We start from the raw sequence: 60,948 nt of genomic DNA, 5'->3' as shown, positions 1-60,948 counted from the left end.
CTGGCAAGATTCCAAGCCTTATGAACCAGGCCTTGGTTTCCATTGCTTCTAGCCTCCCCACTTTACAGATTTTAGAAAGCCAGGGCCTTAGAAGTGAATAAGTTCTGTTATGATGGAAGGAGATTCTGATAACAGCAGCTAAGTTTTGGAGCTGGCTTAAGTGTACAGATTCTAAGCCTGGCAGCCTCCCCACAGGAGCAAGGAGGGTGCTGTTGGGGCCCCATGGGCTCAGAAGCCCTCCTGTGCAACCAGTGACACTTAACGTGTTACTTAGCCCCAACCCACGTCCTGTGCGTTTCACTTATTGGAGACTTGGTTTCCCTATCTTGGAACCAACATTTCCTGTCCCACCCATCACCCAGGGTTGTCTCCCCTGGACCCCATCACTCAGCTGGAATCCTGAGCATCACCCTGCCTCCTTCCCCCCACTTCTGCATCCTGGCACCATCAATTCTGTTTCCTAAATATTTGGAGGATCCATCCCCTCCTCTCCATCCTCCCTGCCCTTCTCATATTTTTGTTCTTCCAGTAGCCTACTAAATCCAGACTTTTGTGTCCCCAACATCCTCCATTTACAATCACAAATCTGACCCAGCATCTGCCCTGAAGTGACTCCTCACTGTTTACAAGATAGAGCTGAGGCATCCTCACTTGAATTCAGTGTCCTTTGTGATCTGGCCCCACCAAGACCCCAGTGTCAGCTCTGTAACTTGTCCCCAAACTGCTCACAAGACCCGAACCTGCCATGCTTCTGCCTCCACTGGATTCTGCTGCCACATGTGCCCCACTAATTTCTCATCCTTTAGGAAAATTCAAATGACACCTCCAGGGAGCCAACTAGGACACCCCAAACTGTGGTGACCTTACTTTGGGGTCCCCAGACCCCCTCCGTGCCCCATTTCTGGGTATACCACACTTTTGGAAACAGCTGATGATGTGTTTTCTCCCCACTAGTCTGTGAACCTGAGGGTGTGGGCTGTGCTTTGTTCATTCCATATCCTGTGCACCTGGCGCACAGTTTTTTGGTCCTCAGCTAGTGTTTGTTGAATGAGTGAGTGAACGAGAGCGGACTTGATGGTGCCGGGGGAAGCACAGAGCTGGAACCTGGAAAGGCATCTGGGGTGGAGGGGAAGCTGGTGCTCTGAGGCATTGAGCAGTTAGTGACTTGCCCCAGGCACCTGAGGGAAGATTCAAGAACCAGGAAATGGTGGTGGATGGGTGGGTGGCATGGGAGTCCCTAGGTTTCTCAGCAGCCAAACCCCAAAACCCTAATACTTCACCTCTGTGGGCTTCAGTTTTCACACTTGCTAAATGGGGATAATTCCTGCCCACCTCACAATCCCACCTCACCCACCCGAAGATCAAATGAGTGTGTGAATATGAATGTGTTTAGGAAGGTAAAAAGCTTTGCAATTAGGCTTATGATAGTTTTCACAGGTCGGGAAAGTCCCCCAAGAACTCACTGGACTCCAGAAACGCAGTTCCCAGCCACTAGCACCTCCAGTAGGAACTTTCCTCTCTGAGTGCTGACTGCCTGGAGAAAACCCACTAATAGGCTGGGCATGGTGGATCATGCTTATAGTCGCAGCACTTTGGGAGCCAAAGCAGGAGGATCGTTTGAGGCCAGGAGTTCGTGACCATTCTGGGCAATGTAGTGAGACCCAAGACCCTGTTTCTATTTAAAGAAAAAAAAAGTAAAAATGTTTTTAAACCAACTAATGGGAGTGTATATTCAGGGCAACTTGAATCTATGCTCCCTGGAAATAAATATTTTAAATTAGAAAAAAAAAAACAAACACTAATAGCAGTAACCCAGCTTGGGAAAACGAATGATTAATCCTCATGTCCCCAAGTTCCACAGTCACTCTTCCTTTTTTTTGAGAGTCTTGTTCTGTCACCCAAGCTTGCTGCAACCTCTGCTTCACGGGTTCCAGTGATTCTCCCACCTCAGCCTAACAAGCTGGGACTACAGGTGTGCGCCACCATAGCCGGCTAATTTATTTTATTTTTTAGAAACGGGGTCTCGCTATGTTGCCCAGGCTGGCCACTCTTCCCTTTAATGCCCAGATAACAACCCCTGAGTACTCACCCTTCAGAATGTCCCCTCCCATAAAATAGTGGCTCCCATCTATCAATCAAATGCTCGTGACGGGAGTGCTGGGCACCAAGTGCTTTCCTTGCTTTATTTCCTTTGATCCTCGTTATGGAGATGTGATAATTTCACACACAAGAAAATTGAGGATCGGAAATTAAATGACTTGCCCGAGTACCCAGTTAAGAGGCAGAGCAGGACTCAAATCGAAATCTCTGTGTTTCTGAAACTCACACTTCACTGGTGTGCTGTCCAGCCTCTCTGCTTCTGAAAATGCCCAAGACATACGTTCCACAGATCTGTCTGGTGACAACCCTTCCCCTCAGCCAGCCAGGTGATCGTAAAGTTCCCATAACATTGGGTTCTGGTGTCAATTAGAGGACACAGTCGGAAAGTTCTATTTCCCAGCTGGCAAGGTGTAGAAAACAAGATGGGGAATTTGGGGAGTTTCCTACAGACATTCTCAGAAGGTAGAGTGTTCCCATCACCTGTGCTGCACACGCAGAGCACTAATGACGTGTTGAGGTCTTAGAGGAGATTCCTCTTCCCTTAGGGGACTGTTTAGATGATCTCACCTGTCCCCTTTGGGTAGGGGACTCAGATTCTCAGTTGTTGGTGCAGACATCAAAATCCCTGAGCATTTTTTGCATTTTACCCACCTATGTATCATGTTTTCCATGATTACTTCAGAGACAGGCCCCCACAAAGAAAAGGCTGGTTTCCTACATATGTTAAATAATTATACCAGTTAGCACCGTGGTTAACACATGGATTTAATTCATTCACTCACCCTGTAATGAAAGGCCACAAAGAACACGCCAATCAATGATTGGTCATTTGTTCATTGGCCATGGTAGGTACAAGGTCTTGAGTTCCTTCTTTAACCAGGCAGAGTATACACATCATCCCTAATATGCAAAGCAATCTAATGAGGGAGGCATTACAATTTCCATTATTTATTTATTTAGTTATTTATTTTTTGAGATGGAGTCTCACTTGGTCAGTCAGGCTGGAGTACAATGGGACAGTCTCGAGTCACTGCAACCTCTGCCTCCCAGGTTCAAATGATTCTCCTGCCTCAGTCTCCCAAGTAGCTGGGACTATAGGTGCGTACCACCACACCCAGCTAATTTTTGTATTTTTAGTAGAGACGGGGTTTCACTATGTTGGCTAGGCTGGTCTTGGACTCCTGATCTCGTGATCCACCTGCCTCGGCCTCCCAAAGTGCTGGGATTACAATTTCCATTTTATGACAAGGAAATTGAGGCTAAGGGAGGACACTTGCCCACAATCCCCAAGCAAGGTAGTGGCTCAGCCAGGTTTTGAACTGAGGCCTATCTGGCTCCAAGCTCATGTGTGTCCTACTATTCAACCCCGGTGCACAGGCTAAATCTCTTCCCACAGTGACTCATAAAATCTCACAGTCAGAAGGGCTCTAAAAGCCTAGACTCAACCCCCACCCACTATAGGAATCTCCCACAGAGGGTTTCCACTTTCTGTTCGAATACCACCAGTGATGGAGAATCCACCACATCACAAGGCAGTCCCCCACACAGCTGGAAAGTTCCTCCACTTTGAACTGAGGACTTCTGAGTAGCTTCCACTTCTTGTGGGGGGTTCCCACTAACTCCTGGGGACCCAAGGGAGAAATGATTCAACAGAAGCAGGAGAGAGATCTACATGAGCACCCCACTCCCAGTGGAGGTAGCTGCAGATGGCAGGCAAAGGAGTGGTACTAAGGCTAAGCCAAGGAGAGGGAAAGACCCAGAGAAGTGAGCAGGAGGCCCTCGTGGGCCATCATCCTCCAGGGCCTTTGCAGTGGCCCCCACCTTTTCCCTCCCACCTCAGCTCCTGCACCACTCACCTGTGAAGGCAGCAGTGGGTAATGGGAACAGGCAGAGCTAGACAGACCTGAGGTCATACCCCAGCCCTAATGCTGACCTGCTGTGTGACCTTGGGCAAGTTGCTTCACTATTCTGACATTTCGTTTTTGTTTTTGTTTTTGTTTTTGTTTTGAGACGGAGTCTCGCTCTGTCCCCCAGGCTGGAGTGCAGTGGCCGGATCTCAGCTCACTGCAAACTCCGCCTCCCAGGTTCACGCCATTCTCCTGCCTCAGCCTCCCGAGTAGCTGGGACTACAGGCGCCTGCCACCTCGTCCGGCTAGTTTTTTGTATTTTTTAGTAGAGACGGGGTTTCACTGTGTTAGCCAGGATGGTCTCGATCTCCTGACCTTGTGATCCGCCCGTCTCGGCCTCCCAAAGTGCTGGGATTACAGGCTTGAGCCACCGCGCCCGGCCACTATTCTGACATTTCAACTGTCAAACAGAGCGATAGTGAGCGTTAAAGGGGAGGGTGTTGGCTGGGCACGGTGGCTCATGCCTGTAATCCCAGCACTTTGGGAGGCTGAAGCTGGCGGATCATTGGAGGCCAGGAGTTCGAGACCAGCCTGGTTAACATGGTGAAACCCCATCTATACTAAACACACACACACACACACACACACAAATTAGCCAGGCGAGGTGGCAAGTGCCTGTAATCCGAGCTATTCGTGAGGCTGAGACAAAAATCGCTTGAACCTGAGAGGCAGAGACAGCAGTGAGCCAAGTTTGTGCCACTGCACTCCAGCCTGGGTGACAGAGCGAGACTCTGTCTCAAAATTTAAAAATAAAATAATAAAGGGGAGAACATGTGAAGTGTGTACAGAGCTGCTCAGTTATAAGCAAACAACACGAGGATGTGGGAAGCAGGCTAGAGTAGTGTGGTTAAGTACAGACCTGGGGTTGGGCTGTCCTGGTTTTGTTATTTAACTTTTTTCTTGAGGGACAAACAGTCCTGGCTTACAATCCAACTTTGACCATTTGCTTGTGGACCTTGGGCAAGCCATTTAATCTCTCTACATTGATTTACTCATATTATTCCTTTATTTATTTTTTAGAGGCAGGGTCTTATTCTGCCTTGTCACCTAGGCTGGAGTGCAGTGGTATGATCATGGCTCACTGTAACCTCGACCTCCCAGGTTCAAGCAATCCTCCCACTTCAGCCTCCTCAGTAGCTTAGACCACAGGCACAGACCAACATGCTTGGCTAATTTTTATTTTATTACTTTATTTTTTTGTAGCGATGGGTTCTCGCCATGTTGCCTGGACTGGTCTTGAACTCCTGGGCTCAAGTAATCCTCCTGCCTCGGCCTCCCAAAGTGCTGCGATTACAGGTCTGAGCCAACGTGCCCTGCCTTCCCACCGTTTTAAGTAGAAGGAATCATATCCAGAACCCGGACAGGTCAGCTCATTTAAGCATCCTTGCCCCATGAAAAGAGGGAGCCCTTTCATGATGACCTTTTCTCTCTTTCCAGAATCTCTCTCTGAGTTATAACTCATGTTTATGACTCAGTCTGAGACTTCTTTTTATAATTTCCTCTGTTTCTCTTCCCTTCATCTCCTCCCCACCACCCCCACCCACTGTGGGCTGAGTTGAGAAACCGAGGGGTGATGACATATGTTGGAGCTGGGCATGAGGCCTGCACTTAGGATGGGCCTGGGGTCACTCATCTGTTGCAGAATCTTCTTACCAGACCTGGACTTGGGCAAAGTCATTCCTGTAGTCATTAGGAAGCATTTCAGCTACTGGGTCCTTTGTGGACTTCGGTGAGTGGGGGGTTGGGATCAGAAGACACAAATAAGGTCAAATCTCAACAGCAGACATCACTAACTATGTGATCTTGGGCAAGTCACTTGGCCTAAGTCTTATTTCCCTCATCTGCAGACCATCATCAGAGAGTTACGGAGGAGATACAAAGAAATAATGAGAATAAAGGCTCTAGCAGGGATCAGATCCAGAACAAATGATGGCTGAGTTGCAAGAATGCTTGATAGAACCTTCAGGCCTAAATGAGCTGCTCCAGAACCAAGGGATCTTAATTCAGGGTCTGTGGCATACCAGGCACGGGGATATATGTAAAACGACCTGTATATCTTCCTGGGAGGAGAGGGTACAGGGTTTGTCATCAGATTCTCAAAGGAATTCAAGATCTCCTAAATGTTAAGAAACATTTTGGCCGGGCGCGGTGGCTCACCCATGTAATCCCAGCACTTTGGGAGGCTGAGGTGGGTGGATCACGAGGTCAGGAGATCGAGACCATCCTGGCTAACATGGTGAAACCCTGTCTCTACTAAAAAAAATACAAAAAATTAGCCGGGCGTGGTGGTGTGCGCCTGTAGTCCCAGCTACTTGGAGGCTGAGGCAGGAGAATGGCGTGAACCCGGGAGGCGGAGCTTGCAGTGAGCCAAGATCACGCCACTGCACTCCAGCCTGGGCAACAAAGTGAGACTCTGTCTCAAAAAAAAAAAAAAAAAAAAAAGAAACATTTTATCCAGGGGAGCAGATAACTAACACTTTTACTTTTCAAGCATGTAGAACAGCAGTCCTGCCACAGCACTGTGCAATAGTTCTTTCAGTAGGCTTAACATTCCAGGCTGGGCACAGTAGCTCAGACCTATAACCCCAACACTTTGGGAGGCCGGGGCAGGTGTATTCCTTGAGCCCAGGAGTTTGAGACCAGCCTCAGCAACATGGTGAAACCCCCTTTATACCAAAAATACAAAAAAATTAGTCAGGCATGGTGTGGTGTGACTGTGTTCCCAGCTATTTGGAAAGCTGAGAAAAGCTGAGGTGGGAGGATCTCTGGAGCCAGGGAAGTTGAGGCTGCAGTGAGCCATGATTGCACCACTGCATTCCAGCCTGGGTGACAGAGAGAAACTAGGCATACACACATACACACATATATATATTAAATTAAAAAAACACAAAAATTGAAGATACTAAAATGAGAGCAATTGGCTTCTTGACTTTCTGGAGCATTGAACTTCAGAGAGATTAAATGATTTAGCCAAGGTCACACAATGCTGAAGGAAGCCTGATGCTGGAATTGGACCCCCAAATCTCTGACTGCAAAGTTGGCCACTTTGTGTCTTGATAGAGAGGCCTTCCCAGGGGTCAAGATCCTTCTGGTTGGCTGAGACCAACAAGATCACCATTCTGTAAGGGCTGGGAATGGTCACTGGTTGGGGTCACAGTGAGGGCCTCTGGCAGGGAGATGAGTCTGAACTACCAGCTCACCTCCTGGTGGTGCTGATGAGCTGCCTGTAGATTAACTGACTGGGGTTGTTAATCACCCATGATTCAGGGAGAAGGGGTTATCTTGCTAACTGCAGACTGACAGACCATGAGGGAACTCCACGTGTGTATTTATGTCAACAATAATGAGGTTTAATTTATATACAATAAAATGCATAGATTGGCTGGGCGCGGTGGCTTAACGCCTGTAATCCCAGCACTTTGGGAGGCCGAGGTGGGTGGATCACCTGAGGGCCAGCCTGACCAACATGGAGAAACCCTGTCTCTACTGAAAATACAAAATTAACCGGGCATGGTGGTGCATGCCTATAATCCAAGCTACTTAGGAGGCTGAGGCAGGAGAATCGCTTGAACCCGGAGGTGGAGGTTGTGGTGAGCCAAGATTGTGCCATTGCACTCCAGCCTGGGCAACAAGCGCAAAACTCTGTCTCAAAAAATAACAATAATAAATAAGTAAATTTAAAAATAAAAAATAATAAAAATAATGAAATGCATAGATTTTTAAAGTACAATTGAATGAGTTTGGACAAACTCATACACGTATGAAACCCACACCACTCTCACGGTATAGAAAGTTTTCATTATGCAGAGAATTCCTTGTGTCCCCTCTCAATTCCTTCAGTGCCAGAGGCAATCACTGTTCTGATTTTTGTCACCATAAGTTAGTTTTGCCTGTTCTAGAACTCAATAAAAATTGAATCATCCAGTGTATACTTTCTGTGTCTGCCGTTTTCCATTCAACATAACATCCGTGAAGATTCATCAATCTTGTTGTATGTCAGTAGCTCATTCTCTGTTGTTGCTGAAGTGGTATTCTATTGAATGAAAACGCCACAGTTTAATTCATTCATCTGTTGATGGACATTCTTTTTATCCCCCAGTTTTGGGCTAATATAAACATTTATGTATGAGTTTTGTGTGGACACATGTTTATATTTCTCTCGGGTAAAGAGAAGTGGTATTGCCGTGTCACAGGATAGGTGAATGTTTAATTATATAAAAAGTTACTAGGCTGGGTGTGGTGGCTCACGCCTATAATCCCAGCACTTTGGGAGGCCAAGGTGGACGGATTGCTTGAGCTCAGGAGTTGAGACCAGCCTTGGCAACATGGTAAAACCCCATCTCTACAAAAAACAAAACAAAAAAAAAAAATTAGCTGGGCATGGTGACAAACCTGTAGTCCCTACTACTCAGGGGGCTGAGGTGGGAGGATTGCTTGAGCCAAGGAGGTTGAGACTGCAGTGAGCCACGATCATGCCACTGCACTCCAGCCTGGCTGACAGAGTGGGATCCCGTCTCGAAAAGAAAAAAAAATTACTAAATTGTTTTGCAAAGCAGTTGTGCCATTTTACACTCCCACCAGCAATGTATGATAGTTCCTGTTGCTTCAAACCCTTGCCGGCCTTTGGTATTATTAATCTTTTTTTTTTTTCTTTTGAGACAGAGCTTTTGATCTTGTTGCTCAGGCTGGAGTGCAGTGGTGCGATCTTGGCTCACTGCAACCTCCGCCTCTCAAGGTCAAGCAATTATCCTGCCCCAGCCTCCTGAGTAGCTGGGATTACAGGTGTGCACCACCACACCCTGCTAATTGTTTTGTATTTTCAGTAAAGACAGGGTTTCACCATGTTGGCCAGGCTGGTCTTGAACTGTTGACCTCAGGTGATCCACCTGCCTCAGCCTCCCAGAGTGCTGGGATTACAAGTGTGAGCCACCATGCCGGTGATTTTTTTTTTTTTTTTTTTGAGACAGAGTCTTGCTCTGTCACCCAGGCTGGAGTGCAGTGGTACGATCTTGGCTCACTGCAACCGCCACCTCCCGGGTTCAAGCGATTCTTCTGCCTCAGCCTCCCAAATAGCTGGGATTACAGGCATGCACCACCATGCCCGGCTAATTTTTGTGTTTTGAGTAGAGACGGGGTTTCACCATATTAGCCAGGCTGGTCTCAAACTCCTAACCTCGTGATCTGCCTGCCTGGCCACACCCTGTGATATTATTAATTTTTTTAACTTTAGTCATTCAAGTGGGTATGAAGTGATTTATCTTTGAGGATTTAATTTGCATATCTCTAATGACTAATGACATTAAGCATCTTTTGGTGTGCTTATTGAATATTTCTGTATACTTCTTCATCTATTCAAAATTTTTGAGCCATTTAAAAAATTGTGCTGGGGCCAGGCCCAGTGGCTCATGCTTGTAATCCCAGCACTTTGGGAGGCCAAGGTGGGCAGATCACCTGCGGTCAGGAGTTTGAGACCAGCCTGGCCAACATGGTGAAATCCAGTCTCTATTAAAAAAAAAAAATACAAAATTAGCTGGGTGTGGTGTTGCACACCTGTAATCCCAGCTACTTGAGAGGCTGAGGCAGGAGAATCACTTGAACCTGGGAGGTGGCAGTTGTAGTGAGCCAAGATCGCACCACTGCACTCCAGCCAGGGCAAAAAGAGCAAAACTCCATCTCAAAAAACAAAACAAAACAAAAAAATTGTGTTGGCTGGGCACAGTGGCTCACCCCTGTAATCCCAGCACTTTGGGAGGCCGAGGCGAGTGGACTACCTGAGGTCAGGAGTTTGAGACCAGCCTGGCCAACATGGTGAAATCTCATCTCTACTAAAAATACAAAAATTAGCCAGGCACAGTGGCAGTTGCCTGCAATCCCAGCTACTTGAAAGGCTGAGGCAGAAGAATCACTTGAACCTGGGAGGTGAAGGTTGCAGTGAGCCAAGATCATGCTACTGCACTCCAGCCTGGGTGACAGAGCAAGATTCCATCTCAAATAATAATAATAATAATAATACAATAAATAAATAAAAATAAAAAGTTGTGTTGTTGGCCGCACATGGTGGCTCATGCCTGTAATCCCAGCAATTTGGGAGGCCAAGGTGGGAGGATCACTTGAGCCCAGGAGTTTGAGAACAGCCTGGGCAACATAGTGAGACTTTGTCACTACAAAAAATTTTTTTTTAGTTAGCTGGGCATGGTATCACATGCCTGTGGTCCTACTTACTTGGGAAGCTGAGATGAGAGGATTGCTTAGGCCTGGGAGGTAGAGGCTGCAGTGAACTGTGATCACGCCACTGCACTCCAGCCTGGATGACTGAGTCTTGAAAAAAAAAAAAAAAAGGTTAGAAACCTACAAGAGGAGGCCGGGCGTGGTGGCTCAAGCCTGTAATCCCAGCACTTTGGGAGGCCGAGACGGGTGGATCACAAGGTCAGGAGATCGAGACCATCCTGGCTAACACGGTGAAACCCCGTCTCTACTAAAAAATACAAAAAACTAGCCGGGCGAGGTGGTGGGCACCTGTAGTCCCAGCTACTGGGGAGGCTGAGGCAGGAGAATGGCGTAAACCCCGGAGGCGGAGCTTGCAGTGAGCTGAGATCCGGCCACTGCACTCCAGCCTGGGCGACAGAGCGAGACTCTGTCTCAAAAAAAAAAAAAAAAAAAGAAACCTACAAGAGGAGAGGTTAAATAACTTACTCAAGGACACAGGTAATAAGAGACAGAGCTGGGATTAAATCCAGGTCAGCCTCACCTGGAACTTCCTGCTCCTAATCCTTACTACTTTACTGTCTTTGTAATTTAAGACCCAGGTGATGGTTAGCCTGGAAATTTTTTTTATTTTTTATTTTTTTGAGATGGAGTCTCACTCTGTCACCCAGGCTGGAGTGCAATGGTGTGATCTAGGCTCACTGCAAGCTCCGCCTCCCGGATTCACTTACACCATTCTCCGCCCTCAGCCTCCAGAGTAGCTAGGACTACAGGCGCCCACCACCACACCCAGCTAATTTTTTATATTTTTAGTAGAGATGGGGTTTCACCATGTTAGCCAGGATAGTCTTGATCTCCTGACCTTGTGATCTGCCCGCCTCAGCCTCCCAAAGTGCTGGGATTACAGGTGTGAGCCACCACGCCTGGCCTAGCCTGGAAATTTTAAAGCTCTGCAAAGTTTTCTAATAGGATTGCATGGGATCTATTGTTTAACTTGAGGAGAATTTACATCTTAACAATACTGAATCTTCCAATTAATGAAATATCTATTTAGATTTTATTTAATTTTTCTCAGCAGTGTTTTATAGACTTTAGTGTACAGGATTTATATATCTTTTATTAAATTTGTCCTTAAGTATTTGATATTTTAAATATAATACTGTCAATGGCATTTTAAAAAAAATTTTAGTTTCCAATTTTGTGTTGCTAGTGTATAGTATTATCATTGATTTTTTTTTTTTTTGAGATGGAGTCTCCCAGGTTGGAGTGCAGTGGCACCATCTTAGCTCACCACAACCTCTGCCTCCTGGGTTCAAGTGATTCTCCTGCCTCAGCCTCCTGAGTAGCTGGGATTACAGGCATGTGCCACCATACCTGGCTAATTTTTTTATTTTTAGTAGAGACAGACTTTTCACCATGTTGGCCAGGCTGATCTTGAACTCCTGACCTCCAGTGATCCACCTGCCTTGGCCTCCCAAAGTGCTGGGATTACAGGCATGAGCCACCATGTCTGGCCAACTTCGTGTTTTTTTTTTTTGAGATGGAGTCTTGCTCTGTCACCCAGTCTGGAGTGCAGTGCTTGATAATCTCGGCTCACTGCAACCTCTGCCTCCCAGGTTCAAGTGATTCTCCTGTCTCAGCCTCCTGAGTAGCTGAGATTACAGGTGTGCACCACCACACCTGGCTAATTTTTGTATTTTTAGTAGAGACGGGGCTTCAGCATGTTGGCCAGGCTGATCTCGAACTCCTGACCTCACGATCTGCCCCCCTCGGCCTCCCAAAGTGCTGGGATTACAGGTGTGAGCCACTGCACCCAGCTTACTTAGTTTTAATAGCTATTTTTAGGTTCCTTAGCATTTTCTACAGATATAATCTTTTTTTTTTTTCTTTTTTGAGATGGGGTCTCACTGTCGCCCAGGCTGGAGTGCAGTGGCGCGATCTCAGCTCAATGCAACCACCACCTCCTGGGTTCAAGTGATTCTCCTGCCTCAGCTTCCAGAGTAGCTGGGACTACAGGCACATGCCACCATGCCCACTAATTTTTGTAATTTTAGTACAGATGGGGTTTCACTATATTGATTGGGCTTGTCTTGAACTCCTGCCCTCAGGTGATCCACCTGCCTCAACCTCCCAAAGTGCTGGGATTACAGGCATGAGCCACTGTGCCTGGCCAAGATAATCTTGTTCTTTGCAAATAAATATAGTTTTACCTATTTCTTTCAAATCTATATGCCTTTTATTTCTTTTTTCTTGCCTTATTGCACTGGCTAGAATTGCTAGTACAATAGTAAACAAAACATCCTTACCTTCTTGATATTAAGAGGAATGCATTCAATCTTTCATCATTAAGTATGATGTTATCTGTATTATTCTAAATACTCTTTATCAGGCTAAAGAAGTTTCCTTCTCTTCCTACTTTGCTGAGAATTTTTACATGAATTTTCTCAAATGCTTTTTTCTGTACGTATTGAGGTGATCATAAGTTTTGTTTTGCTTTTTAGTTGGTTAATGAGGTGAATTAAATAGATTTAAAATGTTAAACCATCATTTCTTTCCTGAGATAGATAGCTACTCAGGTTAATTCTTCTCTTCTTCTTTTTTTTTACTTATTATTTTTTTTTGAAACAGGGTCTCATTCTGTCACCAAGGCTGGAGTGCAGTGGCACAATAATGGTTTACCTCTGCCTTAACCTCCTGGAGCCAACCAGTCCTCCTACCTCAGCCTCACAAAGCACCGGGATTACAGGCGTGCGCCACCACACCTGATGTGCAACATGTTTTATTTATTTATTTAATTTTTTTGGAGACAGAGTCTTGCTTTATCCCTAGGCTGCAGTGCAGTGGCATGATCTCAACTCACTGCAACCTCCGCCTCCTGAGTTCAAGCGATTCTCCTGCCTCAGCCTCCTGAGTAGCTGGGATTACAGGCATGCGCCACCATGCCTGGCTAATTTTGTATTTTTGGTAGAGATAGGGTTTCTTCACATTGGTCAGGCTGGTCTCAAACTCCCGACCTCAGGTGATCCGCCCGCCTCTGCCTTCCAAAATGCTGGGATTACAGGCATGAGCCACCGCACGTAGCCCGCAACATGTTTTAGAAAGCTAAAATTAGCTGGGCATGGTGGCTTATACCTGTAATCCCAGCACTTTGGGAGGCTAAGGTGGGTGGAGTGCTTTAGCCCAGGAGTTTGAGACCAGCCTGGGCAACATGGCAAAACCCCATCTCTATAAACACTTAAAAAGTTAACTGGGCATGGTGGCATCTGCCTGTAGTCCCAGTTAATTGGAAAGCTGAGGTAGGAGGATTGCTTGAGCCTGGGAGGTTGAGGCTGCAGTGAGCCAAAATCCCACCACCACACTCCAGCCTGGGCAGCAGAGAGAGATTCTGTTTCAAAAAAAAAGAAGGAAAGAACAATGAAATTTACTTAGTAGGGCCAGACACAGCGGCTCACACCTATAATCCCAATACTTTGGAAGGCTGAGGGGAGCAGATCACACCTAGCCAAGAGCTTAAGGCCAGCCTGGCCAACATGGCGAAACTCCGTCTCTCCTAAAAATACAAAAAATAGCTGGGCATGGTGGTGTGTGCCTGTAATCCCAGCTACTCCAGTGGCTGAGGCAGGAGAATTGCTTGAACCTGGGAGGCGCAGGTTGCAGTGAGCCAAGATCGCGCCACTGTACTCCAGCTTGGACTACAGAGTGAGACTCTGTCTCAAAAGAAGAAAAATAAAATAAGTTTATTTATTATACCATATATTGCAATGATGGCATCTGCTCATTTGTCATTCAACAAACGTTTCTTGAACACTCACCTGGCATGTAATTTTTTGGAGGAAAATTTATGACTTTGGTTTGCTATTTGTCAAAAGGCACTCTCTGTTCCTTCCTCCCGTTTACCATATGCTAAGCAGTTTACTAGAAGTTTTAAATGCTTTGGCTCATTTAATCATCAAAACAACCTAGCTAAGTAGATATTATTATTTCCTTTTATACATGAATAAAATGGAATATCAGATAAATCAAATGGAATCAACTTAAATAAAAAAACTTTAATCCCTTAATCAATAGTTTACATTTATTGAGTGCTTATCAGGTGCCAAGCACTGTAATAAATGCTTTATAAGTATTATTGCCTCTATTTACTTACGGAGTGAAGGCTTTGAATATACTCATTTTACTAATGAGTATGAGGTTAAATTACCTACTAGCCAAGGTCATCCTTTTAGAAAGTGGTAGAGCTGATACCAGCACTGTACTTCACATTAGAAAACCTGTGTTCATACCTTGTTTTTACAGTGTGATCTTGTCATCTTACAGTCACTGAACAGCTCTGAGCTTTAGTTTCGTTTGTTTTTTAGCTTTAAGCTTTTTAATGATTATATCATCTCAAAAGATTGTTTTAAAGGCCTGAAAGGAATTCCTATACCTGTAAGCACTGCACATGTATTATTCAAGCAAACGCTGGTCACCAATTATGTGAAAAGCATATACTAGGTATTAGAGGATGCATTAAAAATAATTTATTGTTCTTATGTGGTTTATAGAGATGAGATTAGATATAAATATAAATAAAGACTACAGATAAAAAGGAATCCCCTTCTCACAATTAAATCGGGCTATCCTAAATTGGGCTGTGAAATCAGACAGATCCAGATCCAGACAAACCCAGGTTTGAAACCTCAGCTTCACCACCCACTGGCTGTGTGACTTTAAGCAAATTACCCAAACTTTCTTCTTTCTCTTCTTCTCCTTCTTTTCTTCTTCTTCTTCCTCTTCATCCCTCTTCCCTCTTCCTCTTCCTCTTTTCTTCTTCTTCTTCTTCTTCTCCTCCTCCGCCTCCTCCTCCTCCTCCTCCTTCTCTTCCTTCTTCTTTTTTGAAACAGAGTCTTGCTTTGTCGCCCAGGCTGGAGTACAGTGGCTCCATCTTGGCTCACTGCAACCTCCACCTCCCGGGTTCAAGCGATTTTTCTGCCTCAGCCTCCCGAGTAGCTGGGATTACAGGCACCCACCACCACGCGTGGCTCATTTTTGTGTTTTTAGTAGAGATGGGGTTTCGCCATGTTGGCCAGGCTGGTCTCGAACTCCTGACCTTGTGATCCACCTGCCTTGGCCTCCCAAAGTGCTGGGATTACAGGTGTGAGCCACCACGCCTGGCCCAAGATTTTGTTTTAAGGTTAATTCAATTTTCTTTTTTGTTCTAAGAAAGCTTTTTCTACCAAAAGGTCTCAAAGATTTTTCTCTTATTTTCTTGCAAAAGTTTTAGCTTTTATGATTAGGTCTATGATCCATTTCAATTTAATTTTTATGGTATCATATACTGTATGAGTATGATAAAAGCATTGAAATGGTTTTTTCCTTATGGATATCTAATTGTCTCTGCATCATTTTTAGAAAAGACTATCCTTTCTTAACACATTTGTTGAAAACTAACTTACGATATATGTGTGTCTGTTCCTGAACTCTCTATTCTGTTATATTGATCTATAGATATTTCTAATAGCACAGTTTTGATTACCATGCTTTACAGTGCTTATAATTAAGTCTTGAAACTGTGTAGCTTAAGTCTTCCTCTCTTGCATCTTTTTTTTGGGGGGATAGAGATGGGGTCTCCCCCATAGTGCTCAGGCTGGTCTTGAACTCCTAGGCTCAAGCGATTCTCTCACCTTGGCCTCCCAAAGTGCTGAGATTACATGCCCATGCCCCCTGCTTTTCTTTTTTTTAAAGAGACAGGGTCTCACTGTGTTATCCAGGCTGGCGTGCAGTGGCTATTCACAGGTACAATTCCACTACTGATCAGCACAGGAGTTTTGACCTGCTCAGTTTCCAACCTGGGCTAGTTCACCTCTCCTTGGGCAACCTGGTGGTCCCCCAGCTCCCAGGAAGTCACCATATTGCAGAACTTAGTGCAAACAGACACCCGATGGACATAGCACACTATGGCCCAGAACTCTTGGACTCAAGCCCTCCTCCTGCCTCAGCCTCCCATGTAGCTGGGACAACAGGGTGTGCCACTGCACCTGGCTCTTTTATTTTTAAAAAAAATTTTCTCTCTCCCCCTTGATTTTGTGTAGTTTCATTATGATGAGATTCTTCTTCTTTTTCTTTTCTTTTTTTTTTTTTTGAGATGAAATTTCACTCATTGCCCAGGCTGGAGTGCAATGGCACGATCTCAGCTCACTGCAATCTCCGCCCCCCCAGGTTCAAGCGATTCTCCTGCCTCAACCACCACAATAGCTGGGATTCCAAGCATGTGCCACTATGCCTGGCTAATTTTTTGTAGTTTTAGTAGAGAAGGGGTTTCCCCGTGTTGGCCAGGCTTGTCTCAAACTTCCAACCTCAAGTGATCCACCCGCCTTGGCTTCCCCAGGTGCTGGAATTACAGGCATGAACCACCACGCCCAGCTCTTCTTCTTTTTTTTTTTTTTTTAATAAGGCTAGCTAAGTGGAGCAGTGGGAGTAAAGAAGGAACAAATAAATCTGCAACTGATTGTGATCAATTAGTTGCAAACACCACTGCAGTTGGACCAGCTATCTTCTTTTTAAATATCAACCTAGAAGCAGAATAATTGGCACAGAAACTACTGTCACAATTAATTTGACTATATACTGGCTGATTGCTCTCCAGAATGGCTGCACTAATCTATACTTCCATCAGGGTCCCTATATACCTCATTTTGGCTAACACTTAGCATTACTCGGATTTCTAGTTTTTGCCAATCTAATGGCAAATTATGTGATATATCCATGTTGTTTCTTTAAGCAGCTTTACTGAATTGACATACAATAAACTGCAAAGGGTACAATTTGATGAGTTTTGACATTTGCATAAACCTGTGAAAACTATCTTTACAATAAAGTTGTATAAGTGCATCCGTCATCCCCAAAAGCTTCCTCATGCTCCTATGATTGTTTTTTCTTTTTGTGTGTGTGTGTGGGGGGGGTAGTTTGTGTTTTTTTGTTTTTGTTTTGTTTTGTTTTGAGACGGAGTTTCGCTCTTGTTGCCCAGGCTGGAGTACAATGGCACGATCTCAGCTCACTGCAACCTCCACCTCCCGGGTTCAAATGATTCTCCTGTCTGAGCCTCCCAAGTAGCTGGCATTACAGGCATGTGCCACCACACCCGGCTAATTTTTGTATTTTTAGTAGAGACGGGGTTTCTCCATGTTGGTCAGGCTGGTCTTGAACTCCCAACCTCAGGTGATCTGCCCGCCTCAGACTCCCAAAGTGCTGGGAATTACAGGCGTGAGCCACTGCGCCCGGCCTGTTTTGGGTTTTGTTTTGTTTTTTTGCTGAGATTGAGTCTTGCTCTGTCGTCATACTGGACTGCAGTAGCGCTATCTCGGCTTACTACAACCTCTGCCTCCCAGGCTCAAGTGATTCTACTGCCTCTACCTTCTGAGTAGCTGGGATTACAGGCAGCTGCCACTACGCCCAGCTAATTTTTATATTTTTAGTAGACATGGGATTTCACCACGTTGGGTAGGCTGGTCTTGAACTTCTGACTGCAAAGTGATCTGCTTGTCTTGGCCTCCCAAAGTGCTGGGATTACAGGCATGAGCCATCGCCCCCGGGCCCTCATGCCCCTTTGAGTCTGAGCTTTTCCATCTCCAAAGTGCAGCTTAGTTGTGAGGATGTATGGTGTTAGCTTAGCGTGGAGCCTGGCACACAGAAAGCACTGGGGAAATGGAGCTTATATTACCGCAAACATACAGCTTGGTAGTTAAGTATACATGCCCTAAAGCCAGACTGCCTGTGTTCAAACCTTATTCACTTCCTTAGGCAAGTTTTTCAAAGTCTCTGGGAATCAACTTCTCCATCTGTAAAATGGGAATGATTATATGGTACCTACCTCACAGGGCTGTTAGGATTAAAAGAGTTAATATGTGTGAAAATATTTTTCTTCTTTTTCACAAGTAATTGAATGATTTTTGCTCTATTTTTTGAAATTTTGAAAATATTCATTAGCACCTTCTCTGACATGTAGGGATTTGGAACTCCAACTTGGGAGCCTCTAAATTGAGTGTAGTTTCTCAGTGGTCTCCTTGCAAATTTGGTACTATTAGGTCTCTGAAAAAAGCAGTGATGGTAATTCTCAGAGTCACCACAAGAGGGAATATAAATTTACTCTTGTGGCTTGTGAAGACAATTCAATTATATTTCTGATCTACCCACTTGGAAATAACAATTTGATATCTGAGCAACCAGCCCCTTCTTGGTATGTTACATACGGGACTTATGCAAGTAACTTAGTGTTTTGACTATCCTGAGTCTCTGGTTGAGCACTACAACGCACATATGAACAAAAGGACTCACAGTCTTTGGAGCATAACCTGTTTACAAGTAGCAGTAGAAGTACTAAAATAATAACAATGGCTAACATTTATTTTTTGTTTTGTTTTTTTTGAGACGGAGTCTTGCTCTGTCGCCCAGGCTGGAGTGCAGAGTGCAGTGGCCGGATCTCAGCTCACTGCAAGCTCCGCCTCCCGGGTTCACGCCATTCTCCTGCCTCAGTCTCCCGAGTAGCTGGCACTACAGGCACCCGCCACCTCGCCCGGCTACTTTTTTGTATTTTTAGTAGAGACGGGGTTTCACCGTGTTAGCCAGGATGGTCTCAATCTCCTGACCTCGTGATCCACCCGTCTCAGCCTCCCAAAGTGCTGGGATTACAGGCTTGAGCCACCGCGCCCGGCCGGCTAACATCTATTAAGTTAACACATGTTTGGCGCTATTCTGTTTTCCATTAACCTATCCTATTATGATAGGCATTCTCATTATCTTATTTCCTCACTTTAAAGGTAAGAATATTGGGGTCTAGCCGGGCGCGGTGGCTCAAGCCTGTAATCCCAGCACTTTGGGAGGCCGAGACGGGCGGATCACGAGGTCAGGAGATCGAGACCATCCTGGCTAACACAGTGAAACCCCGTCTCTACTAAAAAATACAAAAAACTAGCCGGGCGAGGTGGCGGGCGCCTGTAGTCCCAGCTACTCGGGAGGCTGAGGCAGGAGAATGGCGTAAACCCAGGAGGCGGAGCTTGCAGTGAGCTGAGATTCGGCCACTGCACTCCAGCCTGGACCACAGAGCGAGACTCCAGCTCAAAAACAAAAAAAAAAAAAAAGAAAAAGAATATTGGGGTCTAGAGGTGAGGAAACTTGCCAAAGATCACATGGTCATTAGAAAGATTTATAGTTAAGGAAAGATAATTTCATAGTAGGAGAAAAAAAGAGACTATTTTAATGAAGGGTTTTTTTTTTTTTTTTTTGACACAGTCTTACCCTCAAAAGACAATTAAATATATGTACTTCACTCTAAGAAATTTTGTGTAAATAAACTAGCTTTTGTAAAAAGCACCTGACAAGTTCTGACATATAGTAGGAACTAAGGACACGCTTAGTTGGAGGCCTGGGGAACCTTGGAAGCAGACCCTGAGACAGGATTTCTCAGTAAGAGATGTTTGTTTGTTTGATTGATTGATTGATTAGAGACAGAGTCTCACTCTGTCACCCAGGCTGGAGTGTAGTAGCACAATCACGACTCTGTAGGCAGCCTTGACTCCCAGGTCAATTGATCCTCCTGCCTCAGCCTCCCGAGTAGCTGGGACTGTAGGCATGTGCCACCACACCCAGCTAATTTTCTTAATTTCTGTAGAGATGAAATCTCACTGTGTTGCCCAGGCTGGTCTTGAACTTCTGGGCTCAAGCGATCCTCACCTTGGCCTCTCAAAGTGCTGGGATTACAGGCATGAGCCATCATGCCCAACCTTTTCTTTCTTTCTTTCTTTCTTTCTTTCTTTCTTTCTTTCTTCTTTCTTTCTTTCTTTCTTTCTTTCTTTCTTCTCTCTCTCTCTCTCTCTTCTTTCTTTCTTTCTTTCTTTTTGGCAGGGGTGGGGTGGGGACAGGGTCTTAAGGAAATACTCCAAGGAGAAGTCAGTAGGGCACAGGAGAAGTTGAGCTGGGCAGGGAAAAAGCAAAAAGCCAAGCAAAGGTGAGATTTCAAGCAAAGTCCTCGAGAGAGTAGTTTAATCCCTATTAATCCCTGAGAGAGCTCAAGAGTATAAATTCTACCCAGAGGCAAGAATGCCAGCCTTTCAGACTCCCACATCTAATCAGTCATTTGCTAGAGACCAGGGAATAGGGAAGGAACAAAAACCATTCTAGTAACTTGAGGATCTTCCTCTTTTGAAGTGTCTCAGGAGCTGGTTACTGGGAGCAAAAACAAACAGAAGCCAAAGGAGGGTCAGGAGGAACTGGTAGGAGATCTGAGAGGATCTGGGCAGATGACAGTATACAGGGTGGTGGTTTTCGCTTCTGAGAAAAACTGGGCTCAAATTCTTGCTTTGCCACTTACCAGCTGTCTGCTGTTTCCCTTTCTTCATCCATAAAGTGGTCACAGTAATTAATACCTGCCCTTACTTCCTCACATGATCAAAAAAGATCAAATGGAACAGTACAGAGAAAGCCCTTTGAAGGTTAAAATGCTAGGCTGGACATGGTGGCTCATGCCTGTAATCCCAGTACTTTGGGAGGTCAAGGAGGGCAAATTGCTTGATCTCAAGTATTACAGAACAGCCTGGGCAATATGGCAAAACCCCATCTCTACCAAAAATATAAAAATTAGCCGCGTGTGGTGGTGGGTGCCTGTAGTTCTAGCTACTCAGGAGGCTGAGGTGGGAGAATTATCTGAGCCCGTGAGGTCAAGGCTGTAGTGAGGTATGATTGTGCCCCTGCACTCCAATTTGGGTGACAGAGTGAGACTTTGTCTCAAAAATAAGTATATTAATTAAATTTAAACAAACAAACAAACAACAAAAAAGTTAAAATGCTAAATAAATTCTACATGATTTATTCCACAGACGTTTACTAAGCATTTACTATAAACCAGGCACAGTTCTAGGTGCTGAGATTCACAATCTAGTAGGAAATTCATAAGCTATTAAGGAATTTTTTATTCTAGTGAGGGAGACAGATAAGGAAATAGAAAATTATATGACCTAGGGATAAGTGATGTCATTAAAGTATGTTGGGGAAGGGGAGCCAGTGGCACAAAAGAGGATATGACCAGTTCTACCAAGGGGCAGAGAATCAGGAGATTTCCAGAGGAGCTGACATCCAGCTACCCAAAAGATGGCATGGTTTGTCAGGTATATATGGCCAGAAAGGGCGTTTCTGGTAAGGAAAACAGCACAAGCAAAATCAAAGAGGTATAAAGTAGACTGATAAATCAGCAAATTTAAATTCAACCCAGAGGCCTTGAATGTCAGGACTAGGATCTTGAACTTAATCCTATAAGAAAGTGACAGCCGGCCAGGTGCAGTGGCTCATGGCTGTAATCCCAGCACTTTAATTCGAGACCAGCCTGGCCAACATGGTGAAACCTCATCTCTACTAAAAATACAAGAATTAGCTGGGCATGGTGGCAGGTGCCTGTAATCTCAGCTACTCAGGAGGCTGAGGCAGGAGAATTGCTTGAACTGGGGAGGCGGAGGATTGCGCCATTGCACCCCAGCCTGGGCAACAAGAGCGAAACTAAAAAAAAAAAAAGAACAGAAAGTGAGAGCCATTGAAGGATTCTGAGCTGGGGAATGGCTTGACCAATTTTGTATTGGAAAATGATTACTCTGGCAGTGATGTGAACAATGCTCTGGAGAAAGGGAAACCAGATCAGAGACAATTAGAGCGGTAGACAATGAAGAGCCCAGGGGAAGCACTCATATGACATAGATTACTGAGTGGAGAATGTGCCTTTTAATAGGATTATAAATCTTATTATTATTATTTTGCCAAGAGTGAGGAAAAATTAAAGTTTCATATTTTCCCTATTAATCTCAAGGAAGAAACCAGGGATATGGATAAGTCTGGGGGAGAACCAGCCGGGCCCAGTGGCTAACGCCTGTAATCCCAGCACTTTGGGAGACTGAAGTGGGTGGATTACCTGAGGTTAGGAGTTCGAGGCCAGCCTGGTCAACATGCCAAAACCCCGTCTCTACTAAAAATACAAAAAATCAGTTGGACGTGGTGGTGCGTGCCTGTTGAGGCAGGAGAATCACTTGAACCTGGGGGGTGGAGGTTGCAGTGAGCTGAGATCGCACCACTGCACTGCTGCCTGGATGACAGAGTGAGACTCTATCTCAAACAAAACAAAACAAACAAAAAGATTGGGGAAAACCTGTAGACAAAATAAACTATTAATAATAAATCAGGGCTGGGAGCGGTGCCTCATGCCTATAATCCTCGCACTTTGGGAGGCTGAGGCAGGCTGATCACCTGAGGTCAGGAGTTTAAGACCAGCCTGGTTAACACGGTGAAAACTCGTCTCTACTAAAAATACAAAAATTAACCAGGCATGGTGGCACGTGCCTGTAATCCCAGCTACTTGGGAGGCTGAGGTAGGAGAACTGCTTAAACCCAGGAGGCAGAGGTTGCAGTGAGCCAAGATTGTGCCATTGCACTCCAGCCAGGGCAACAGAGCGAGTCTCAAAAAATCATAATAATAATTAAAAAATAAAAAAATAAATCAGCCCAGGCACAGTGGTTCATACCTGTAATCCCAGCAGTTTGGGAGGCCGAGGCAGAAGTATCACTTGAGCTCAGGAGATCGAGACCAGCCTTTCCTGTAGAGATAGGGAGATACTATCTCTACAAAAAATACAAAATTAGCTGAGCATAGTGGTGTAGCCCCAGCTACTTGGGAGGCTGAGGTGGGAGGATCACTTGAGTCTGGGAGGTCGAGGCTGCAGTGAGCCATGAACGCACCACTGCGCTCCAGCTTGGACAACAGAGTGAACTCTGTCTCAACAAAATTTTTTTTAATAAAAATAAAAATTAGCTGGGTGGGGTGGTGCACGTCTGTGGTACCAGCTACTTGGGAGGCTGAGGTGGGAGGATCACTTGAGCCCAGGAGTTAGAGGCTGCAGTGAGCCATAATCATGACACTATACTCCAACTTGGGCAACAGAGCAAACCTTGTCTCAAAAAAAATAAATAAATAGAAAGTGAGGCCGGGCTCGGTGGCTTATGCCTGTAATCTCAGCACTATTACATGCCTGTAATCTCCAGCACTCAGAGGCCGAGGCGGGTGGATCACCTGAGGTCACGAGTTTGAGACCAGCCTGGCCAACATTGTGAAATCCCTTCTCTACTAAAATAATAGCTATTATTAATAAATTGTAATAATACAAAAATTAGCCCGGTGTGGTGGCACGCACCTGTAATCCCAGATACTCGGGAGGCTGAGGCCAGAAAATCACTTGAACCCAGGAGGTGGAGGTTGTAGTGAGCCAAGATCACTCCACCTCACTCCTGCCTGGGCAACAGAGTGACACTCCATCTCAAAAAAAAGAAAGAAAAGAGAAGATAAAAAGAAAAGAACAAAAGAAAAGAAAAAAGAGAGATCCTTTAAAAAAATTTTTTAGGCAGGGCGCGGTAGCTCAAGCCTGTAATCCCAGCACTTTGGGAGGCCGAGGCGGGCGGATCACGAGGTCAGGAGATCGAGACCATCCTGCCTAACACTGTGAAGCCCCGACTCTACTAAAAAATACAAAAAAACTAGCCGGGCAAGGTGGCGGGCGCCTGTAGTCCCAGCTACTCGGGAGGCTGAGGCAGGAGAATGGCGTAAACCCAGGAGGCGGAGCTTGCAGCGAGCCGAGATCCGGCCACTGCACTCCAGCCTGGGCGACAGAGTGAGACTCCGTCTCAAAAAAAAAAAAAAATTTTTTTTTAAAAAGGAAGATTTTTGTTTTTCCCGTCGGAAGGTTTTCCAGAGAAGAGAACCATCTTCAGTGTTACAGCTCTTTTAGAATTTGTCTAAGAGACAAATTTCAGTGAACACTGGGAAACGTGATAGGCAAATTTATTTATTATTATTATTTTTTTTGAGACTGAGTCTCGCTCTGCCGCCCAGGCTAGAGGTGCAGTGGCCGGATCTCAGCTCCCTGCAAGCTCCGCCGCCCGGGTTAACGCCATTCTCCTGCCTCAACCTCCCGAGTAGCTGGGACTACAGGAGCCCGCCACCACGCCCGGCTAGTTTTTGGTATTTTTTTAAGTAGAGACAGGGTTTCACCATGTTAGCCAGGATGGTCTCGATCTCCTGACCTCGTGATCCGCCCGCCTCGGCCTCCCAAAGTGCTGGGATTACAGGCGTGAGCCACCGCGCCCGACCCTGAGAGGCAAATTCTAAAAGAGGTGTAACACTGAAAATTTTAACTATACCAATACCCATAATCAACTGATGGACGTCTGGGAGCTGAGCTTTCCAACATTTTGCTTCCTCTGTCCAGTTCTCTGCTGTTGTTTCTCTTTTGAACAGCAGATGGCAGGATAATCCCACAACAGGTGGTTACGATTTAATTTAATTGCAATGAGAAGAAAATTGCTTCTTTTCCCACATGTATTTCTTTCCCGAGATAAACAGCACATAGGGTATCTGCCTCTTTATTGGAAGTAAGATATGTAAGAAGGTAGCTTTTCAGCCAGGAACATCAAGGTAACTAACATAAATTCTGAGCCTTAGATTATTACATTGTGCAAAACCAAGTTTCTGAGAAAGGAGCAAACGGAGGTTGAAAGCCAACTGTTAAAATTCCACATATTCTAGGTTTCCTCAGTTAATAATCATAAAAAGTTTACAGCCAGAAAGTCACAGAGGCCCTTCTGTTGCAATTGTTAGGGTTTAGAGTCAGTGGGAACACCCTTCTCACCCAGGGGATTTTAAAAGCCAATCCCACCCCCTCCCCACAATCCTCTCCTCTAACACTCATTTCCCGTCCCCTCACAAAATTGCCAGGGTAATTGACTCTTAGATGAGATGAGTTTGACTTTCTACCCTGATTTTGTAACAGAAGTTCTTTTGGTGAGGTTCTTTGTTTGAAAATGCACAATGAAAATGGCTTTAGAATGACTTCAGAGGACTCTTTCTTTTTCTGGTGCCAATAACAGATTCCAAAGCAGCTATTATTCTATTATTCGGGGTGGGCGATAGGATCCCTTGAGACTGTTTAAGTATCGGTTTTCAAAGTGCCTAGGAACCTGAAATGTCCTGTATGGTATATTTGCAGGTACATAATTGGCCAAGTGCTCCAGGGGTTATAAAGGTTGCCTTCCTGTAGTTGGAATAGACATATTTAGCCTCTTACTGAAATTGAAGGCTACAATGTCGATAACAAATCTGATTCTAACTCTCCTGTGTCACTTCAGCCCAAAGGTGCCTTTGTCTCCCAGGAGAAAGAGGTTAGAGGTAAGTGAATGGCCCTTAACCAGAGCCATATAGAAAACATTGCTAAGGAAGACTTCTGTCCTGAGAGTGGAGGTTTAGGGCTGTCGTGTGTGAAGCAAATTTGCTTTGTTCACAGCCAATCTGACTGAATGCAAGTATTGCTGAGGTGACTGGAGCTGAGAAGCAGCAAACTGCTTTAAAAGCAGCTTTCAGTGGGAAACTTTAAGCATACAATGACTTTATTTTTGTTAAACATAATTCTCCAACCTTGCTTTTTATTGCACTAACCAAAATAAATCTGGATAAACTTAAAAGGCTGCCTTGATGTCAATAAGAAAATGGATACTGTCTCTCCCAAAAGTTTGAATGGTAGTACATAATCCTAGCTACATCCAGGTAAGAATACACCTCCGCCTGTAGAAAGCTTTCCTGGAACGGAATATCACCGAGTATTCACTTTGGGGCTTGATGGTTCCAGCCCGTCTTACTAAAACTTCTAAAGAAATAGTTTGCCTGGTCTTTCACTCCTCCATTTGTAGTTAATACTTATGTGTACTTAGTGGTGTTCTGAACGCCTTTTATTTCTCAAGGTCTCTGGCATTTGATGATGCCTGTGTAGCAGGAGCTTTCATCATACCAAACACAGGGTGGTGTTTAGTAGAGAAGGGGCCAGGAGAGAGGAAAAAGCCTAGGCTTTTCCCTAAGTTGCTTAACTTGGAAAACCAGTGGGCTCCTTTTAAGATTAAATGTGTCTTTAAAATACCAGGATCTTCAGTTATGAAGATATGGACGAAACTGCCTCCCCCAGACAAACCTGAGGTGGGGGATGTAGGTGTCACATTCAAATCAAAAAGGTGCCTCTCAACAGGAAAGATTTAATCAGCTCTCCTTCCCAGGATCGGCTGCCAGGTTTGAACATTTACTTGTCTGTGTTCCAGGCAGGAGAACTGCTAATTATGGGAGCAATTCCCATGGCTACAGAGAAGAACTGTCTGAGCTGGGGAGTCAAAGCTCTGATCAAGAGGGGACTGAGAGGAAAAAAGCCCCCAACATTCTCAGAGAAAATTCTGGAGTTGACAAGATACATGCCTTCTCTGCAGGAATGCCCCCCAATATCTGGCATTTGAAGATCTAGAAACATCCTTCCCTTCACCTTCCTAACTTATGTGTTAAGAATCCCTTTGTTTGACAAACAGAATTTTCAAAGCAGTTTCTTTCATTCAAACACTACCTGATAAGTTTGTTTTGGAAAAAACACAGAATGAGGACTTTACTAAGAGTGATTCTCACAAATGACGGTACCTGAAAAGAGGCAAACTTTTTTCAGGGCAGCCAAAATGCCACAAGATTTGGAACCTGTTGCCTCATCCTTGGCAAAGACACCACTGGATCCTTTCCGCTCTGTGTAAAACAAGCTGTGTCAAAGTTTACTTTTCTTGTGGCACAAAATCGAGAGTCACAGTGAGCTTCTTCACCATTAGCTTCAATTTATATTCTGCCTCTCTTCTTTGTCCATTATTCAGGGCACCTGCTCTCTGTCCCTCCCCCACTCCTCCAGCTGTCTGTCTGTCTCATTTGTGTCAATTAGGAATTCAATACTGCTTGATTTAATTGAATGACTTTCCCTGTACAGAATCCCAACTACAGACAGGGCATCAACCATCACTCCCATTCCCCAGAATAAAAAACTCTAAAAAGCCAAAGGCATGCAAGGATGCCTAAGAAAAGAGCAAGAGGTCCTTACTAGCTTTGCCAGTGAGCCTGAGAAAGATGACAAGACTGCGTTTCCTGACACCCAGTTATGTATTTGGTGGCCTACCAAGAGTCAGCACTGCATCCAAGATCATTTAAGTCTACTCTATTTTTTTTTTTTGAGACAGAGTCTCGCTTTGTCACCCAGGCTGGAGTGCAGTGGCTGGATCTCAGCTCACTGCAAGCTCTGCCTCCCGGGTTTACACCATTCTCCTGCCTCAGCCTCCCGAGTAGCTGGGACCACAGGTGCCCACCACCGGGCCTGGCTAGTTTTTTGTATTTTTTAGTAGAGACGGGGTTTCACCATATTAGCCAGTATGGTCTCGATCTTCTGACCTCGTGATCTGCCCGTCTCGGCCTCCCAAAGTGCTGGGATTACAGGCTTGAGCCACCACGCCCGGCCAAGTCTACTCTATTTAGTAAAGGTTTTCAAAGAGGATCTTAAGGCTTAGAAACCAAGAACCAACTGGAATAAATAAACTTTGTATACCACTTCCTAGTATACAACATGCTTTCCCATCCTCAGAAGAATGACTTTGTCTTTCTGTTAATTCAGTAATTGAAAACATCAGTCCTATTCTTTAGTCAACTGCCTCTATTCACCTACTATGTGCCAGGCAGTGTTATTGGAACTGAAAACATTGTTCTAAGAACAGAAAATAATATAAAGTTCTTATTCTCATGCAACTTACATTCTAATGGGAAGGATCAAAATAATAGATAAGTAAACCTACAGTGTATTAAATGATAATGAGGGTATTGGGAATCATAAAGCAGTGTTAAGGGAGATAGAAATTATGGTTTGGGCAGACCCAAACCATAATTTTTTAGTTTACAAAAGGTAGACAGAAAAAACTCACTGATAAGGTGATTTGAGCTGAGACATAAAAGAAGAGGGAGAACAAGCCATACAAACATGAGGGGCAGGAGCTGCCAAGCAGAGGGCAGAGCAAATGCACAGGTCCTGACACAGGAGTTTCCTTGTTGAAGGAGACCAGTGTAGCTAAATAGAACAAGCCAAGGGAAAGATGTAAGAGAGGTCAGGAAAGTGGGAGTGGAGAGGGCAGACTTGTAAGGCCTTGTAAATCATTGTAGGGTCGTTGTTTATTTTGTTTTGTTTCGTCTTAGACAGACTCTCGCTCTTTCGCCCAGGCTGGCTGGAATGCGGTGGCACAGTCTCGGCTCATTACAACCTCCGCCTCCCAGGTTCAAGCGATTCTCCTGCCTCAGCCTCCCGAGTAGCTGGGATTACAGGTGTGCACCATCACACCCAGCTAACTTTCATATTTTTAGTATAGACAGGGTTTCACCATGTTGACCAGGCTGGCCTTGAACTCCTGGGCTCAAGTGATCTGCCCGCCTTGGCCTCCCAAAGTGCTGGGATTACAGGTGTGAGCCATTGTGCTCGACCTCTGTTTTTTATTCTGAGTGAGGTGAGAAGTCACTGGAGGGTTTTTGGTAGGGGAAATACTTATGTTTTATGATATGACATAAAATTATTTAATTTTTTTACAACGGGGTCACCCAGGCTGGAGTGTAATGACGCAGTCATAGTTCACTGCAGCCTTGAACTCCTAGGCTCAAGTGATCCTCCTACCTCAGCCTCCTAAGTAACTAGGACTACAGGTGTGAACCACTATGCCCAGCTAATTTTTAATTTTTTTGGAAGATATCGGGTTTCCCTGTGTTGCCCGGGCTGGTCTCAAACTCCTGGCCTCAAGTGATCCTCCTGCCTTGGCCTCCCAAAACACTGGAGTTACAGGCATAGGCCACCACACTCAGCCTCTAAAAAAATTTATGGGTACATAAGTTGTAAATATGATTTATGTTTTTAAAGGATTATTATGGCTGCTGTGTAGAAAATAGAAGGTGGGGGCGCAAGAGCTGAAGCAGGGAGACCAGTTAGAAGGCAACTGCAGGAATCAAAGCAAGAAATAATGGTGGTTTGGGTCAGGGTGGTGGTAGCAGTGCAGGTGGTGACAAGTGGTCATATTTTGGAGGTAGAGGTGGCAGGATTTGCTGATGGATATGATGAGGAATATAAGAGAAATAGAGAGGAGTCAAGAATATTGTGAAGCTTTGGCCCAGGCAACTATTAGATAATAGTGGAAAGAACAGAGTCCTTGAATCAGAAGCTGTGACAGACTAAATCTCAATTCCACGGTTTCTGGATTGTGTAATCTTGGGCAAGTCACTGAACCTCTCTGAGCATCAGTTTCTTCATCAGTAAGAAACCTTTTGAGATATTGTGGCTCTAGGATCTTCTCAATTCTCTGTTATCATTCTCTAATGGCTTCCCACTGTATTTAGAATAAAATACAAACTCCTCTGAGGTCCAAGAAAGTCCTGTATGGAGTGGCGTCACCTACCTCTCCAACCTATCAGTCACATTGAGCTTCTTTTTGTGTTCAGCTGGTAACAAATAGAACCTGGTAACCCAACCCAAACCCTCCTCTCCCCTCTCCTCCCCTCTCTTTCTTTCTTTCTTTTTTTTTTTTTTTTTGACAGGGTCTTGCTCCGTCACTAAGGCTAAAGTGCAGAAGTGAGATCAGAGATCATGTCACAGCTCACTGTAGCCTTGACTTCCCAGGTTCAAGCGATCCTCCCACCTCAGCCTCCTGAATTGCTGGGACTATAGGCACATGCCACCACACTCAACTAATTAAAAAAAAAAAAATTGTAGGCTGGGCACAGTGGTTCACGCCTATAATCCCAGCACTTTGGGAGGACGAGGAAAGCGGATCACTTGAGGCCAGGAGTTTGAGACCAACCTGGCCAACATGGTGAAACCCCACCTCTACTTAAAATACAAAAAATTAGCTGGGCGTGGCGGCTGGCGCCAATAGTTCCCGCTACTCTGGGGGCTAAGGCGAGAGAATCGCTTGAACCCAAGAGGTGGACGCTGCATTGAGCCAAGATCATGCCACAGAAGTCCAGCCTGAGAGACAGAGCGAGACCCCTCTCAAAAAAAAAAAAAAAAAAAATATATATATATATACACACACACACACACACACACACATATATACACACACACACATATATTGTAGAGACTGGGGGGGTCTCCTTATGTTGCCCAGTTGAATTCCTGGGCTCAAGCAATCCTCCCACCTTGGCCTTGCAAAGTGCTGGGATTACAGGCATGAGCCACAGCACCCAGCCGGAATTTGTAACTTTCCATCTTTTTTTTTTTTTTCTAGAGGGAGTTTCGCTCTTGTTGCCCAGGCTGGAGTATAATGGTGGGATCTTGGCTCACTGCAACCTCCGCCTCCCAGGTTCAGGCGATTCTCTTGCCTCAGCCTTCCCAGTAGGTGGGATTACAGGTGTGTGCCACCACGCCCAGCTAATTTTTGCATTTTTAGTAGAGACAGGGTTTCACCATGTTGGTCAGCCTGGTCTTGTACTCCTAACCTCAGGTGATCTACCCTCCACAGCCTCCCAAAGTGCTGGCATTACAGGCGTGAGGCACCATGCCCGGCCATAACTTTCCATCTTAAGAACTATCACTGGCTAGGCACTGTGGCTCATGCCTGTAATCCCAGCACTTTGGGAGGCCGAGGCAGGCAGATCACCAGAGGTCAGGAGTTCAAGACCAGCCTGGCCAACATAGTGAAACTCCGTCTCTACTAAAAATACAAAAATTAGCCGGGCGTGGTGTTGCACGCCTGTAATCCCATCTACTCGGGAGACTGAGGCAGTAGAATCACTTGAACCCAGGAGGCAGAGGTTGCAGTGAGCCGAGATCCTGACATTGCACTCCAGCTTGGGTGATAAGAGCGAATCTCCGTCTAAAAAAAAAAAAAGCACCAAATTTAAGAAAGAAAAAAGCACCAGTTCAGGCCGGGCGCGGTGGCTCAAGCCTGTAATCCCAGCACTTTGGGAGGCCGAGACGGGCGGATCACAAGGTCAGGAGATCGAGACCATCCTGGCGAACACAGTGAAACCCCGTCTCTACTAAAAATACAAAAAACTAGCCGGGCGAGGTGGCGGGCGCCTGTAGTCCCAGCTACTTGGGAGGCTGAGGCAGGAGAATGGCGGGAACCCGGGGGGCGGAGCTTGCAGTGAGCTGAGATCTGGCCACTGCACTCCAGCCTGGGCGACAGAGCAAGACTCCGCCTCCAAAAAAAAAAAAAAAAAAAAAAAAGAAAAAAGCACCAGTTCTTTATCTATATCTCCTTTTGCCTCTGGTTCAGGCATTGATAAATGGAACATTGTACTGCTTCTCAACATCTACTCTGCCCAAGGTGGAAAGCATTCCTTGTACCAGAGCCCAGTGGTAGAAAGGGTTAATATTTCTGTTGTGAGTTAGACTTCCAGCCTTTAAGACATATGCCTTAGAAACTGGTGCCACCTGTCTGTCATTTTGGTTTTAATTTTACAACTAGCTTTTCCAATACACTGTTGATATTTCTTTTTTATATAAGGCAGATGTGGTTTCATAGGGCATCTAGAGGTGGTTTAAATTCTGTAAGTAAATACTGTGGTGTAGTTGTTTTCCTAATTTGGCAACTGAAAAGGCAACTATGATAGAAGAGACATGGGATTTGAAGTAAAAAAACCTGAGTTTTTTTTTTTTTTTTTTTTTTGAGACGGAGTCTTGCTCTGTCGCCCAGGCTGGAGTGCAGTGGCCAGATCTCAGCTCACTGCAAGCTCCGCCTCCCGGGTTTATGCCATTCTCCTGCCTCAGCCTCCCGAGTAGCGGGACTACAGGCTCCCGCCACCTCGCCCAGCTAGTTTTTTGTATTTTTTGGGAGAGACAGGGTTTTACCGTGTTAGCCAGGATGGTCTACGATCTCCTGATCTCGTGATCCGACCATCTCGGCCTCCCAAAGTGCTGGGATTACAGGCTTGAGCCACCGCGCCGGGCCAAAAACCTGAGTTTTAACACTTGGCTCAACCACCTTTTTCAGCTGTGTGACCTGAGGCAAGAAAATCTCTCTGAGATATAGCATCCTCGTGTATAAACTGAGCATAATACCAGTTGTGCATATTTCTTTTTTTTTTTTTTTTTGAGACAGTCTTGCTCTGTTGCCCAGGCTGGAGTGCGGTGGCGCGATCTGGGCTCACTGCAAGCTCCGCCTCCCGGGTTCATGCCATCCTCCCGCCTCAGCCTCCTGAGTAGCTGGGACTACAGGCACCCGCCACCATGTCCGGCTAATTTTTTTATGTATTTTTAGTAGAGACGGGGTTTTGCCATGTTAGCCAGGATGGTCTCGATCTCCTGACCTTGTGATCTGCCCGCCTCGGCCTCCCAAAGTGCTGGGATTACAGATGTGAGCCACCGCGCCCAGCCTAGTCATGCATATTTCACGTTGTCATTCTAACAACCGCATTAGAGAAACTTTTTCATTTTTAAAAAACAAATAGCTGAGGCCCGGCACAGTGGCTCAAGCCTGTAATCCCAGCACTTTGGGAGGCCGAGACGGGCGGATCACAAGGTCAGGAGATCGAGACCATCCTGGCTAACATGGTGAAACTCCGTCTCTACTAAAAAATACAAAAAACTAGCCGGGCGAGGTGGCGGGCGCCTGTAGTCCCAGCTACTTGGGAGGCTGAGGCGAGAGAATGGCGTGAACCCGGGAGGCAGCAGAGCTTGCAGTGAGCTGAGATCCGGCCACTGCACTCCAGCCCAGGCGACACAGCGAGACTCTGTCTCAAAAAACAAACAAACAAACAAACAAATAGCTGGACATGGTGGCTCAAGCCTGTAGTCCCAGCACTTTGAGAAGCCAAGGTGGGAGGATCGCTTAAGCTGGGGAGGCTGCAGCAAGCTGTGATCACGCCACTGCACTCCAGCCTGGGCGACACAGTGAGATCCTGCTTCAAAAAAAAAATTCAATGTCTAATTTTTCTTGTGACTGCTTTTTTAGTTGAAGTAATTAACAGAAATGAGAATCTTTCATCTGAAAGTCACAGTGAATTTTATTTGTTTTTGTTTTTGTTTTGTTTTTTTTTGCACCTGGGTAGACTTCTGCTCCTCAAAGTTACTGTGGTAGTACTACTCGGCTTTCAGAAAAAAAAAAAAATTGGCCAGGCACAGTAACTCATGCCTGTAATCCCAGCACTTTGGGAGGTCAAATTGGGTGGATCGCCTGAGCTTGGGGGTTTGAGACCACCCTGGGCAACATGGTGAAACCCCATCTCTACTAAAATACAAAAAATTAGCTGGGAATGGTGACACATGCCTATAGTCCCAGCTACTCAGGAGGCTGAGGCACGAGAATCGCTTGAGCCTCAGAGGCGGATGTTGCGGTGAGCCGAGATCGCGCCACTGCACTTCAGCTTGGACTACAGAGTGAGACTCCATCTTGAATAAAAGAAAATTTGTTATTAATGTTTTTTGTATTTTTAGTAGAGTCGTGGTTTCACCATATTGGCCAGGCTGGTCTCGACCTCCTGACCTCAAGTGATCTGCCCGCCTCGGCCTCCCAAAGTGCTGGGATTACAGGCGTGAGCCACTGTGCCTGGCCAAAATTTACTTTTTAATATGAAATTCTCAACTAAGACGTATGGGACTTGACATTTTTGATGACTGAGTAGCTTTCAAAGGGGAAATTATGCATTTAGCAATGGTGCTAGAATTAGGTTCAAATTAACAAATTAAAAGTCTTAACCTAGGATCTGAGAAGTATTAAACCAGTTAGGAATTTTGTTTTCCCAGATATGTGCATAGTTTGTTTGCTTCCTCACCTTCTTTAAGTCTTTACTGTAGTGTCACCTTCTCAGTGAGATCTTCCCTGCCCATTCAGTTTAAAATTTAAGCCTTCCCCCAACACTCATTTCCCATTCTCTGCTTATTTTTTTCTCCACAGCACTTATCATTTAACATATATCATTATTTTGTTTCTATATCTCTCTCATCACCCCTTCGCCACCTCTCCCATAATGTAACCTCCATGAATTTTGTTCATTGTTTTATCCCTAGCATATAGGACAATACTTGAGACATAATAGGCACTCAATATTTGCTGAAGGAATATAAAGAACACTCATGAGTTTTCTCTTTGAATCTAATAGTGTGAGAATATGGAAAATCCACAATATGGCATTTCAGCAAAACAGTGATGAGACTTTGCAACTCAAATGTTTCTTCTAACAATACCCATAGCAGACCAGCATGTCCACATCTAAATTGCTCAGCTCTGAGAATAATGGAAACTTTTTAAGTCACTGTTTATTTTACTTAGAATTGTAAACTACGGGAAGAAGCAGAGTGGTGTCCAGGGGGTCATCTTGTAAGAGAATGCTCTCCCAAATCTAGGGCTCTGGGCAGTCTGCCTGTCAAGTAAGATTGAGGGTCATTAAGATAATCCTCTCTTCTCACTTCCAGAGGATTCCCTCTATAACACAAGTACCCCAGGAGGGGAATCACAGCTTAATCCTTCTTCATTTAACACTTGAGCTGGATTTAGGATGTGAGGTGAGGAGTGGGCAGGAAGATTCATTTTACTAATTTTGTAATGCCTGGGGCAGAATTTGACCAGCTTTTTCCCCACACCAAAGTCTCCTTCCCCCTAAATATCACTCCACAAACAAATGCTATAGACTGCAATTGATTGAGAATAGGAAACTGTTTTTAATCAGCTACAATTCTATCAACCTCTTCTACTCTGCAATTGTAATTACCAAGAGATCACAGACGTAGAGGAGATTCTGTTTCCGTTTCCAACAGACCAAACCGGTGCCACAGAGAGTGAACCAGATTATCTGCCTTCCAACTTGTGCCCTGAAGTGTAGACTTACTTGTAGAGTGCCCACCTATGAGGTCACCATGTAGTATAAATAAGTATATACTGTATATGTAGTTTACACCCAAATGTTTGTACTCAAGTTGAGTGTCTTCTATGGCAAGTGCTATGAGCAGTGATTCCCCAACTCCTATCAGGGGATTAGTTAGGTACCTGAGTGCATGCAAAAAATACAGATGCCTTAGCCCATCTTAGTTCTAACAAAACAAAATCTCTGGGAGGATACAACCTGATCATTTATTTTTTAAATAAGCATCCAGTGATTATCATGAATGGCCAGCGAGGAATCACTGCGAGGGATACCCAAGAAATACCTGACTCTAGGGACTTTATATAGTTTATTTGGAAAGTTAGACCTGAGATATGAAATAACTGAATATTATTTTCACTAGAGTGGTCAACAATTTGGTACATTATATAATGCTACTGATATGTAGACAGGAAGGGAGAAATTAGTGGTGGGGAAGACTGAGTTGAGGAAATAAGACCCTGGTGGGCCTCAAGGTTCAGATAGGATTTGAATGAAGGAGAGAGAAGCATGTGGAGGAAAATCAGTAGGGAAATGAACAAAGGTTCGGAGGCAGGAACATAGGGGCATGTTCTCAGGACACTGAGTTTTGCCAAATTAGAATATATACTTTGATGAAGAGTTAGAAATAGTGATTGATAAGTAGGGTTGGGATAGAATATACAAGGTCTTGGAAGTCAGGCAAAAAAGCTTAACGTGACTGAGATGGGAAAATAGGAAAATCAAATCACCAACCGAGTAAAATACATTCTGAGTGGTAGAAAGGGCATGGGTTTTGGTACACACTTAAGAGTTAAGTGGACCGGCCAGGCGCAGTGGCTCATGCCTATAATCCCAGCACTTTGGGAGGCCGAGGCGGGTGGATTGCTCGAGATCAGGAATTCAAGACCAGTCTGGTCAACATGGCGAAACCCCATCTCTACTAAAAGTACAAAAATTAGCCAGGTGTGCTGGTGCATGCCTGTAATCCCAGCTACTCAGGAGGCTGAGGCAGGAGAATCGCTTGAACCCGGGAGGTGGAGGTTGCAGTGAACCGAGATCATGCCACTGCACTCCAGCCTGGGTGACAGAATGAGACTCCATCTCAACAAAAAGAAAGAAAGAAAGGAAAGAAAAGAAAGGGAAAGAAAGCAAGAAAGGAAGAGTTAAGCGGGCCAAGCACGGTGGCCCACACCTGTAATCCCAGCACTTTGGGAGGCTCAGGAGGGTGGCTCACCTGAGGTCAGGAATTCGAGATCAGTCTGGCCAACATATAGTGAAACCCCATCTCTACTAAAAATACAAAAATTAGCTGGACGTAGTAGCACATACCTGTAGTCCCAGCTACTTGGGAAGCTGAGGTAGGAGAATCACTTGAACCCAGGAGGCGAAGGTTGCAGTGGGCTGAGATTGTGACATTGCACTCCAGCATGGGTGACAGAGTAAGACCCCATCTCTAAAAAAAAAAAAAAAAAAAGTCTACCCCCTTTTTCCTCTTAATAATTGAGGTACTCTCCAGTAAGGCAGTAAGGGAAAACTTATCAGAGGGACCTGTCATAGGATAACTGTTGTCTGTCTTCTGGGCCAAGTCTCAAATACAAACCTCTTCAATCTCATACAAATCTCCTTTGCCCTTCCTATTGAAATCAGCGGATAAGTTTCTAGGGAAGTGAAAAAGCTGCTTCACAACTTAGAGCAATACTTCAAATGTTAGAAACTTATCTGGGTCTGCCCAAAACCCTAAAGTAGTTTTCTAAATCTTAAACATATATTGGTCTGGAAATTCCCCATCGCTCACAAAGCACTTACCTACACTGAATATGAAGGTATTGCTTCCAATTCTCCTGGTAAAATAACTCGCGGGGCTGGGCACACCTCACCCCTGTAATCCCAGCACTTTGGGAGACCAAGGCAGGAGGATCACTTGAGGCCAAGTCTTTGAGACCAGCTTGGGCAATAGAGCAAGACCCTGTACCTCACACCCCCCGATCTCCCCTGACCCCCCAAAAAAAGGCTCGGCACAATGGCTTACACCTGTAATCTCAGCACTTTGGGAGGCCAAGGCAGGAGGCTCACTTGAGTCTAGGAGTTCAAGACCAGCCTAGGCAACACAGGCAGACCCCATCTCTACAAATAATTTATTTTTTTATTTATTACTATTTTTGAGACAGAGTTTCGCCCTTGTTGCCCAGGCTGGAGTGCAATGATGCAATCTCAGCTCACCGCAACTTCCGCCTCCCGGGTTCAAGCAATTCTCCTGCCTTAGCCTCCCAAGTAGCTGGGATTACACGCATGCGCCACCATACCTGGCTAATTTTGTATTTTTAGCAGACACGAGGTTTCTCCATGTTGGTCAGGCTGGTCTTGAACTCCCCACCTCAGGTGATCCGCCCGCCTCGGCCTCCCAAAGTACTGGGATTACAGGCACGAATCACCGCACGCAGCCTACGAATAATTTTTACATTAGCCTGGCATTGTGGTGCGCACCTGTGGTCCCAGCTACTGAAGGAGCTGAAGTGGGAGGATTGTCTGAGCCTGGGAGATTGAGGCTGCAGTGAGTTGTGACTGCGCCACCGCACTCCAGCCTGGGAAACATAGACCCTGTCTCTAACCTAAAAAAAAAAAGAAAGAAAAAGAAGAAGAAAAAGAAATTGTGAACTATGATCCTACAGAAAAACATTTTGAAGATACACGGGCACAGGGGGTAATGATATGTACCTAAGTAGTTAGGCTTTTTCCCTTTCTCTTCTATTTCTTTGCTCACTAAACAAGAAGTTTCAGAAGTCAATGCTCAAGCCAGAAAGCCAAGCTTCTGGGTGATTGAGGATTTTCTGGTTTCAGATTAAACAGAAAACTAAATTAGCAAATTAATTGTTGGATGTATTTTCCTGGGCCCTTCATCAGCTGCTGCAGGACCAGTAACCAATGAAAGATGACTTCTGGCTGCCCTGGAGAGGGGGCAGGGTTCAGAATCAGGTTCTGCTAGCTACCAAGTGTCAGACATGTTAATTTCAAATTACTTTTGTACAGCTTGGTGTCAAAATGATTAAAGCATGAAGAGAAAAACAGAACCAAAGGAGAAAGAAGGGAAATCATTTACCTGGCATTTGAAGCAAGGACACTTGCCATTCCATTTCAGCTGGCTTTCTCCCACAAGTTATGGAAATTCTAAGCTTTAGTTAGGCCCTTTAGTGACCACCTAAGATAGGAGGACGGCATTTCCTTTGTATAATGTCACTATCTCCACATGGCAGAGTCTATATCACAAACACTAACATGCTCACATTTTCTTCCCCTTTCCTCCCAATAAAACTTTATTCTGATAACCTTGGGCTCTACACGTCAGGAACTGTACTAAGTATGCTTTACATTTAAAGTATCAAGTTGGGCGCGGTGGCTCACGCCTGTAATCCCAGCACTTTGGGAGGCCAAGGCGGGCAGACTACAAGGTCAGGAGTTCGAGACCAGCCTGGCCAATATGGCAAAACCCCGTCTCTACTAAAAAAAATACAAAAATTAGCCGGGAGTGGTGGCGGATGCCTGTAGTCCTAGCTAGTTGGGAGGCTGAGGCAGGAGAATCACTTGAACCCAGGAGGCGGACGTTGTAGTGAGCTGAGATCAGGCTACTGCACTCCAGCCTGGGAGACAGAGCGAGACTGTCTCAAAAAAATACAAATAAAAATGAAGTATCAAATAATCCTTGCAACGTGCTTTGTGTTATTATTCCATTTACAGATGACAAAACTGAGGCTTGGAGTGGTAAAAACCAGTTGCTCTAGTCACTTAGCAGAGGCAGAGGTGGGATTCTAGTCTCAGGTTTGTCTGACTACAGAGCCATACTGCCTCCTCCCAATTTTCCCTTTGGATTGGAGGAACCACGAATTTGGTTCTGATTGTTAAGACAACTTCATTGTTTCTTTTAACAGTCATGGGTGTCTTCTTTTTGTCTAAAGATGCTGCTGAGGTCAGCCTTATTTTCCATAAAAATAAGTTTTTACAGAACCAGTTTCCCAGGGTGAACAGGTAACAGCTCACTGGTTGGCTTGTCTTTGTCTCCCAGTACCCAGCTTTTCCAGTTGGTTTCATGGGCTTCATGACACTTTTTGCTCAAAATGAGTCATCTCATCTGATTTTTGTATGTGAATTATAAGGCTGACCTCAGTTGCTACTGCTTTTCAACCATGCACGCAAAGCTGCACTGCTTCTCTCAGTCTGCCAGATTTGATTATTTTCCTCATCCTTCCTATAGCCACTCACTTCACGTTATCTGATTATTTAATGTTATATTTTTTCTTTTTGAGAGAGAGAGAGAGAGAGAGTCTCACTCTGTTGTCCAGGCTGGAGTGTGGTGGCACAATCTTGGCTCACTGCAACCTCCGCCTCCTCAGTTCAAGCCATTCTTGGTCACTTCACATTATCTTTTTTCATTATCTTTTTTTTTTTTGAGACAAAGTCTTACTCCGTCGCCCAAGCTGGAGTGCAGCAATGCGATCTCGGCTCACTGCAACCTTCACCTCCTGGGTTCAAGCAATTCTCCTGCCTCAGGCTACCGAGTGGCTGGGACTACAGGCACACGTCACCATGCCCGGCTCATTTTTGTATTTTTAGTAGAGACAGGGTTTAACCATGTTGGCCAGGCTGGTCTCGAACTCCTGACCTCGTGATCTACCCACCTTGGCCTCCCAATATGCTGGGATTACAGGCATGACCCACTGTGCTCCATCCACATTATTTTAACATGTTGTTGGCCCCTGGAATTGCAGTGTGCTGTTACAATTCGATTTTTTTTTTTTTTTGAGACAAAGTCTTTCTTGATCTCCGCTCACTACAATATCCACCTCCCAGGTTCAAGCGATTCCTGTACCTCAGCCTCCTGAATAGCTGGGACTACAGGTGCCCACCACCACACCTGGCTAATTTTTTTGTATTTTTAGTAGAGATGGGGTTTTGTCATGTTGGCCAGGCTTGTCTTGAACTCCCGGGCTCAAGTGATCTGCCCACCTCGGCCTCCCAAAGTGCTGAGATTACAGGCATGAGCTGCTGCGCCTACCCACAATTCTTTTTTTTTTTTTTTTTTTTGAGACGGAGTCTCGCTCTGTCGCCCAGGCTGGAATGCAGTGGCGCAATCTCGGCTCACCGCAACCTCCGCCTCCCGGCCTCACGCCATTCTCCTGCCTCAGCCTCCCGAGCAGCTGGGACTACAGGTGCCCGCCACCACGCCCAGCTAGTTTTTTTGTATTTTTAGTACAGACGGGGTTTCACTGTGTTTGCCAGGATGGTCTCGATCTCCTGACCTCGTGATCCGCCCACCTCGGCCTCCCAAAGTGCTGGGATTACAGGCTTGAGCCACTGCGCACAGCCCACAATTCAATTTTTAAGATTCTGGTGGTGTAGAAGTCACAATATTGCTCCCTGGACACTACTAGGTAAGTTTTAGGTACACAAGAATATCCCAAGGATGCTGAGTGATATCAAAGCCACCATTCAGCATAATATTGATAATGTCTGAGAAGTGATCTATAAACACAGGATAATTGCCCACTAATAAATCTAGAAATATTGAACCTTAGAACTTCAAGAATGTTATCAGCTGACTTTTGGAGAGTGCTAGGTGCTTTTCAACAACCTAATGAGGTAGGTTATACTATCCCCCCCCCTTTTTTTTTTTTTTCTGAGACGGAGTCTGGCTCTGTTGCCCAGGCTGGAGTGCAGTGGCCGGATCTCAGTTCACTGCAAGCTCCACCTCCCGGGTTCGCACCATTCTCCTGCCTCAGCCTCCGGAGTAGCTGGGACTACAGGCGCCCGCCACCTCGCCTGGGTAATTTTTTTTTGTATTTTTAGCACAGACGGGGTTTCACCGTGTTAGCCAGGATGGTCGCGATCTCCTGACCTCGTGATCCACCCGTCTCGGCCTCCCAAAGTGCTGGCATTACAGGCTTGAGCCACCGCGCCCCGCCTATTTTCCCCCTTTTTACAATCTCCAAGTGAAGCACAGAATAAGGATGAAAGGCACCTTAAACATTATACGACAGTGACAATTCACACTTAGAATGCCTCCATTGAGTGATGTGTAGCTTGTTACATTCTAAGGCAGCCTATTTCATATTTACATCTTCCATATTCTGAAGCACAGAATAAGGATGAAAGGCACCTTAAATATTATACGACAGTGACAATTCACACTTAGAATGCCTCCATTGAGTGATGTGTAGCTTGTTACATTCTAAGGCAGCCTATTTCATATTTACATCTTCCATATTCTGAGCTAAAATATATGTTTCTCAAGTTCCTATCTCTTAGTTCTGGAACCTTGGGGCCTTCCAAGACAAGTCTAATTTCTTTGTATGTAATAGTCCATTAAGTGTTTCAAGATGGTCTTTGATCACTCAAGAATTTTCAAGTCTTCTTCATAAGCCAGGGTTTGTGAAGAAGTTCCCTCACCATCTCGGTTGGTTGTTCTATTACATCCTTTTAAAAGAGAACATATTGCTTACGTGTGGTCCAATACAGAATAAATTGAGCCTCTTTCCATGTTCCAGATGCTATATTTCTATTAATCCAGGCTAAAATTTGAATGGATTTTTTTCCTTTTGGTCTCATCTTCTAATACCATCACTTATTTGAAGAAAACCACCAACCTGACTCGCCACCACCTCCCCTTGCCATGTACTTGATTTTCATGTTTATGCTCCTCTTCTAGTTCTGTCATAACACACCCACACACTTCTCTTCTGCATGACCTTGATCCTCATTCTTTGCAGTGTGGTACTGATCTCTCCATGTGCAAATATGTTACACTTATTTTCTCTCAGCTTCCTTCCATTGCCTTCTCTCATCCCACTTTACCTCCTGGTTTCTGCCTTTCCAACATCAGAGAATCCAAGTCAGAAAAACTGTCTTGCTTTTTCATAATGTAAGGCAGGCGTGTTCTGAAACATTTTGTCTTTTTTGAGACAGTCTCACTCTGTCACCCAGGCTGGAGTGCAGTGGCACCATCTCGGCTCAATGAAACCTCCGCCTCCCAGACCCAAGCTTAATTCTCATGCCTCAGCCTCCCAAGTAGCTGGGTCTACAGGTACATGACACCACGCCTGGCTAATGTTTTATTTTTAGTAGAGATGGGGTTTCACCATGTTGGCCAGGCTGTTGTCAAACTCCTGGCTTCAAGCGACCCAAGAGCCTCAGCCTTCCAAAGCGCCGGGATTACAGGCGTAAGCCACTGTGCCCAGCTTGAAACATTATTAACCAGTGAGGCTGGGTGTGTTTGTCCTGGTTAACACTTACAATGCATATCCTGACAGTTTGAGGCTAGCTTCCAAGAGAGTAATCTGATTTGGGAATGCTTTTCCTAAGTAGATCTCCACATATTTCACTTTACCAGAGATCCAAAGGAAAAAAATATGGCCCAGGACTTAGTCACATAGAAGATATTCTAAATGCAAAAGCTGGTAAATTAATGATACTCATCACTCTATGGACATTTAAACTTATAAACAGCTTGGGTGATGTGGAAAACATAATGGAAACAGTCTGGGTTCAAATCCTAGCTTTGCTGCTTCCAGGCTAGGTGTTCTTGGGCCAGCTTACTTCCCTGTGTTTCCATGTACTATCTGTAATATAGTGGCAACAATTCAATTGTACTCACTTTTTAGCCCTGTTTGGGCTAACTGAAATATTTATTTATTTATTTATTTATTTGAGTCAGAGTCTCACTGTCGCCCAGGCTGGAGTGCAGTGGCATGATCTTGGCTCACTGCAACCTCCATCTCCCAGGTTCAGGCAATTCTCCTGCCTCAGCCTCCCGAGCAGCTGGGACTACAGGCACGCACCACTATGCCCAGCTAACTTTTGGATTTTTAGTAGAGATGGAATTTCTTTTTTTTTTTTTTTTTGAGGCGGAGTCTCGCTCTGTCGCCCGGACTGGAGTGCAGTGGCCAGATCTCAGCTCACTGCAAGCTCCGCCTCCCGGGTTTACGCCATTCTCCTGCCTCAGCCTCCCGAGTAGCTGGGACTACAGGCGCCCGCCACCTCGCCCAGCTAGTTTTTGTATTTTTAGTAGAGACGGGGTTTCACCGTGTTAGCCAGGATGGTCTCGATCTCCTGACCTCGTGATCCGCCCGTCTCGGCCTCCCAAAGTGCTGGGATTACAGGCTTGAGCCACCGCGCCCGGCCGAGATGGAATTTCACCATGTTGACTAGGTTGGTCTCGAACTCCTGACATCTAGTGATCCAACCACCTCAACCTCCCAAAGTGCTGGGATTACAGGCGTGAGCCACCGCACTCCGCCTAATTTTATTTTTTTGAGATAGGGTCTCCCTTTGTCACCCAGGCTGGAATGCAGTGGTCCCAACTTGGCTCACTGCAGCTTCGACCTCTCCAGCTCAAGCAATTCTCCTGCCTCAACCTCCTGAGTAAGCTGGGACCACAGGCACGCACCACCACACCTGGGTAACTTTTTATTTATTTATTTATTTATTTATTTATTTATTTATTTATTTATTTTAGAGACGGAGTCTCGCTGTGTCGCCCAGGCTGGAGTGCAGTGGCCGGATCTCAGCTTATGGCAAGCTCTGCATCCTGGGTTCACGCCATTCTCCTGCCTCAGCCTCCCGAGTAACTGGGACTACAGGCGCCTGCCACCACGCCCGGCTAATTTTTGTAATTTTAGTGGAGATGGGGTTTCACCGTGTTAGCCAGGATGGTCTCGATCTCCTGACTTCGTGATCCACCCGCCTCGGCCTCCCAAAGTGCTGGGATTACATGCCTGAGCCACCGCGCCAGGCGACTTTTTATTTTTAGTCAAGACAAGGTCTCACTGTGTTGCCCGGACTAGTCTCGAACTATTGGGCTCAAGCGATTTGAGGAGTTAATTCTTATAAAGGGCTTAGAACAAACAATGTCTGGCTCACAGCTATTATTATTGTTCCTGCGTGTAAGATAATTTAAAGGTAGAACAGAAAAACTATTTCTTTCAGGCACTTGGGTTTTCTGCCTGCATCTTTGCAATCCTGGTTTCTTGAAGCGTTGGTATTGAGGTTTTGGCTTTATAAGGAAGTAGACATTCAGAAAAAGGCTTCAAAAGTCATTTGTGAATGAATGCCCCTCAATCTGGGGCTGATTAAGAGCAGGGTAGAACTGTTATTTAAGAGGGAGAGTAAATGAGAGAAGAATCATAATCTATCAGGAGATGAGATCCAGCATGATCTCTTCCTTTTCTTCCTACTGAAAAAAAACATTCAGACAAAAATGTGTAGCTGTGGATCCTACCTGATCTAACAGAAGAGTTAAGTGGTCTACGTGGCCAATATTTTGTGCTTTTTAAATCTTCGGATTAAAATAAAAAACATGAAAACACGACCTCCTTCCATCCCTGCCCTCCCCCAAATAAAACCCACCTTTTAAGTCTTCGTCATATCGTACAGAAGTCTACAAAATATCACGGGTTCCACAGAAACTTATGTTTGGTTATGTTGTATGGTCTACAATATAGATGCTACACTAACACTGAAGAAATTAGTTGAGGTTGTGTTAAATCGTGTTAAAACACATTAAATAAATGCAAAGAGCCCATAACAAAGAAAGTGATTAAGCTGGTTTAACCGCATTCAGCCCACTATGCTAAATCCCCTTAGGGGGCTCAAGTTAAACAACAAATTTGGTTTCTTGGCCTAAATCTTTTTCCTCAAAGTAGCAATCTTCCTGTGATTCTGATAAGTTTGTTTTCATTTTCATTTTTCAGTCCCAAGGGACGGTGGGGTGAAAATATCCTAGCTGATTGAGTTGCATTTGAGGAAGAGATGGACTACAGAATAGAGGACGATGGGTTATTGGGTTCCTTGGACGATCTGAGCCATGGGAGGTGTGTGATTGTTCAGCCTCAGAAAAAGGCCAGCTAGTGACACCCGGGATGAAAATTTTATCCGGCAGTGGATCAAATAAGGCTGCGAGGGAGATAATAAGGTGTAATTATAGCAGTGCTGTTAGTGCCTGTTTATGGGGTCTGGCAGCAATTTGGTTGATCACCCCTCATTTCGAGAAATTTGTAATTTGGCAGTAAGAATTCTTGCCTTAAAATTTGGCACAAACCCTCACAGTTTAATATTGCAAAATCTGGGAAATGTTGAAATGTGGCTGCTATTCTAATTGAACTTTTTCAGGCTCTTTCGAATTCGTGTTTTTCCTGTTGGATTCAGAAACAAACGCCTCTCTTTTGAAAAGTTCATGAGGTTTTTAAAAATCACAAACTCAAGTACGCTTACAAGCGAATGTACTGCTGTAAAAAACTCGCCCGACTTAAATCTTGGTGTACAGACGGGGGAAAAGCTGTCACTCGAAAAATCCGAGTTCCTTCTGTTGGTAGCCCTTTAAAAATTCTCCACAATCAGTACTTTAATTTCATTTGGCTCAGAGCAGAGCAGCATGGTGTTGCTCTTCGTTTTACCAACCGACCGCTTCCCCCAAGATGACTCCCCGTTGTTTTAAAGTAGAAGGGAGGTCACTAAGCGAGTGAAATGTGGCCCACGCAGGCTGGGACAAGTTGGCCCAACGGGCTTCTCTAAAGTAACTGGAAGTTTTCTGACAGGAAACCGGTCAGTTCTGTGTCTCACAGCTCTGGTTCCCACGGCCCCGCCGGCTGCGGCGCCCCCGACGCCCCTCTCGGAGCCCGGCAGGGGCGCAGAGCACTGTGGGCGGCAGGGGGCAGCAGCGGGAACCCGTTGTTCTAGAGGCGGCGGATGGGGCGGGAAGCCGCCCCCCTCCGTTTCCGCGCCCCACTCCCTCCCCTCCCCCGCTCGCGCCCGCCCGCCCTACCTCCTTCCCTCCCTCCCCTTCCCCGCTCGCGCCCTCCCTGTCATCCGCGGAGAGAAGGGCGGGGGCGCGGAGCCCTCCCCCGGGACAGGGGGCGTGTGCGTCCCCTCCGTACCCCTCCCCCCGGCCCGGCTCTCCTGGCTCCCCGAGGCGGGAGTTTCCAGGAAGAGCTCAGAGCGCGGCCGCACCACCGAGCGCACGGAGACATCAAGTAGTCCCTCAGAGCGACCTTGTTAGAAGGGAATTCTAGTTGCGAGGGGCTGTCGGAGTTGGAACCCCGAAGAGATAAGGGGTGGCGGCCCAGCCAGAAGGATCTCAGGTAGTGAGGTCTGAGCGCCCACTTCCATTCCTGCAGAAGGATGTGTGGGGGAGGCGGAACGAGTTCCGGCGGAGGGCTCAGACGCGCCCGGTGGAGTGAAGCGCCGCGCGGTCGAAGGGCTCACGGAGTTGAAGTGGGCGGGAAAACCCGGAGCGGACTCATTCCGACACGCCCAGGACCTCCTGCCCTAGTCTTCGTGGGGGAGGGGAACGAAAAATGCAAAAGAGAACAACGTGTTCCCGTCCCCGGCTTCCTAAATCCCTGCCGAGGAGACAGGAGCCCGCCCGCCACCTCGAGGGACGCGCTGCAGGCCTCTCGGATCCCGGCGGGGCGAGGAGGGCCGCACTGCTGCCGTTCTAGCGTCCGCACCGTCGGCGCTGAGCGCGCGGTCAGAAGCACGGGTCTGCGGGCTAGAGGTGCTGGGCGCGCGCATGCGTGCGGTGGGCGCGCGCTTCCCGCCCCTTTCCTGAGCGCCTTCGCCTCCCCCTTCCCCCCACGTTCCTAGCCGCCACCTCAGAGCCTTCCCCGCATCCAGCTCTCTCTTTTCGGGAGTGGCGGCCCGTGTTGCCCATCCACTGACTAACCCCTTCACCCCAGTTTTTTCGCCCCGCCTTTCCTGAGCTTCGGTACAAACTCCGCAGCTAGAGCTCAGCTTTCACATTCCCGCCTCCGCCCTCAGTCTCCCCTCCCAACCCTGAAGCACTTCCTGCAAACTGCCTTGTTCTCGCTTCTCTCCGCCCCGCCGCCTCCTTGCCCTTGCTGGATGGCTGCTCTCTCGTTGGCGGGGCTTTGGGTTATGATCCTGTATTCCTGCCTTCCTCAGCAGCCGCCTGCCCCATTTTACAGATGGGGAAATGAAGGTCCACGGCTCTGACGGGCTGACCCCTAAAGGCTCCTCGAGTTCCCGAAATCCAGCACAGTAACTGCCGCTGGAAGGATAAACCTTCGACTTTCTCTAATTTAAGCAACCTTAGGAAAACCAGTGCCTAAACCTTTCCTCTTGGGACCCTCAAGCTTTTCTGACCAAACACCACCAGCTCAGTTAGCAAAACCCATAGAAATAATTTACATCCCCAATCAACTGTGTAACGATGACTTACGTTAGAAGAAGGGCCAGTGAGAGGTTTTAGCTGGCGTATGGGGTTTTAGACGTGAGACAGGTTATTTGTTAAACGTAAAGTCATTTTAAAACACGACGTGTAATGCTTATTCTTAGATTTTGTAATTATCCTATCATCTGTCCCAGCTCAACACTGTTCCTTCGGGTTTGAAAACATTTTCATGAAATGTGACCCCTCAAGAAAACCAAACTACCATTTTGATTTTAAAAGATACCTTTTCCTGGCCGGGTGCGGCGGCTCACGCCTGTAATCCCAGGACTTTGGGAGGCCGAGGCGGGCGGATCACGAGGTCAGAAGATCAAGACCATCCTGGCTAACATGGTGAAACCCCGTCTCTACTGAAAATATAGGGAAAAAATTAGCCGGGCGTGGTGACGGGCGCCTGTAGTCCCAGCTACTCGGGAGGCTGAGGCAGGAGAATGGCGTGAACCCAGGAGGCGGAGCTTGCAGTGAGCAAAGATCGCGCCACTGCACTCCAGCCTGAGTGACAGAGCGAGACTCCATCTCAAAAATAAATAAATACATAAATAAAATACAAGATGCCTTTTCTTTTTTGTTGATATGGTTGGTTTTATTTATAAAAAAATTTTAAAAAGTAATCAGTCTAGTGGTAGAGATAAAACTCTACACCACAGGCTCATATCGGTAAAAATTCTTTTTTTTCTAGAGTATTTCATTATCATTATTATTATTTTATTTTTTTGAGATGGAGTCTCCTTCCTGTCACCCAGGCTGGAGTGCAGTGGCGTGATCTCAGCTCATTGCAACCTCCACCTCCCGTGTTCAAGTGATTCTTCTGCCTCAGCCCCCCAAAGTAGCTGGGATTACAGGTGTGCACCACCACCCCCGGCTAATTTTTGTATTTTTAGTAGAGATGAGGTTTCGCCATTTTGGTCAGGCTAGTCTCAAACTCTTGACCTCAGGTGATCGGCCCACCTTGCCCTCCCAAAGTGCTGGGATTACAGGCGTGAGCTACCGTACCCAACCTTAGTATTTCATTATTTTATCATTTAAGTTATATATTAATTGAAGTTTTCCAAAACGCTTTTTTCTCTCCTTAAGTGCTGCTCTCAGGTTCTGAATATGAGATGAAGAGGTGGGAACAGTAAATAGCTAAGAATCGTCCAAATAGAAACAGGAGTAGGCAGTGATGCAATAGGAATATGAAGAATGATGACACAGTCTGATGTTAAAAAATAAGATGGTAGGAATGAATGGCAGGAAAGAGAAATGTAAGTGTAAGGGTAGCCAGCTCTCCAAACTTTTTTAATTTTTTAGGGACAGGATCTCTCTTTGTTGTCCAGGCTGGAGAACAATGGCTCAATCATAACCCATGCCCAGCTAATTTTTAAATTTTTTTTGTAGAGACTGAGGGGAGGTTTGCCATGTTGCCCAGGCTGATCTCCAACCCCTGGCCTCAAGCAATCCTCCTGCCTTGGCCTTTCAAAGTGCTGGGATCACAGGCATGAGCCACCATGCCTGGCTAAGATTTAAAATACTAAAGAAAGATGGTAAAGTCTTAGGAATTACGTACCGTTTAGCTTTACATATGTGTTCAAATACATAGCTTTTAATTCAGGAAGGATGAAATTGTCTTGCATTTAAGCACTTGCCTACATACATAGATTTGATGAGGAAATTTAAGGAAGACCAGTAGTAAAATCTAGTTTACACTAGATTTCTTTTTTTTTTTTTTTTTTTTTTTTTTTGAGACGGAGTCTTGCTCTGCCACCCAGGCTGGAGTGCAGTGGCCGGATCTCAGCTCACTGCAAGCTCCGCCTCCCGGGTTTACGCCATTCTCCTGCCTCAGCCTCCCGAGTAGCTGGGACTACAGGCGCCCGCCTCGTCGCCCGGCTAGTTTTTTGTATTTTTAAGTAGAGACAGGGTTTCACCGTATTAGCCAGGATGGTCTCGATCTCCTGACCTCGTGATCCGCCCGTCTCGGCCTCCCAAAGTGCTGGGATTACAGCTTGAGCCACCGCGCCCGGCCTTACACTAGATTTCAAACCTCCTAAAGTAGGAAGGGAGCAGAACCCTTTGATTTAGATTTGACAGGCCCAAAACTTTTTTTTTTTTTTTTTGAGACAGAGTTTTGGTCTTGTTGCCCAGGCTGGAGTGCAATTGCGCCATCTTGGCTCACTGCAACCTCTTCCTGGGTTCAAGCAATTCTCCTGCCTCAGCTGGGATTACAGGCACCCGCCACCATGCCCAGCTAATTTTTGGGTTTTTTTTTTTTTTTTTTTTTTTGAGACAGAGTTTTGCTCTTGTTGCCTAGGGTGGAATGCAATGGCGCGATCTCTGCTCACTGCAACCTCCGCCTCCCATGTTCAAGCAATTCTCCTGCCTCAGCCTCCCGAGTAGCTGACACTATAGGCATGCGCCACTATTATTGGCTAATTTAGTATTTTTAGTAGAGACGGGGATTCTCCATGTTGGTCAGGCTGGTCTCAAACTCCGGACCTCGGGTGATCTGCCCGCCTCAGCCTCCCGAAGTGCTAGGATTACAGGTGTGAGCCACCACACCCAGCCAATTTTTTGTATTTATTTATTTATTTATTTATTTGAGGCAGAGTCTTGCTCTGTCGCCCAGGCTGGAGTGCAGTGGCGTGATCTCCTCTCACTGCAAGCTCTGCCTCCTGGGTTCACGCCATTCTCTTGCCTCGGCCTCCCGAGTAGCTGGGACTACAGGCACCTGCCACCACGCCCAGCTAATTTTTTGTATTTTTAGTACAGATGGTTTTCACCATGTTAGCCAGACTGGTCTCGAACTCCTGACCTCATGTGATCCACCTGCCTTGGCCTTTCAAAGTGCTGGGATTATAGGCGCAAGCCACAGTGCCTGGCAGACCCCAAGCTCTTATCCATTCACCCCTCAAAGGAAACCACTTTACAGACCAGGCATAGTGGTTCATGCCTGTAATCCCACTTGGGGAGGCCAAGGTTGGGGGGTGGTCACTTGAGCCCAGGAGTTTGAGATTAGCCTGGGCAACATAGCAAGACCCTGTCTCTACAAAAAATAAAAATAAATAAAATCAGCTGGGTGTGGTGGTGCTCGCTTATAGTCCTAGCTACTTTGGAGGCTGAGGCATGGGAATTGCTTGCACCTAGGAGTTGGAGGCTGCAGTGAGCTATGATCACACCACTGCACTCCACTCTGGGCAACAGCGTGAGACCCTGTCTCTATAAAAATTAAATAAAGAGGCCAGGCATGGCTCACGCCTGTAATCCCAGTACTTTTGGAGGTTGAGGCAGGTGGATCGCCTGAGGTCAAGAGTTCAAGACCAGCCTGACCAACATGGAAAAACCCCGTTTCTACTAAAAATACAAAATTAGCCCTACAAAAAATACAAAATTAGCTGGGTGTCGTGGCGCATACCTGTAATCCCAGTTACTCGGGAGGCTGAGACAGGAGAATCACTTGAACTTGGGAGGCAGAGGTTGCAGTGAGCCGAGATCACGCCATTGCACTCCAGCCTGGGCAACAAGAGCAAAACTCAGTCTCAAAAACAAAAAACAAACAAACAAAAAATTAAATAAAGGGCCGGGTGTGGTGGCTCATTCCTGTAATCTCAGTACTTTGGGAAGCTGAGGCGGGAGGATCACTTGAGGTCAGGAGTTTGAGACCAGCCTGGCCAGCATGGTGAAACCCCATCTCTACTAAAAATACAAAAAATTGGCTGTGCATGGTGGGATCGTGCCTGTAATCCTAGCTACTTGGGAGGCTTAAGCAGGAGAATTGCTTGAGCCTGGGAGATGGAGGTTACAGTGAGCCGAGATCACGCCACTCACTGCACTCCAGCCTGGGCAACAGGGCGAGACTCCATCTCAAAAAAAAAAAAAAAAAAAAAAAAAAATTAAGTAAAGAAAGAAAACCACTTTACAGTCAAGTGATTGAACATGTAACTGAAACCTAAGTACCTTTTGACTAATTTAGAAAGCGTTGCATTTAAACTTCACCTAGAGGTGAAGTTCAACATTTTTCAAATTTACCTTTCTGATGTGACCTTATAAGCTTTAGTTTCTTTCAGCTCCTTTAAAATATTTCTGCCAAGCTCCTGCCTGTGTGTCGAGTTCCATGCAACTTCAACCTCATTGTTACATCCTGGTCTGCAAGCCGATGCCTCTTATGGGGTTGGTGCTATAAGATAATGTAACTAGGTTTTCAATTCTATTTTATTTCTAATATTTAAATTCAGAACTTAAATTGGAAGAACCCCAAGAACATTGTCTTTCTTAAGTAAAATGAAAAAATTACATGTGAAAATGTGTTACCTCTTATTAAATCTAAGGTTAATTTTCAGAACTCTTGTATATTACTGTATTGATACTAATAACCTACAACAGTGGCCCATGGACTTTAGAGTCAAAATGCTGTGGTTTATGTATTACTGAACTGGAGAACAGTGGCACTATTTAATTTCTTGAGGGAAAATCACATTGTAGACCCAACACCTATGGAAAAATTGATAGCAATTGTCAGCTTTATCATAATGGAATTCAGACATTTCCTTTCTCATCAGCCTCTAGGTGAATAATAATATAAATGTAGGGAAAGGGCAAGGTTTTCCTTACAATAGGATGACAGCTAGTAAATATAAATAGAATGATGGGGTAAGAAGCTTATGCGTGGATGCCAAAACTAGTGGGTGACAGTTTGATAAGGAGAGGGTTATTTACATAGGAAAGTATCTGTCCATAAGTTACAAAGGGAAAATAGTGGAGGAACCTCATTACCACTGCTTTAACCAAGTCATGAAACCTAACATCACTGATATTAGGACCAACTGACTTCCATGTCCCTCCTAATAAGAAGCACTGAGGACACAACACTACTTCAATGGTAACCCTGCCTAAAATGCACAAGCTGAATCTAATCACGGAAAATCTCAGACCCACCCAAATTGAGGGCCTTTGATAGAATAACTGGTCTGTACTGTTCACAAATGTCGAGGTCAGAAAACAGAAAGAAAAGACTGAGGACCTAGTACAGGTTAAGGTAGACAAAAGAGACGTGACAGCTAAAGGCAGTATGTGATCTTGGATTTGATTCCAGACCAGGAAAAAAACAGTCTTAGATTATATTTTTAGGGCTCATGCCTATAACCCCAGCACTTTGGGAGGCCGAGGCAGGAGGCTCTCTCGAGGCCAGGAATTGGAGACCAGCCTAGGCAATATATTGAGACCTAGTCTCTACAAAAAATTTTATAAATTAGCCTGATGTGGTGGCACATGCCTGTAGTACTAGCTACTTGGGACGCAAGAGGATTGCTTGAGCCCAGGAGTTTGAAGTTGCAGTGAGCTATGATTGAGCCATTGCATTCCAGCTGGGCAACAAAACAAGACTCTGTCTCTATCAAAATAATAATATTTTTAGGACAATTAACAAAATTTAGTATGGACTACGAATTAGATAATAATATTGCATCAATGTTAAATGTCCTGATTTTTATATCTATACTGTGGTAACATAAGACAATGACCTTGTTCTTAAGAAATACACTCCACCGGGCAATGTGGCTCACGCCTGTAATCCCAGCACTTTGGGAGGCTGAGGCGGGTGGATCACGAGGTCAGGAAATTGAGACCATCCTGGCTAACATGGTGAAACCCCGTCTCTACTAAAAACACAAAAATTTGGCCGGGCGCGGTGGCTCAAGCCTGTAATCCCAGCACTTTGGGAGGTCGAGACGGGTGGATCACAAGGTCAGGAGATAGAGACCATCCTGGCTAACATGGTGAAACCCCGTCTCTACTAAAAAATACAAAAAACTAGCCGGGCGAGGTGGCGGGTGCCTGTAGTCCCAGCTACTCAGGAGGCTGAGGCAGGAGAATGGTGTGAATCCGGGAGGCGGAGTTTGCAGTGAGCCGAGATTGCGCCACTGCACTCCAGCCTGGGGCAACAGAGCAAGACTCCCATCCCCCCAAAAAAAAGAAATACACTCAGGGGTAATGAGTCTTCAATACATCTCAAATGTTTCAGGAAAAAATATGCATATATTTATAACTCTGTATGTAAAGAGAGAATAATAAAGCAAATGGAGCAAAATGTAATTTATGAATTTGGATAAAGGACTTCTGGGAGTTTCTTGTACTGTTTTTGAAATTTTTCTGTAAGTTGGAAATTACATTGTTTTAGATCATGTGTTCCACATCTTCATTTTGAAGAGGTGAAAATTCAGATTTTGAAAGACGAAGATTTGCTGAAGGTCACACAACAATTGAGTGGCAGAGTTAGGGCCAAAACCCAGATCTCCAGAAGTCAGTCCCCCTTTTACAACACCAACTGAATCCTTTGGTGTTTGTTTGGATGGCAAAAGTTGAGCCACCCCTTTTTACTTCTCTTTTTTAGCTTTTTAGTTCCTTAGAGCTAGTTCCTTTTACTAGGGAACCAGAGTAACGTAACTAAATGCTTCTTTCAGTTCCTTCATGATTAGGCAAAGATCAGTTTGAAGTTTTTGAGCTGTGGAGTTTGGAATATCCTTTTCCTTTTGTAGGCTCAATGCCTTTCTTATTGCCAGCCTTTTCCTGCATATGGCTTGTTTCTTTTATATGGAATTATTTGTACTCCCTCTCCCATAGAATGATGTATTATTGTTTAAACTTCTTTCTGTAAGCCACTGCATTTCAAGGTCTCATAAATATTATCTACTCTAAATATAATTGGCCGGGTGCAGTGGCTCATATCTGTAATCCCAGCACTTTGGAAGGCCGAGGCAGGTGGATCACTTGAGGTCAGGCGTTCAAGAACAGCCTGGCCAACATGATGAAACTCAGTCTCTACTAAAATTACAAAAATTAGCTGGGCATGGTGGCGTGTGCCTGTAGTCCCAGCTACCTGGAAGGCTGAGGCAGGAGAATTGCTTGAACCCAGTGAGCCGAGATCGTGCCACTGCATTCCAGCCTGGGTGACACAGAGAGAATCCATTTCAAAAAATAAATAAAATAAAATAAAATAGGCCGGGCGCGGTGGCTCAAGCCTGTAATCCCAGCACTTTGGGAGGCCGAGGCAGGTGGATCACGAGGTCAGGAGATTGAGACCATCCTAGCTAACACGGTGAAACCCCGTCTCTACTAAAAATACAAAAAACTAGCCGGGCGAGGTGGCGGGCACCTGTAGTCCCAGCTACTCGGGAGGCTGAGGCAGGAAAATGGCGTAAACCCAGGAGGCGGAGCTTGCAGTGAGCTGATATCCGGCCACTGCACTCCAGCCTGGGCGACAGAGCGAGACTCCGTCTCAAAAAAAATAAATTAAAATAAATAAATAAATAAATAATAAAATAAAATAATAAAAAGTTAATTGCATGGTTTTCATTTCTGTGATTCTATGGCTCAGTTTCCTTAATTGGTAGAAAACTAAGGCATAATATACTGGAAAAAAGAGTGTATACAGCATCTCAGAATTATATATTTTTTTTAAACTTTTATTTTAGATTTGGGGATACATGTAAATATCAGTTACATGGGTAAACTCATATCATGGGGGTTTGTTTTACAGATTATTTCATCACCCAGGATGAAACCGGTACCCAACAGTTATCTTTTCTGCTTAAACTGAGTACCCAATAGTTATCTTTTCTGCTCCTCTTCCTTCTCGCACCCTCCACCCTCCACCCTCCATCATCAAATAGACCCCAGTATCTCTTGTTTCCTTTTTCATGTTCATAAGTTCTCATCATTTAGCTCCCACTTGTAAGTGAGAATATGCAGTGTGTGGTTTTCTGTTCCTGCATTAGTTTGCTAAGGATAATAGCCTCCACCTCCATCCATGTTCCCGCAAAAGACAGGATCGTGTTCTTTTTTATGGTTGCATCAAAATTATATTCTTAAAGGGTTTAATCTAATAACAATAATAGAACTTAATAGTTTTAGTGGTTAACTGAGTAATATCAGCTTTGTCAAAAAATTAAGAAATCAAATCTATCATTTTCCACACAAATCGGCTAATTGCTAATTGTCGTCAGTGTTAGCACTCCTTGTCTCCAAATGAGATAATGTAAAATATTCAGTTGGACCATATGAAATTGTCATTTTCATAGCAATCGAATATCAACAATTTCATATGGTTCAACCTAATGGCAGTAATCGTATTATGAGGTAGTGGCATATTTTATCTTCTCTTACTTCATTAGCAGAAGTACTTAAAGACGGCTCAAGAGTCACCTGCTCTTGATTCTCCAACTTCTCAGTTTTCTTTCCCTACCTTGGCTGTTCTTCTATCCTGACAATCACTGTGAGATTACTGCTAGGCTTCAGATTCTTCCAAATTTCCATCTTGGCTTAAATTAGTGTTCACCACCTGGGAGCCTTTTTTTTTTTTTTTTTTTTGAGATGGAGTCTTGCTCTGTCACCCAGGCCCAGGCTGGAGTGCAATGGCACAATCTTGGCTTACAGCAACCTCCACCTCCCAGGTTCAAGCAATTCTTCTGCCTCAGCCTCCCGAGTAGCTGGTATTACAGGTGCCCGCCACCACACCTGGCTAATTTTTGCATTTTTAGTAGAGACAAGGTTTCGCCATCTTGGCCAGGCTGGTCTTGAACTCCTGACCTCGTGATCCACCCATCTTGGCCTCCCAAAGTGCTGGGATTACAGGTGTGAACCACTTCGCCCAGCCTCTCAGTACCCACATTCTATCTGGACCTTAGATTTTCTATTTATTTATTTATGATGCAATCTCACCCTATTGCCCAGGCTAGAGTGTAGCAGTGTGATGATGGCTCACTGTAGCCTTGACCTTCTGGGCTCAGGTGATCCTCCCACCTCAGTCTCCCAACTTAGGAAGGTTAGAGTCCTTCCTAAGATTTATGGGGTTAGGCTAGGTGTGGTGGCTCACACCTGTAATCCCAGAACTTTGGGAGGCTGAGACAGGAGAATCACTTGAGCTCAGGAGTTTGAGACTAGCCTGGGCAACATAGTGAGACCTCGTCTCAATTTATAAAAAAACAAAACAACAACAACAATAAAAAAGATTTATGGGGTTAGAGGCCTCCCTCAGTAAAGTCCCTCTTGGTTAAAAGTGTATTTGGCACTATGGGATGTTAATCACCATTCTTTTTGGATTAATCTGCCTTGCAATCTTTGCTGATGGCTGTGGGTGACAGGATTAGGCAAGTATAGAATCACGGGATATGGGGAGCCTTTTTCCTCCCCAAAGGGAGAGGATCTCCTGATGGGACTGCTAGAAAAAAAAAAATCCCTTCCTGACTCACAAGCAGCCACCTGAGCTTTTGATTCAGTGTGGTTGCAATGGGTGGGTCTTTCTCTGGCCTCCCTAGCTCCTAGCCTTCCCCACTCCACTGCAGGCAATGCTTCTCTTTCTCTCTGTCTCCTTTCCCTTTTCTATCTTTTCTGTACTCAGAACAACTGTCCGTTCTTCCTTCTTGCCCAGAGACCACATGTTGAAATTCCTGGTTGGAGGTCATTCCACCCCATACTGAGTGGATCAAAGATGATAGGGCCCAACTGGAGGCAAGTTTGAGCCTTGCCAGTTACATATTGGCCACTAAGGGGAATGGCTAATGTCTATGTTTTGTGACAAGTATTTTGCTTTGGCTGGAATGGGAAATGTTAATTTGGTTCCGCCATGCAGCTAGTTGAGTGGCATCTTGCAAAATTGAGAGGCTTTTGCCTATGGTTCCATGAAATGGAAAACGATGATTTTCTTTCTTTCTTTTTCTTTTTTTTTTTTTTTTTTGAGACAGAGGCTCACTCTGTTGCCCAGGCTACAGTGCAGTGGCGCGATCTGAGCTCACCACAACTTCTGCCTCCCGCATTCAAGCAATTCTCCTGCCTCAGCCTCCCAAGCAGCTGGGACTACAGGCATGTGCCACCATACCCGGCTAATTTTTGTATTTTTAGTACAGACGGGGTTTCACTAGGTTGGCCAGGCTGGTCTGGAACTCCTGACCTTGTGATCCGCCCACCTCGGCCTCCCAAAGTGCTGGCATTATAGGTGTGAGCCACTGTGCCCAGCAATGATTTTCCTTTGTATTGTGGCTAGGCCCCCAGGGCTATGGTGCAGCAAGCAGGGTTGCTAGGGTCACTCAGGAAAAGGGAACTCGGCCGGGAGTGGTGGTTCAAGTTGAAGTCAGGAGTTCAATACCAGCCTGGTCAACATGATGAAACCTTGTCTCTACTAAAGTACAAAAATTAGCTGGGCATGGTGGTATGCACCTGTAATCCCAGCTATTTGGGAGGCTGAGGCAGGAGAATTGCTTGAACCCAGGAGGTGGAGGTTGCAGTGAGCCGAGACTGTGCCACTGCACTCCAGCCTGGGCGACAGAGCGAGACTCCATCTCACAAAAGAAAAAGAAAAAAAGGAAAAGGGAACCCCAGAAATTTGGCATGCTGGCAAAAGGGTAAGAGTTTCAGGCCGGGTGCGGTGGCTCAAGCCTGTAATCCCAGCACTTTGGGAGGCCGAGACGGGCGGATCACGAGGTCAGGAGATCGAGACCATCCTGGCTAACACGGTGAAACCCCGTCTCTACTAAAAAATACAAAAAACTAGCCGGGCGAGCTGGCGGGCGCCTGTAGTCCCAGCTACTCGGGAGGCTGAGGCAGGAGAATGGCGTGAACCCGGGAGGCGGAGCTTGCAGTGAGCTGAGATCCGGCCACTGTACTCCAGCCTGGGCGACAGAGCGAGCCTCCGTCTCAGGAAAAAAAAAAAAAAAAAAAAAAAAAAAAAAACAAGAGTTTCTTACCAATCAGACTTCTGGCCTCTCTTCCTCTGTGCAAACTGATTGTGGGAACAGTAAAAATCATTGTCTCCTCTGCAAGTTTTTGATTAATGAAAAAAAGGATTCATGAGGCTAGTCTTAAGCTATAGCAAATCTGGTGTGCTTTGTGCTATGAATTTGTCTTTCTGTATTGTTCTGTCTTAAAAAGGAGTACCTTAGAGTAGAACATGGACTTAGGACCTCATAAGCCCGCTATTCAAGCCAGCCTGGCAAACTGGTCAGTTACAAATTTTGTTGGAGGTCCCTGAAACAAAAACTGGATAAAATTTCCCTCTTGTCTTGTTTTATGTCCTTGGGAACTTGACCTTGTAACCATGTGGTGGTTTCTCTTGGTTTGCACCATCCAGAGGACAGGAATTTTGTCATAGGTTCGCTCTAAAAATTATCTTGAGTAGTTAAAAGCCTTTGCAAGCTCAAAATTGACTGCTCTAGGCTCCGTCTGGGAAGAGCAATGGAAACTGCCTAATGCTGTAGCTTAGTAGCTAAGGTTTTGGCTTTTCACAATGGCACCCTGGGTTCAATTTTCAGCCTAGAGAATGAATACTTTCTGGTTGATATTTGTGTGACCTTTGCCACTTGTTGATTTCCTTCACCTCTATGTACAACTTCTGACTTCCCATCTTGAAGTTTTTCTTCTCTCAGCACCTGGGAGGTTACCTTTAGTAAAGTTCAAAAGTCAGAAATATAGGCTGTTTGGCCTAGCTACAGTCTGGTAATAAGAGATTTGGGTAAAAGCCACCTTAATTAAAAGTAGATATCCCAACTATGCATATATTAAAAGGTTTGTACGTTTTTTTCTCTTCTTGGATCTTATTTTTCTGAAGAAAAAAAGTTATTTTATTCTCAGTCAACTGAATTGTTTTTAAAGTATACTCCTACAAATAAAATTAGGAGCATCTTCCTTTCTACCTGGTTTCTCCAAACTTTGGAAACTGTTTGTGAGTATTCTTACTTATGGCAATATAGTTATTTGCATAAGTGCAATAAGAATCTGTCTGTTGGCTGGGCATGGTGACTCATGCCTGTAATCCCAGCACTTTGGGAGGCCGAGGCAGGTGGATCACCTGAGGTCAGGAGTTAGAGACAAGCCGCGCAAACATGGTGAAACTCCATCTCTACTAAAAATACAAAAATTAGCTGGGCGTGGTGGCAGGTGCCTGTAATCCCAGCTACTCTGGAGGCTGAGGCAGGAGAATCACTTGAACCTGGGAGGCAGAAGTTGCAGTGAGCTGAGATCGTGCCACTGCACTCCAGCCTGGGTGACAGAGCAAAACTCTGTCTCAAAAAAAAAAAAAGAAAAAGAAAAAGAAAAAAGAAAAAAAGAGTCTGTCTATTGTAACAGAACACAATTGGAGATACTGGTTATTTTATCAAGGCTTTGACTGGAATGGCACGCTTTCAGGTACAGACAGACTCTTTTAAGGAATTGAAGTTGACTTATAGAGCCAATAAAAACCCTTTGGGGCCTGCCTGGGCATGGTGGCTCACGCCTGTAATCCCAACACTTTGGGAGGCTGAGGTGAGCAGATCACCTGAAGTCAGGAGTTCAAGACCAGGCTGGCCAACATTGTGAAACTCCGCCTCTACTAAAACTACAAAAATTAGCCGAGTATGGTGGCGCATGCCTGTAATCCCAGCTACTAAGGAGGCTAAGGGAGGGGATTTGCCTGAACCAGGGCCACGAAGGTTGCAGTGAGCCAGGATCATGCCACTGCACTCCAGCCTGGGCAACAGAGAAAGACTCTGTCTCAAAAAAAAAAAAAAAAAACCCCACGGGAAAAAAATGTTCTCATACCTTGTCTACACAGGCCCTGTACAGGGTTACAGGGTTCCTGACCTATGGTAAGTAAAGAACGTCACTTTCCGACAGGCCTAGGAATCCCAAGTTATCTTGGTACCTCAACAGGAGAGGAATTTACCTTACTCATATAGGTATTTGATGGCGCAAACCCATGGCTGAGCTTAAGGCTTTAAAAAGTCTTATCTTGCCAGGCACGGTGGCTCATGCCTGTAATCCCAGCACTTTGGGAGGCTGAGGCAGGCGGATCACCCAAGGTCGGGAGATGGAGACCATCCTGGCTAATAGGGTGAAACCCCGTTTCTACTAAAAATACGAAAAAATTAGCCAGGCATGGTGGCACATGCCTGTAATCCTAGCTACTTGAAAGGCTAAGGCAGGAGAATCACTTGAACCTGGGAGGTGGAGGTTTCGGTGCGCCGAGATTGCACCATTGCACTCCAGCCTGGACAACAAGAGTGAAACTCTGTCCCAAAAAAAAAAAAAAAAGTCTTACCTGAGATTTCTCATGGAACAAAGTTCCATCAAAGCCAATTTGCAAATGAGCCTATATGGGAAATTATTATTCTTGCTGTGCTTTATGCAAATAATCAGGCCAAGTATAATAAGACTAGAGCTTATTTTGCAAACAAATTAGTCCTATCATGATTTGTTTTTAATAAAAATGAAGACTGAAGAGAGAAAAATTACGTTTTATGAACTATGGTACACCTGTTATTAGAGTCTAGTCTCATCAGTTGTTTTTGAGGGTTTTTTTTTTCTGCAACTTATACCAACCCTGGTTATTCCTGCCAATCAACCAGTGATCTCTGACTGCAGCTCAGAGGAAACAAGAGGGATGGTTAGTGTAAAAATCTGGATCAGCATTCTAATTCTGGACACGTACTGGAATCAGCTAGTGATTCCATATTAGCTTGGTTCCAACAATTGCCCAGTTAATGGAAAGCCTTCTTATTTAGTTTACTTGGAATAATTTTACTTATTTTACTTTACTGTTGTAGAATATATTGCTGTTGCACCCTTTGTGTAGGAATGCAGGATAAGCTTACTCAAGGTTTTCTTTTTTCTTTTTTTTCCTCCGACCTCTCCTCCCCCTCAGTGTTTTCTTACATTGAATCCTTATTAATCTTCCAGATATCACCTTTTGTCGAAATTCATAGTTAGGAATGGTCCTTACTATACTGATGCTTCCTGACTGAGCTCCTCTCTACCCTAAATACGAGAGACCCTAGTAGTTAGGCAGG

General features: G+C 45.3%; 1 pseudogene; it reads left to right on the top strand.

The window, feature by feature from the left end:
• The first annotated feature begins 23,984 nt into the window (after positions 1 to 23,984).
• On the top strand, positions 23,985 to 24,023 carry LOC117094034 (annotated as a pseudogene).
• Positions 24,024 to 60,948: the final 36,925 nt, after the last annotated feature.

The sequence above is a fragment of the Trachypithecus francoisi genome, unplaced genomic scaffold (assembly GCF_009764315.1).
Source record: "Trachypithecus francoisi isolate TF-2019V2 unplaced genomic scaffold, Tfra_2.0 Lachesis_group12, whole genome shotgun sequence".
In the NCBI taxonomy this organism is placed as follows: Eukaryota; Metazoa; Chordata; class Mammalia; order Primates; family Cercopithecidae; genus Trachypithecus; species Trachypithecus francoisi.
The sequence above is the reverse complement of the archived record's forward strand: the minus strand, read 5'-3'. Positions and strand labels throughout refer to the sequence as shown.